This window comes from Beta vulgaris, chromosome 5 (genome assembly GCF_026745355.1).
Source record: "Beta vulgaris subsp. vulgaris cultivar EL10 chromosome 5, EL10.2, whole genome shotgun sequence".
Lineage (NCBI taxonomy): Eukaryota > Viridiplantae > Streptophyta > Magnoliopsida > Caryophyllales > Amaranthaceae > Beta > Beta vulgaris.
This window is the reverse complement of record NC_079206.1, coordinates 42,479,783-42,551,871: the sequence shown is the minus strand read 5'-3', so window position 1 is coordinate 42,551,871 and position 72,089 is coordinate 42,479,783. Positions and strand designations below refer to the sequence as shown.

Genomic DNA, 72,089 nt, shown 5'->3' with positions numbered 1-72,089 from the left:
TATTTTTTCCTTATGTAAAACTAGTTGCATATAGACGCGATGCGTGCGTCGACAATCTTATGTAGTTATATATAAATGGACATGTTTTTTTTATTTAAAATTATTTTGATAGTGATGTAAATTATCGAGGTTCTTTTAAATTAAAGGTGAATGGTTTTTAACTGTTCAATATCGTAATTGTAAAATTTGATCAATGAATTAATGATTTTCTTTTCAACGACTTTAGTAATGTTCTTTAACAATTATAAATGTTAATAAACCATATTGTTTGCACTTTGTAAATATGAAATATTATGTTATCACGATATATTGCTAACTTTTTTTGGTTGAAGATTCTAATTGATTTCGTGAATTGGTTGTGTCAATCTAGTTTGTCAAGTTATTAATTATTGCACGCATATTCCATTTTTGACCTATTCATATGGCAAGTTTCATTGATTCTCATTTTTCTCAATTTTTTATAGAAAGAAAAACATCGTTTTAAATTATTAGAGGGTATTTTAGTCACTTCAAAAGAGGACACCACACCTCATCCCTTGACTTATATAATAGAGATTCATAATAGTGATAGGGTAGTGAATGAATAATGTGAAAACTCATTTGTTACAATAGAAAACGAACGGAGGAAGTATCTACTAAGGTAATATAGTACACTTCAAAAAAAAAAAGGAGGTAAAGTACATTAAACTCTTGCTATGATCACAAGTTGACAATGTCCAACATGTACAGTCTTTTTTATGAGGGTCTGAAAGGAGACAAGACTACATGCCTTTTTCTTTATAAATAAAGATATTATAATGGATTGGATTTTATCCTTGATTTTAAAAACAAAAGCTACTTGTTTAAGATTTGTTGTGAGAATTGAAGGTTTGCAAGGTACTCAAGAGAGGGGTTGAATTAAAACTGATCAAATCAGCTCGGCCTGCGAGCCTGGCCCGATACGACCATAAATTTTGGCGGATTTGGGTAGAAAAATTTTCGCCCAGGATTGGTCCCGGTCGATTTTTTTCTTTGAGACGGGCTTTGAGCACGCCAAAATGACTTTTTAGTCTAATTTTTGGCCTCGCTCGAATTAGATCCGAAAACCCTGCTCTTTTTGGCCCAAAATAGCGGGCTTCAGGCACAAGATTTTGGCCCGAATTTAACCCAACCCAACCAGTGGGAAATTTTTTTAAGGCACGGTGTGACCCATGATCACTTCTAGGTTTAATTTTTCCATACTTAGGAGAATTGGTGCTAAATTCAAATTCTTTTGATTTAAGAAGTAACTATTTGGTTTAGTTCCTGACAGCGAAACAACAAAACATAAATGTGATAAACGACAAACCAAATTTAACGAGGTTCAACCAAACAAGGGCCTACATCCTCCTATCCTAGTTTTCTTTTTAATCAACTCAGAGTAATAACAAGAAAAGTTGTCATGCACATGTTTCTCTTATTCCAGGTAAAAACCTCACCCCCACACTTACCAAAATGTGACATTTCGCACTTGATCTCACATGCACTCACAAACGCTACCTAATCTCTAACCACTTTGTTAGAGATTCAATATAATTAGTTTGTTTTAAACACGCTTTTTCACAAAGCAAATAAAGAGTATTTTAAGTTATAGGGAATATCGCACTCTATTTTAGGAAACTGTTCAATTGTTCTCTCTACGAAAAGCTATCAAAGATGCACAATTAATATTATATATGGAGAGTGTCAAGAGTGATTTAGCAACCCTACTTAGTATTTTATAGGCTAAAGCACAGCCATAAAGTGTGCCATAGATCAAGATGCCTAAAAGATAGGATAATCTTTTTCTTGGGTGATAACAAATGACCCTGTAAGTGTTTTTATTGAAGATATTTTTATTACCTTATGGGGGGAATGAGGGAGAAATTGTAGGAATTTATAGATGCACATAGTAGAATTTCAGGAAACAAATTCCTAATATCTATCATAGGATCGCAGACATAATCAAACACATGAATCATTCAATGGGGATTAATAATTAAACCTTTGTAGCGCGTTTTTTCTGTTGTATGCAAGCTTTGAAGATCCAAGAGCCCCAAGTATTGCTCCTCTAATCAGTCCACGAGCACCAGTTGAACACCAACGTTTTCTAGAACGGAAGAGTGAAAATCCTCTTGCTTTTGATGGTATAGGCGCCTGTTTAGGGAATAGATCTACGGTTTCTCTTTCTCTCTCTAGGAAAAGAAACTGACTGATTAACTGATCACCTAAACCCTAATATTATATCCTATATGTAATAGAAGAGTCATAGGCTAGTTAGGAGAACTAATTCTCCTCCTATTCCCCTTTGGACCGGCCCAATCCTAATCCTAACTGGATTTGGATTACTTTGTCCAGCTTGTGCTACACTTTGTGACCTCATAGGATTAATCTAGTTTAGTTATAGGCCCAATCAATATTGTCCTATTAATCATATTTATTCTCTACCAAGAAAATACGATTACTAAAATAATTAACTTTATTATCTTCATAATAACATTCCTATTTATATTTAGTAATTGTCGGAATGTCTAAGGACATATTCCTTCAATCTCCCACTTGTCCGAAGACAAGAGCACAATGTTAAATTCCATAAGTCACTTAATGTCAAATTTGATAACACAATGCCATTCTCAATTTTATGTTCCTTGATCGCTGAGTTCGAACTGCTCAAATAAGGATTAACTCTTTAATCCTATTCCGCATGGCCATGCAATTTTTCAGTTCCCGTTCATCAAGAGGCACAAAAACCATTCCTATTAAATAGGAGGACTTATCCACTCTTGTATGACCATAATTCCCACTCAATTCTTAGTCCACTTGATCACTGCCTTTAAAACCTCCTTTTATGGCGCGACTTTTAACAGTGTCAAAGTTAAACTAATTATATTGTGGTTATTAAGACATACTCATGTCTAAGGAATCCACTAAATATATATAGTACTATGATTCTACTTTTAGAATCTAATTAGGTCAAGTCTCAATGTATCAAATATAAATCCATATAATCAATTAGACATCTCCATGTCTCCATAGCCCATGGAACTGCGCTATCAACTAATTATATACTAGTATGTTAAATGAATCACTTTATGTCCAATTTAGTGATTTCGACTATGGACTTTAAGTAAATTGTGATTTCTGTTCACTTCATAGGGTTCCATTATCAAAACGTTTTCGATAATCCTATCTGAAAACACAAATTATTTGGACATTTTATTTAATATGAACCAAACAATTATATAAGAAAAAAATTTGTATTGATAAACATCAAAAGCATAATCAATATCTTTACAATTGTAAACATGAAGTAAACAACCTAAAGCCATGCTTAAGCCCCATACACCTAGTATGACACTCATGCTTAGGTTGAGCAAGCGGTTTAGTCAGAGGATCTGCTACGTTATCCTCAGTATGAACCTTGCCAATGATTTCTCGAATAAGATGGAATTTTCTGAGCACATGTTTGGACCTTTGGTGCGATCTTGGTTCCTTAGACTTGGCAATGGCACCATTTTTGTCACAATACAACTCAAGCCATTCTCAATGCTGGGAACTATAGCAACTCACCAATGAACTTTTTGATCCAAACAGCTTCCTTTGCTACATTAGCTGCTGCTATATACTCAACCTATGTTGTAGAATCCGCGATGGTACTTTTCTTAGAGCTCTTCCAGCTCACAGCTCCTCCATTCAGACAAGTGTTATCATACGTAATGGCATACATAATGGATCCTACTCTAGAAGCATAGGGAACATTACTCATACACTTGACCTCATCAGGACTCGAAGGACATTGAGTCTTGCCAAGTGTTATGCCGTGTTGCATGGGAATGAAACCTCTTTTGGAGTTTTCTAGATTGAACCTTGCAAGAACCTTATCAATATAAGTCTCTTGACTAAGCCCAATCAGCCTTTTAGATCTATCTCTATAGATCTTTTTTCCCAATATGCACTACAAAAAAAATTGGCTATAGAGGCATGTCATTTGGCCGACTTGCCTCAAAAACCCCCTTTTACCATCACATAAACATGGTTGCCTCTAATTATATGGTTCTTAGTGTCAAGTATATTCTGGTGCATCTAAAAATACATTTCAGCATCAAACGAATGTTGGTTGCCTCTGAAACCATGTTTTTAGCATCACATGAATATTGGTTGTCTCTAAATTCATATTTTTAGCATCACATGAATTTAATTGTCTCTAAAACCATTTTTTTTAGCATCAACTATAGTTAGTTGTCTCTAAAGCTATGTATTTAGCGTCACATGACTTTAGTTGTCTCTAAAGCCATTTTTTTCAGCATCAACTGTAGTTAGTTGTCTCTAAAGCCATGTATTTACCGTCACATGAATTTAGTTGTCTCTAAAACCATTTTTTCAGCATCAACTGTAGTTAGTTGTCTCTAAAGCGATGTATTTAACGTCACATGAATTTAGTTGTCTCTAAAGCCAATTTTTTTAGCATCAAATTTAGTTAGTTGTCTCTAAAGCCATGTATTTAGTGTCATATAATATTTCATAGCGACACACTCACAAGGTCCACAAATGAACAATAGTTTATTCTAGATATTAAAATTCCAATAATAATCTACTATTTTTGTTATTAAAAATTTAATAATGTAAGGTTAAAAAAACATGTTAAATTCACCCATTTACATTGACGGATCTTATTGTATAGACGATTGTTACGGGTTGATATTATTTTGATTTCGGATAGTCTTTTTCTGGCAACTCGGATTTCGGATCTTTCAATATCGGATTGTGGCGGATTCGGATTATATCAGATGTCGAGTGTAGGTACTATTCAAATTATATCAAGTTGAATCAGATTGGTTTCAGATTAAAATATCTGAACTGATCAATTAAATTGAATTGAACTAAATTGAGTTGAAAATAATTGTTTATGAGAACAGAAAATTGAGAACTGATAAACTGAATTTTCATAAAAGACAATTTTCACAATTTCACTACTACAAAAGTTTGAGATAAGAAATTGAATAAAGTTGAATCTTCCATAAAAATTCAAGGTTAGGTAATGACTAATTTCACTACTATAAGTTTATAAATTTCAATTTTGTAGTTTACACATACTTTAATTTGACACTACTACAAAAAAGCCTAAAGAGACCCCCTAAAATCTCATTTAGAGACCACATGAGAGGTGGTCTTCAACTCATAGGTCTCTCAGGATAAATAACCACTTATTGAGGGTGGTTTCTTAATTTGATAGAAGAGACCACTTCCTTAAAATAAATGGTTATTTATGAATTTAAATAGGGAAAAAAGAAAGAAGGATAAAGCACCACATTTTACATAAATATATGTTTTTTTATCTTACAAAGAAATCATTTTTAATATGTAGGTGGTCTTTTTAATCATTTCTGAAAACACCACCTAAAAGAAAAAGGTGGTCTCTTTAACATTTTTTTTAAAAAAACAAAGCAATATTTCAATATTATTATACGCTTCTCCAATCTGTTTCACCTGCTCCATGCGTGTCTTTCATAATCTACAAGTAATTTACATTTATATAGAAAAGCTAGGCACTTGTATTGAGATAATTCAGATGATTTATAATTTCAATACCTTTCATTCAATATCATTCACTACAAAATCATATACATATCAATATAACGTTAGAAGATTCCAAAAATTCAACTAAGTTATAAAAAAAATAGAGCACCTAGACTGGTTCCTCAGCTGCATCGCTGAAGAATTTTACAGTTGTCTGAAGTAACAAATCACAATTTCACTCATAAGCTTCACTCTCATTAGTGCTAGATTCACCTTCCATCCTCGGATAGGAGTAGTCATTTCCAACATACGACATTCTCTTAGCATCCAAAGGAGATCTTTTACGCTGTCTAGCATCAGACCTCCTAGCCATATCCATAAGTTTCTGAAGATTTTCATCTCTACCAAATTGATGAAGCTTCACCGGACAACTTTTTGTTGCTTGATGGTAGCAGCTGCTCCCTGAGATGCACTAGTGGCGGTGGTAATTATAGGAGCATTGCCACCACCTCTTCACAAAACTGACATAGCTTCATCTACAGCTGCTTGTACTTCTGCCATCTCCTCGTCATCATCAGCAGCGCACCTTTCAAAGACGACCAATGCACGTTTTTTGTGGAGTTGTTGCATATGTTATTCAAGTTCCTCTATGTAAGGAGCTTTATGCTGAACAATTCAAAATAACATTAGCTAAAATGCATTGATATCATCACACTAGTGAGAACTTGGGAGAAAATAGTGTATTGATGCTAGAGAAGCAAGAAAAGACAATTAAGAAGTAGTCAATAGCTTGGTGGGCAAAAAAAACAAGAAATTAACAAATGGGTAACGCAAGCTCAGTTAACATATTTGGCTTCTAGATCTCCAATATCCTATTAGAACCCCCACTTGAATCCTGCTATTAGCAACACTCCCAACCAATATAAAATACTCCTGCAGTCCAACTATAACAGACATTTACCATTGTAACAGGGGAACACTTATGTACCATTGACCACCAAAAACAATCGCCAGACAAAGAAATAGGTTAAATGGTTGGTCATTTGCTCCAAAGGACACGTGATACGAAGAGAAAGAGAGAGAGAGAGAGAGTTGATGAGGCGTCCAAATGGCACGGATGGGCGGGGTTAAATTTCCATATAACATCATGTCGAGTAACCAAATATGAGTAGGAGAAAGTACTACCCTAACTCCATATAAAGCTACTTGCACACCCCCCCCCCCCCCCTTCTCTTCCTTCCTCTTCAAATAAGATACTGCTCCATCGCTCTGGCATTATAATAAACTGAGGGGACAAACTATCCTGTTTCACATCCATTTATCACCACCTAAACAATATGCTCTATCAAATTCTAGTTTAGTATTTATTTACATGAAGTGTTAAAATAAGTACCCATGTAATTTTGACCTATCAAGGTTACCAATGAGAAATGAATCTCTCCATTCTACTTACATTCATCTTCTATTTTTTTCATCTTTTTTTCTTGGGGGTGGGGGAGGCAGACTAGGAAAATATAGCATCAAAGTCAACTAAAAGTAAGCCATCTTCCTTTATTGATTTATTCTATAACCTTACATCCCCTTACACATTCATCCACTAGAACATTGAGAAACTATATCAGTTAAGAGCATGAAAGAAGTCAGAGCACATGGTCCATTGCAGCAATATTCACAATGACTTAGACTTAGTAAAAAACATACCAATATGTTCAAACACTAACACGACAGTTACAATCTGCAGGCTAATATCAACATAGGAAAGCAGTCCCCATCACCCCATCTGCCTCCAGAGATACTCCAATTGCAACGAAAGTATGATATTAGCATCAAATAGTCATGTCAAACAATGCCATTTAGAACTCATGAAATTGTATAACATCATGTCCAGTAACTAGGGAAAAAGCCAAAGAGACAAGGTGATGAGCATTACAAGAGAATCTTACTCATCAGTTTGGTAGATATTATTGGCAAGCAAAATCTTTTGAATAAGGACACCTTAGTGAATCAACCAAGCAATCACCAAGCTTATCTAGTATAACCAATTATTGTCTTAATTCCTTTCAGATGAATTGGAGAATCATATTCAAGTGATCTGGGTGCAAAGGAGACCAATTCATGAAAGACTCTGCAGTCTACAGGGGTCTATAGCCAAATTGCAGCAGAGCACGAATATTATGATCAAGACTTTGTTTATCATATAAGAAAAAACATATCTCAAAATAGCATTAATAGTAGACACTACACGTCAACACCTCCATTCATATAAGCTCGTCTTTAGTAGTTATAATAGAACAATCTGAAAAACTCACCATTTCTCCAATTTGCAGTTTGGATCACAACTATGATTCAAGAAACAAGACGCATTCCCCTTGAAAGTTGCGTCGATTGTGAAGTCCTTACGAATTTCACACATATAGAAAATTTTCACCTCTTTGTTTTTCATATCCCAAAGCCTTTGTGTACGTACCAAATCGTCAATGACTGGAGGAACATATAAAATTACAGGTTATGAGTACATAGACAAAATTCATATGCCTGATTGACATTAATAACACAAAATAAATTTAGCTCCAAACACCACTTTTCCTCTAAATATGAAAGTCAGGTGAGACACACAGTGGCAACGGATCCTTTCCATAGCATAGAATAATGGATCTAAATGCATTATCTTAAAGACTTAAATAATAGTCTCCCCAACTACAATATACGATTGATAGCACAAGCAGCAATTTTGCCTCTGAAGTGTAAATGTCAAGATAGTAATAAGGATTGCAAGCAAGAACCATTTTCTTTGAATGATCATTTCAGAAGAGAGTGTTGGACTTACAGACATCGAAGAAGACAAACATACCTAAATTAAGTCCAATTGTAGCTTCATTTCCTGCACAATAATCATGGCAAATAGTTCAATTACAATGAATATATACAAAAAACATGAATTCCAATAAAAGAAATATGGTAATTTAATTACCCTAACAAACAAGTAAGAGTTCGAGATGAATCAATAATTACCGGAATGATGTTCGATTGGCGATGACATGGCGTGATGGTGATAGGCAGTGGCGTGGTGGTGATAAAATAAAGTTGCTTGAATAGCGACGGAATCCGCACGAAGACGAGTAGACTGGCGAAGGAAATGACCGATGAATTCATTACAAAATTAAAAAACTTACATGAGGAACGACGTTCGTCGCTGATTGGAGATGAGAGAGAAAAAAGGAGGTGAGTTGAGATAGAGATTAAGAGAGACGAGGAACAGAGAGGAGAGAGAGGGGAACCGGATGAGCTGAGAGTGGATGATGAGGGAAAGAAACGAGTTCTAGAAAGTTAGTGAAAATAAAGCGCTTAAACTCTTTTCACCAAAAAAAAAGCGCTTAAACTCTTTTCACCAAAAAAAAAAAACAGCGCTTAAACTCTTTTCACCAAAAAAAAAAAAAAACTCCCGCTTATTTTTTAAAAAATTTATTTAAATGACGGTCAAATATTATTAAAGGTCTCTAATAATTTCAGCTCTTATCAGATCTTATCAGATTAGATCAGGCAAAGAGAACGTATCCATAGTTTTTGACCCACATATGTTCGATATATTGTTTCTAAGAAACTTTATGCAATCATTACTAAAGATATATATTTAAATAACTCATTCAAAATTTATGCAATCATCATTACCCGTACCCATAGGGTTCGATAGGGTATGGGTAGGGTCTAAGGTCCTTAATGAGTATAGTGTAATTTTTTTCCGAAATATAATAAACCTTCAATATACATCACAAAATATCAGTTCTATATTGATTTTTTGCAAAACTACGATCGAAAAGTGAGAGTTAGATTGAGAATTGAGAAAGTAGAGCGGCAAATTTTGTTTCTACGAAAGTATATAGAAGATTAGAAGTTTAGAGTTTTTCATATATTAGTTTATATTAGAACTAAAAATGATATATTTTCAAATTAAATGGGTAAATGTTACAATTGAAGGTGTATCTTTTCGAAATAAAGTTGTTAATATTTACGACAAAATCATTAATGAAAAACAAATTCCCCTTTGAACATCATATGTACACCTTTTAATTTGCTTTTCATAGTTTTCACGATTTTCACATGATCTTCTTCCAATATATTCAAAATTTTTAAAAAATACATATATAATTGATTGATTGATTTGAATTGAAACCTCTAAATCTACGACACTCATAGCGGGATACACCTCATTATTACCTCACATTTACACTCGCTTTCTCTCACCTCACATACATATCAAAATACTCACCCTCACACCGACACTATTCTCTCTTTCAATCTCTTTCTCTCACCTCACCTTCACTACTCCCTTCGTTGCCCTTCATCTCTCTCACTTCATCGTCTCCTTCATTGCGATTTCGGTAAGTTCTTTTTCTCCAATTTGGTGCATCTCAACTTTTTTTTTATCTTCGAATTTTCTGGATTAAGTTCGAAATTTGGGATCTTAAATTATGTGGGTTTGGGGCTTTGAATTTTGAGGGGTTTTGGGATAAAATTCTGCTTCGAGTTAGTTCGAATTTTGGCTTTGACTACTTCGAATTTTCTGGATTATATTCAATTTACATTATGTTATACAGGATGTGGGTTCATATTTGAGTTTTATTTGGATAATCTGATCTGTTTACGATTTGCTATTGACAGTGGCGATCATCTGCAACTAACAATTGGGTTGGTGTAATTTTCTTATATGATATAAATTTTCCCGATCTAATATGAATTCTTCTTATTATACTTCGTTGGTTTTAAGGTTATAATTAGTCGAATCCGATGTGATTCAATTTGATTTTTTCTTATCTAAACTGAATATTATTACTCTCTCCGTTCCATAATTTTTAGTGCATTTGAGTTATTTACACTATTCACATGCAGAGATAATCTTCTATATATTGATCAGCATATAAAAGTAAATATAGTCATGTGGGGTCTTGTTTGAATTGTCTTAATGAGTATAATATTAATATCCAATTGCAATAATTTTACAAATATGTAATCACAGATATTTATGACATAAAATGTGCGTTGAGAAGCGTATGAACAGTGAAATGCACAAAAAATTATGGAATAGAGGGAGCATATAATTTCAAATTTTCTAATCTTAGCTAGTTTGATCAATTTTAATCTAATCATTTTCAAAATAAGCATTATAGTGCTTATATACGTTGAAAAGAATGCACCCTTAGGTTGCGTTTGTTCAACTTAATAATAACAACTTGTACATTTTTCTTTTATAACAATAATAAATATTATTATTACATAATAATAATGATGATAATAATAAGTAATAATAATAATTATTATTATAAGTAATAATAATAATAATAATAATAATAATAATAATAATAATAATAATAATAATAATAATAATAATAATAATAATAATAATAAGGAAGAGTCTCAAATAAATTCAAATTTAGATTATTGCTGTACAACTGAAATTTCAAAAACACTTTTGAAAAAAAAAGGAAATTTCAAAAACACTTCGTTTGAGAATTGAAAGAAAAACCCTAGTCCCTCATTTCATTTCCCCCCAATTCCCAGCCCAGCCGTCTTCTCAGTTGTCCCTCATTTTCTCTCTCTGACTCTCGGCTTTGCTCAGCAACGCCGTTTTCACATTGGTCTTCAACATCACAATATCACCGACGGCGTAAAATCTCGTCACTAACGCAAAAACTCAAGGTATTCTTTTTCTCTCCTCTATTTCCCCCAAATTCAAAACCCTAATCCTTCATTTCCCTCACCAATTTCTCGTGTTTATAGGTGAATCGATCGAATTGTTGGATAAGGAGTTTTTCTGTATCGAGGTGGTTTTGAATACAGAAACAAGCATAAACTTGTCTCTGCAATCACCTTCTTTGTTGGTCTTTCTATTATTGACTTCCTTATAAATTAGGAAATATGGGACGAAGTGGGTGAATCTGAGAGTGGAAGGGACACCATGCTTTTGGAAATTGAGCAAGAGTGTCTGGAAATCTACACGAGAAAGGTTGATCAAGCTTGCCAAACTCAGGCTCAGTTACGGCAGGCAATTGCTGATGCTGAGGCAGAGCTTGCCCATATTTTCTCATCACTGGGTGAGAGACCAATGAATATAAGGCAGGTTAGAATCAATTTTCATCAGTAGTGAATTAAGTACTAGATATCTTAATCATTTCATTTGATCAACACAATTTCATATTTCCATATGAAGGGCACTTATGAGTTATGACCCACGGACACCACCCGTTCGCTTGGCATGCAGCGACTCGGTCGCCTGCACCAACATCACCCTCTCGGGTTTGGAGCTCCTACCTGCATTGCCCACGAGTCCCGTAACAAGTCAGAAGCATAAATTGCAACCCTTCTGTTGGAATGCTTATGGGAGTAGCTTAGGAGATATGACTACTCCCCCTGTCTATTGTTTGTTGGAGGGTTTGCCATATTTAGATGTACCAGGCAGTGATATTGGACAGTGCTAGGCTCATGGATTAGTAACCAAATTGTACAGAAAGTGAAGTTGTCTAAAAAAAATGGATGTTTAAAGTATGCACATTCCTTTTCTTGAATCAAGATGGAAAAGGTATAACGAAAGTGATTCAACTATATATCACTGTATTCGTAGGATCTAGCCAACTCTACTAGAAATCTTAATTCAAGAATGTCTTTGTAATCAAGTACTAGGTGAGAAAGCTTTGTGCTCCCTTTATGCAAATGATGTTAGGACATATTACTACTATATAATAATAAAATGAAATCATCTTCTACCATTTATATTCTAGGAAATATAAGAAATATTTTCTAACATTCCATATGTGAGCACATTTTAGATTCATGCAGCAATTCATAGGTAGGATAATTCCATCTACCTACTAATCAAATCAACAGAATGTACTATATACTACACACTACACAGTCTAATTACATCGAAAGAATGGATGGATAGGATAATTCCATCTACTAACTGCTGGAAACGAAGGCGTTCTCTTCAGATGATGTAAGCTAGGGCGGGGTAAACGCATCGAGGGGAAAAACATAACCTTCTGTAAAGAGCCAAAGGAGATCATCAGGAGCCACAGGCCTAAGGGGAGTGCTATGAATCCTGTTGCATCCATATCCATAAGTAGGAAAATTTACTACATTTGTTCTGCCTCCAGCTTCCAATCATCACATATCACATTTTGACTTCAGTATCACCTATTTTTTTTGGGCATAATCCTATAAGTAAGAGATCACTTGGAAACAATTGTTTCAAAGCTAAGGGTGCTCATTTATGCTTCTATTTTTTTGCTTATTTATTTGATCCTGCAGTCACATTCAGCTCTTTGTCCCTTCTTAAACGGCTATCCTTTTGTTTAGATTATCGATTTAGCCCATCGAAGCTGTTTAGATGATTAATTTTCGCGCAGCTGCAAATTGTTAAGGTTAGTACCTCTCAGTTGACTTTAGTTCTCTAATTTTGCTGTGTGATTTTGGTATAGAGTATAAAAAAGGTTTCCACTGTTAGATTAAGTGGTATAGAGTATGCTTATCTTATATGCATTTATGATGTTAAATTTTTTTGATCTTATCTTTGGGTAACAAATGTTTTTCTTTTTTTCAATCTTTTGGTGCAGATATTTGTTCATGGTGTCATATTGGAGCTGTCAAATTAAGGAAAATAAGGTGGTTTTCATGTAAGTTTCTAATTATTTTAATGAAGTTCAAAATTCAAGATATCATGAATAGATATTTATAGTTACTATAACGGTTGTAAATAATGGTAATAAAATTGCTACCTGAATCCTTCTAGTTGTGGCTTTGATGCTGTTAAATAAGTATTTTTAGTCAATCTGGAAAGGTTTGTGCTGCTGACTTGCTCATGTTTGTTTTTGCACGATCATTGTTGTTCATGTACTTAATCTTGTGTTATTGCAGCGGTTGCTATGCTTTTTAGTTGTTTCCGGTGCAAGTTGTCGTGCCATTGCGTGCTACTACTACCGGCTAAGCCAATTTTGTACAAGTTATTACAGCTTTGTTAAACTAATATTTTTATTAAACTAATATTTACTATATGCATGTGTTGCAGGTGCTTGCGGAATCCAACTATTCAAACAATTGAAGAATAATATGAGGAAGAAAATAGCATGACACTAACAAAGACTGAGGCAATTGAAAAATGGAATGACACTATTCAAACTATTAGATATCTTTTTTTTTTCTCTCTTGTAGTTTCCAATTTCTTTTTACTGTAACAATTGTGAACAACCAACTAGACATGTTAGTTGATTAAGGTGTTTATATAAATGACAATTATTTTTTTTATCTATATAGTAGCTTTTTATTGATTCATTAAATTGTTTTGTTTGTTTACTTTTAGTATTAATATAGCATATATATGTATTAATTCATAAATCTTAAACTGTAAAATGTGTAGTTGCCCCTAATAGTTTTAATAAAAAGTCAAAAGTTGCACCTAAAAACATCCTTTAGCGACTAACTTATGGTTGCATTAGAGGCAACATATAATTAGAGATGGATTTATGGTGCCTCTAAATATAAGTGGTCTTATCAGCAATATAACTTGTGTGCCCCAAAAAGGTGGCATTAGGGGCAACCTATAATTAGCGACAGACATATGGTTGCCTCTAAACGTAAGAGGCTTTAGCAGAACTGTAACTTGTGTGCCTCAAAAGGTGGCATTAGGGGCAACCTATTATTAGCGACAGACATATGGTTGCCTCTAAACATATCAGTCTTTAGCCGCACCATAACTTGTCTGCCTCTAAATGACGCATTAGGGGCAACCTATAATTAGCGACAGTCATATGTTTGCCTCTAAACTTAAGACTTTAGCAGTACCATAATTTGTCTGCCTCTAAAACGTGGCATTAGGGGCAACCTATAATTAGCGACAGGATATGGTTGTCTCTAAACATAAGAGTCTTTAGCAGCACCATAACTTGTCTGCCTCTAAAACGTGGCATTAGGGCAACCTATAATTAGCGACGACTAATTAGAGGCAACCAAAAAATTATTTCTAAGCACCATTAGAGGCTACAAATATATATTTAGATGTGCAATTTTGGATTGCCTCTATATGTAGTTTTTTTGTAGTGATGTACTCTGCCTCTTCTAGATCTTTCATAGAGAAACAATTTTTAAGCCATTCCTTGACTGACTCAAGCATGTTTTTATCATTTTCTATGAGAAGTATGTCATCCACATACAAGACCAGAAAAGTAATACTACTCCGACTTAACTTCTTGTATACACAAGATTCCTCTTCATTTCTAAGAAAGCCAAATTTCTTGACTACCTCATCAAATTTGAGGTTCCAACTCCTTGATGCTTGCTTTAGTCCATAAATGGACTTCTTAAGCTTGCATACCACTAGTGGAAAAATGAAGAAGGGCTGCGCTGAAAAACGCATGTAGGGCTGCGCTTTTTGACAGCAGCCCTTTCAATAGCAGCCCTTCACTTTTTAAGTAGGGCTGCGCTACACAAGCACAGCCCTTCACAAGGAAGGGCTGTGCTTTTTAGGTAAAAGCGCAGCCCTTCAAGCTGGATTTTCTAGATCTTCAAAACCTTGAGGTTGTGTCATGTACACATCATCTTTCAAGAACCCATTCAAGAAAGCGGTTTTGACATCCATATGCCATATTTCATATTCATGAAAGGCATCAATCGCAAGAATCATCCTAATGGACTTCAGCATGGCTACTGGTGAAAAGGTTTCATCATAGTCAATACCCTGAATTTTTTTGAAACCTTTCACAACCAACCTTGCTTTAAAAACACTAATGTTTCCATCCTTGTCTGTTTTCAACTTGAAAATCCATTTGCATCCAATGGGTTTTACCCCATAAGGCAAATCAACCAAGTTCCATACTTTATTTTAAGACATGGAATCCATTTCAGATTTCATGGCCTCAAGCCATCTTTCAGAGTCTGGACTATCCAAAGCATCTTTATAGCTAGTAGGTTCTTCTGATTCTAAAATCGTGATTTCAGAACTTTTAGTCAAAAGGAAATCAATATATCTCTTTGACGGAATGATGGTCCTATTAGACCTACATTGGGGAACAACAGAAGAAGTTTCTACCTCACTAGGTTGAGTGACTTCGCATGGAGTATCTCTAAGTCGGACGGTAGAAGGTACGTGAATTGAACGCACCACCTCCTAAGCATTTTCATGCCGGGCCGCCTCTGATGAGGTGTTAACCTCATCCATTTGTTGCTCATCTCGAACTTCTTCGAGATATACATTTCTCCCACTTGTTTTTTTTTTTTTTGGAAATAACTCCTTTTCCAGAAAGACACCATTACGAGCAACATACACTTTGTTTTCACTTTGGTTGTAGAAATAGTATCCCTTAGTCTCTTTTGGGTAACCCACAAAGAGACATTTATCGGATTTGGGTGAAAGCTTATCAGAAAGTAAACGTTTTACATAAGCTTCACAACCCCATATTGATAAGTCCCTATTTTATATATAATTTTAGCCCATTATATTACTCTTTGGTATAACAACTGACACTTATAATAGGTTTTCTTCTTATATTTTAACGTTTTAAGAGTTACTTAACCTAAGTAATAAAGTTGTAATAAAATATGAAAAGTATGCCAAATAAATTACTTTCTTGATTCTAGTACTATTTATACTTGCTAATTTGGCTTATTAATATTTATAATAGTCATTTGTGTTACTATGCAAATATTTTAGTTTGGAGCCCAATTGTTTATTACCTTATTGAATTGGTTTTAGTTGAAAAGAATTTGCAAGAAGAAATATAAAAGCAAACCTATCATACTAAAGCCAAAGAAATTATTATAACCTCCACACAACAAAGAAGAAATAAAAGATAGGAAGGAAAAAGGGTGCTGGGCCGAAGAGAAGGAGGCAGCAAAAAGAGAGAATTGAGGACAGAACATGAAACCTGATAGCAGCAATATAAAAGAAAAACCACATAAGGTAGAGTGACGGCAGACTACGAAGAAGGTAGAGACACAGCAGACAACAGATGACGAAGAAAGAACTGAACCGCAGGAGATGGGACGCGAGACGCCAGCGCGGGAGCAAGGGCGTTTATCTGATTCTTCAATTTGAATCTGGAGCTTCTTTCTCTCTTCTCTTAGTTTATGTTATTGAATTCTGTTAATTACTATGTTTAATTTTAGGATTTTATTCTCAATTAGTTGGGTTAATTTAGTTGTTATGTCTAGTTAAATTTCCATGTTCTAGGACTAGATGTAGTCTTTTAATTTTTTGTCAATGAATTGAATTATTGTTGGGTTAGTTTAATTTAAATTGAAATTTGATAATTTTGAGTTCAATTGCTTACTTTTGATAAGGGCCCTATCAATTGTATGTTTAAGGTATTGGATTATTAGCGGAAGTGAAAGTTCAATATTAGTTCGTGAGATTATTAAACGCTAAGTAGTATAATTTTAGGAATAGTTATACACTTAGGGTGGTCTTTTATATGAATTCTTATTCTTAATGAGTTTGTTCTAAATTTTATGACCACGGAAGTAGGCATAAGTTTAGTATTCAAATATACGTTTTCCGCCTTGGAAGAGGGGTTAATATACATTAGGAATTCGACCATTGCGATCCAATTATTTTACCCTGCAATTAGTTTAATTTCATTGTAGAAGTTAATTGGCGAAATCTTAGTCCTAGAACCATTTCTTATACTTGATTTATACCTATTGTCTGACGTCTTTAGAGTTAGAATTAGTATAGTTCTTATTTTATTAGTCTAGTTTATCACCACCAATCACTATTTTCGGATCGTCTAGATAATATTAGTATCTCATAATTTGGTAGTTGATTATACCTCCTTGTGGGAAACGATATCTTGCTTACTCTATATTTACTTTAATTGACCCGTACACTTGCGGTATTTTAAGGTACATTTAGGGCTGACCACATATCCTTAGAAAAGACAATTTTGGAACGTTTCTAGTCCACATTTCATATGGTGTCTTTTCAATTGCTTTAGATGGTGCTCTGTTAAAGTGCGAATGCTGCTGTTTCAAGCGCAAATCCCCATAATGAGATAGGAACATCAACAAGACTCATCATGGATCAAACCATATCAAGCAGAGTTCGATTTCTTTTTTTAGAAACACTATTCAACTGCGGTGTTCCTGGTGGAGTCCATTGTGAAGTATTCCACAATCCTTCAAATGATCACAAAACTCTTGAGATAAATATTCACCACCACGGTCGGGTCGTAGTGCCATAAATTTTCTTCCCAAGTTGGTTTTGTACTTCATTCTCGAATTCCTTAAATCTTTCAAAGGATTCCGACTTATACCGCATGAGGTAAACAAATCCAAATCTGCTTACATCATCAGTAAAAGTAATGAAGTAATTGTACCTTCCCCTAGACATGTTACTCATAGGTCCACACACATCCGTATGTATGAGGGCTAAAAGGTCATTGACCCTTTTACTTGAACCTGTGAAAGGTGACTTTGTCATTTTTCCCATCAAGCAAAACTCACAAGTATCAAATGATTTAAAATCAAATGATTTGAAATCAAATGATTTGAGAATTCCATCTTTATGAAGTTTCTCAATACACTTTGAGCTTATGTGGCCTAATCGACAATGCCGTAGATATGTAGGATTTGAATCATTCGCTTTATGTTTCTTGCTGTCTATGTTATAGATGTGGATTTCTAAGTCTAGCACATATAAACCATTTGATAACTTAGCAGACACATAGAACATATCATTCAAATACGCAGAATAACAATTGTTCTTTATTGTAAATGAATAACCATCGGAATCCAAGACAAGAATCGAAATGATGTTCTTTGTGATAGCAGGAACATAATAACAATTATTAAGTTCTAAAACTAATCCTGAAGGTAACAGTAGACTATACACTCCCACTGCCAATGTAGCAACACGTGCTCCATTGCCAATGCGAAGATCTACTTCTCCTTTTCCCAATGTTATACTTCTTTTGAGGCCTTGCATATTACAAATAATGTGCGAGCCACAAGCCGTATCGAATACCCAAGAAGCAGAAGTTGCTAAGTTAACTTCTATAACATACATATATGAACTAGAAACTCCTTTCTTTTGATCCTCCATATACTTTTCACAAGTGAAACGTTCAACATTCACTTTGTCCTTCGAAAGGAAAGAGCGCAAATTACAAGTAGAATTATTGGCGTTGATGTTGTTGTTACAAGATATAATTACTACAACAAAATAAAGCAATATTCAATCAATGTTTATCAAGAAAGCAGAAATTAAACAAACTTTAATTAACTACTACACGTTATTCAGAATGAAAGTTCCCTATTGAATAAACAAATAACCAAGATCCCCTCCCACTATAATCAAACGGACTTTGGCCCTGCTTTCAATTTATAGTAGTCGTGGTAAGTAAACACTTTACTAATTATAACTCATTATAATCTCGGTAGACAGGTTAACAACTCCTTGTTTACTCCCATCTCTTAGCTTCAAAACCCAAAACTTTATCTTTTGATGATTTTGTTGAGTTAAACAAAACATTAATATGTAATTTTCAAAAAACTACCCTATTATCCCCGGAAATATGAGCAACACCCTGATTTGGCAGAACTTATTACTCATGATCTAAAGCTTTGTAGGTGTTGTTTGGAAAAGCACTCAAAACTCAATATTACTTGTGGGGACCTAAGTTTACTAATATGGTCAATTAATAGTAAATACATGAATCAATTAACCACAAACAAACTTAGAAGCACGCATTTGAACAAAATAAATGCAAGAAAATCATAAAAGCTATAATTAAAATGATCTAGTATGGCCCCTATACTTAGGAAAATAACTAATCTTCATGAATCTTCCCTTGAGTCTCAATGGATCACCATCCTTGAAACTCCTTGGATCCTCATGCTTTGATTACATAATTTTAATTAAATAAATAACGAAAATTTAAAGTTACAAAAATACAAACGATTCACAGATCGTATTTAATTTACATTCAAATATAACGTTTCGCAGATCGTATTTACTGTCCTAATTTGGGCCATATCAGTCATAATATGCAAAATATAATATCACACATATTATATTAAACATCCACGCATTTATAATATCAAAATAAAATAAACACAAACTATTTACTTATTAACAATTAATAAGCAAATAAAACTTTCCATAATAGTTATAAGACATAACAAATTTAAGCTAGAAATTATTTAGAAAACTGTATTATTTTCATTCAATTACTTATTTAAATATGGCATCAATCAATATTAATAAATTAATTTGCATTATTGGAATGTTGTGATTTATGCCCATCCTTAAACAAAAAAATTTCACAAAAAAATCATTCTTTTTTTTAAAAAAAAAACAATTGACAGTTGACCAGCAACAAGGTTGCCAGTCAACAACCAAGCAACATCCTCGTCGTTCCCAGCGAATATAAAATCCGACAACACCGAGAATAAAACGCATCATCGGGAAAAAAATCACCATATCACAACCGCCGGTCCACAATGCCGACCATCCTATGGGTTGCGCCACCCACCGTTGGCCTTATTGGACCACCAAACTACTGCGCACGCTCGCCGACAACGCTCACCAGCAGATAGCGCGAGGAGGGACGGGTCGTGCACGTCATACACGAGCCGCCCAGCCTCTCATCAGTGCCGCCCCTCCCCTGACCATATTCCGATTCTTTCCCCACCAACCACCGTGGCACCACCCTCCCCGGTAGTCCACCCAGCCATGGTTTCCCTCCTCTTTAATTTTTGTAACAATTACAATTTCAATTAAAGGTATCTTTATTTAACAATTAATTAAAGATTTAGGAGATTTACTTAGGGTATTAATAATCCGAAAATTTTGGACAGAAATTTTGAATTAATCAACAAATTTTAATCGAATTTTAAAGGTTGTTGAGATTAGATTGGATTGAATAATCTCCATTAAACATTAAATCTAACAAGAATTCAAGATAAGGCAAAAAAACAAATTATATCCAAAAAATTCAGAAAATTAACAATTAATTTTCGAAAAAATCGAAGATAATTTTTAGGCGATCTACTGAATTATCATAACAAATAAAATTAAATAGTTTAATTTTTGTCCTTAAAATTTATGAATAATCAAATTAAACATAAAATTTAACCATAATTCATTAATAATATGAAATTAATTTAAATTTCGAAAATTTATGGAAAAAAATCCAAAAATTATTTCCAGCTATCATAATATTTTAGATCTATGTGGGTGATGAAAATTAGATTTATTTAACAAATTAAAAATCAGATCTTTAATTGTTAATAAATTATTTCAATGATTAATCAGATTAAACATTAAATAATTTTAAATCTAACAAATATATTTATAAAATTCCGAAAATTCTAATGTTAATTAAACAATTTATTTCGACTATCCTATAAAAAGTTCGAAACTTTATAAAATTATTTGAGCATAAATCACAAATAAATTAATTATTTCGACTATCCAATTAATTAATATTAAATATTAATTATACAAATTCAAGCCATAAATAAATCCTCCCTTAATTTAATTAAAATAGTAACTTTGCATCAATAACATGATCATGTGAATATTATGAATTACGCAAAGTGGTACCACTATAGGAATTTATAGATGCACATAGCGAAATTTCAAGAAATAAATTCCTAACATCTATCATAGGATCGCAGACATAATCAAACACATGAATCATTCAATGAGGATCAAGAATTAAACCTTTGTAGCGTGATTTCCATGTTGTATGCAAGCTTTGAAGATCCAAGAGCCCCAAGTGTTGCTCCTCTAATTAGTCCACGAGCACCAGTTGAACACCAACGTTTGTTAGAACGGAAGAGTGAAAATCCTCTTGCTTTTGATGGTATAGGCGCCGGTTTAGGGAATAGATCTAGGGTTTCTCTTTCTTTCTCTAGTGAAAAGAAATTGACTGATTAACTGATCACCTAAACCTTAATATTATATCCTATATATAATAGAAGAGTCATAGGCTAGTTCGGAGAACTAATTCTCCTCCTATCCCCCTTTGGACCGGCCCAATCCTAATCGTAACAGGATTTGGATTACTTTATCCAACTTGTGCTACACTGTGTGACCTCATAGGATTAATCTCTTTTAGTTATAGGCCCAATCAATATTGTCGTATTAATTATATTTATTCTCTAGCAAGAAAATACAATTACTAATATAACTAACTTTATTATCTTCATAATAACATTCCTATTTATATTTAGTAATTGATGGAATGTCTAAGGACATATTCCTTCAGAAATCTGGTAAAAATAATGTTTGATCCTTAGCATGAATCAAAAGTTAAGAATTGTACTCTCTCTATCCTAGTATACTCTTGACACTTATCAATGCACGTAGTTTTAGATGATAAGTTGTTTTGTTATTAATTGTTATTTTACCGAAAAGTAGATGTGATAGGAGTTGGTAATTAGTAAAAGTAGTATTATTATATTTTAAGGAGAGAGTATTTGGGCCATGGTTATAGTTGGTAGGTAATAAGAGTGGTATTATTTTATTTGAAGGAGAGAGAGTGTGGGCCAATAGTTAAAAGATAGAATGAATAAAATAATAGTGGGTCATATCCCAAAATAGAAGTATGAAGAGTATTCCGGGATAGATAAAAAAGGAAAGTATAAAGAGTATTCTGGAGCAGAGTGATGCATATGAGTTACATCAAATAGAGGTTCAGAACATTGAAGTGACATTTATATATTTGATTTATTTGGTGATGTATCATATATGCACCAGCAATATCTTCAAGTTTTTACTTATGTAAATAACATTAGAGTTTCTTGCCAACTTAACTATATTAATATACCTGAGTTGAGGTGTGGTATGGAAGTTCCGGTTCTACTATTGTTATTACATTGTTGAATTTGTGGCAAGGAAGTTGTAGTTGATATCTTGATGAATAATAACGGAATAAAGATCAAACTTACAAAATTTAAAGTGCGAATGAGAAGTCTTGGGTAACTGAAAGAAAATCGATGGCTTATATGGAAAACAGTAGTACCTCCCAAATAGTTATTAAGATATTATTGGACAATTCCCATTATACATATTCCAAAGGGTTTTATAATATCTATGCAGGTGTGTACATGGAAGATATGAATATGCACGCAAGATATAATGGACTATGGACAATGTCATTCCTGACATTTGATGGACCCTAGGCAAAATAAAAAAAGTGGGCCCCATTTAAAACAATTCTAAAATGTGATTTCGATAGAAACACTTAAAATATAATTTAGAGTCTTATATTTTATTGCGTCAAGTCAATAACATCTCTTCAAACAAAAATCAAATACAAAGGAATGTTTTCTTTTAAACTCCGCATTCAATCATCCGAAAATCTTCTTTCTTTGTAAGATCATCTGTAACACCCCGAAATTTCTCTGCAATTTTCGCGTGTTAATTATTATTATCTGATGTGATAAATTATATTTCTATCAAATTATTTTCGGAAAGTATATGTATATATATTTGTACACCTACATTATTTTAATTAACTTGGTGTAGAGGTCATAATGCACGTCTTATCTATGTGGCATTGTGTTAGTCGTATAATCTAGTTGTCTGCGCTGATTTTATGAAATGGATAATGTAGTACTTTTGCGTGTGCCGTGTGTATATTGTGATAGTATATTACGTGTATATTTTTATTACGTTGGTAATAATAATTTTTAGTTGGAAAACATATACTTATACACATTATTTTTGAAAGTTTTACGTGGTGTCTGAAAATGTACATTGTACTAGTAATAGCCTTCGTACATTTTGTTATTTGTGTAGGGAGGTCCGAAAATTCTAATATTAGCCTTGTTATATGAAGAGTTGGACAGATTTTTATTTTGATTCTCTTGTAACGTTGCGATAACCAAAGGTCATCTCTTCATCTACCTTTCTTAGTGCCTTTTTTAATCATCATCCTTTCACCTTCTTTTCTGAAAATAAAATCAGCAACCCTTGGCCTTTGTGACTCCATTTCACATGCCACTTTTAAAGAAAAAGGGAGGGGAATAGCTTTTGTTTTTCATCCACATTTCTCACACAAAAATCAGATTTTTGTTACTTGTTGTCAAGCCATTTTTACACCGGTTTCAAGCGCGTGTTGAGTTCGTTGCGATTTTGTTCATAGGAGGCGAAGGTGGTGATATTTCACAAGACTTCTAGAGTACTTGGAATCTTTCTATTGTGAATCTTCCCAAGAAAAAGGTAACTAGCGTTATTCTAGTTCGGTAGAGTATAGATATTGAACTTAGGTTGTTAGAAATGCGTTAGAGAATGTAGTATCATGTTAGGAAGAACTTAGAAGATTGTATGGTTAAAGTTTCATGCTGTTATTGTTGTTGTCTTGTCGATGGATTTGTTATTGTTGTTTTTATTGTCGTTGTTTTGGTGATTAGAGATTGTTGTTGTTATTATTGTCGTTGTTTGGTGATTGGAGATTGTTGTTGTTATGGTCGTTGTTGATGTTGATGGAGTTGTTGTTGTTATTGTCGTTGTCGATGATTGATTGAGTTGTTGTTGTTGTTGTTGTTATTGTCGTTGTTGATGTTGATGGAGTGTTGTTGTTGGTGAGTCATGGAGTTACGAGGGAGTTTGGTGTAAGTATGGGTGTAAAGGGAGGCTGGAGTAGAAGGGGATGGCTGGAGCAAGCCTCGGAGGGGTTCCATGGGCGAGCGAACGAAGCTCGCAGGCCACGGCAGAAGGCTGCCAGTCGCGACCCGCGAGCCTCGTCGCACCTCGCGACGGGTGGTCTGCCCCTGGTTCGTGATGTGGTGTCTTTATTTCTTTTTTGATTTACAACTTGTGTGTCTTGGCTTGGTTGGTCTTAGGTAAGTGTGCTAAGGATGTTTGAGTAGTTTTTGGGTGGTTCAAGTATTACGTTAAGGGTATGTGTCCTTATGTGATGGGTAACTCTTGGTTTTGAGTCTTGAAATGTGCCGGTTGTTAGTATTGGCAATGCAAACTCCTGTTGGAACCTTGATGGTAAGATTGGTTGAGTTACGCTCATAACTTTTCATATTGATGGTTGCATTTGATTGATGTGTGCTTGTCTTGTATGATTGCACGTTGTTGGATAGAGTAACTCTAGGAACGGTATGGTTCTAGAGGTCTTCATTAGGAAATCCTATGAACGGTATGGTTCAAGGAGCTTGAGTTGAATTCCAATAACGTATGGTTCTAGAACTTGTGCTTGTTATCCTAAGGGCGGTATGGTCCTAGGATTTGGTTACTTAACCTTGGGCGTATGGTCCATTGGTTACTACGGGTGGTATGATCCGTAGATTATAGCTATTCGAAAAGGGCGGTATGGTTCCTCGAGTATGCAACGTAGGCCTTGGGCGGTATGGTCCAATGAGTCTAGTCACAGGCGGTATGGTCTGTTGTGTTTGAGCTCGTTGACCGCATTTGTTGCATTTGTTGCATCGTTGACAGCATTTGTTGCATGGTTGTCTTTGTATCTTATGGTGAGTTGGTGGTTGGTATTATGAGTTCTGATGTTGTTTCTAATTATTTAAGCTCTTATCTGTTTCTATTTAAGCTGGGAGAACTGCTAGTTACTCCCCACTGATTGTGGAAGTTGTTGTATCTTTGTGCAGATGGTGGCGCTGTTTAGAGTGGTTCTAGTCTGGATCGGGGGTGTGTGTGTTCCCCGTATGAGCAAAGAAAGGGAGCTTGTCATAGTGGAGAGTTTTCAAATCTGACTAGGATTAGATACTTAGTTGGTTTAAGTAGCTAATTCTAGTTTTGACTTATGTATTGGAACTATGGATTTCAGTTGTCATAGTTTTGTTTACACTATGATTTTGAGGTTTACTTTGGTGGTCGTATGACTCTTGAGACTTATTGGAGATGAGGGTATGGGACCTCATTTTCCCTTTTGATTATATGTATTGGAGTTGTCTTTTACCTATGATGGTTATTCTATTTTAGTTTTGTTCTACTCCTTAGGGAGGCATCTCCGTCTCTTTGAATTTACGCTGCCATTATCTATAACCTTTTCCTTATCTTAAGGCTATGTCGTCTTGGTTTTGGACGGGATGTTACAGTTGGTATCAGAGCAAAACGTTCCAGAAACTCTATTTAGGATGCTATTATTTTTCCAGAAGATGAGTAGACTTGTGACTAGGATTACTAGTGTCTTAGATTTCAAGTCTAGAGTGTATGAGTGTTAGCTGGGTCGGAAAGTAAACCTGGGGAAATATTTTGTTTACAGTGTTTTTCGATTTAACGCTTGCTTATGTGATTTTGATAGACTAATGTGATAGTTTCTGTTTTGTAGTATGCCTCCACGACAACAGTTAGCCGCTAGAAAGGAAGCTGCGCGTCGTCGTCGCGTAAGCCTGGAAAATGCTTTCATCTCTCTTACTAATAGAGCTACTTCTTCTGGTAGTCGGCAGTCTGCTTTCGACCGGTTTGACCGTCATAGGCCCCCTACTTATGATGGTGTTGCTGACCCTGTGGCTCTGAAAAACTGGTTAAGGGTGATGGAGAAGCTATTCACGACAACAAACTGCTCTGCTGCCGAAATGGTACCGATTGCGACGTACTATCTGAAGAAAGAGGCGGATAATTGGTGGAGTACGGTGAAGGATGTGTGTATGGCTACAGCTGGTTTTGGGAGAACCCAGTTCCCACCAAGCTAAAAGAGAGATTTTACCCTGATGAGTTGCGCTGGCAAAAGCAGGAAGAATTTCTATCTCTGACTCAAGGGAGTATGGACATCCAGAAGTACACCGACCGCTTCACGGAGCTGTCTAAATTTGCTGGTACTGTCATTCCCACCGAAGCTGAGAGGGTAAAGAGATATATAAAGAAGATGAATCCGAGGGTAAGGACCCTGGTGCTGTGTTCGGGGGTTACTACTTTTCAAGCTGCTTATGAGATGGCCCTCAGTATTCATGCATTAGTGAGAGAGGAAGAAGCTGTTAAGGTCGCATCTGTAAGGAAGCCTTTTCCGTCTGTTGCTCCTGGTCCGGCTAAGAAGCTGAGGTTTGAGCCGTGTTTTCGTGGTGGATACCAAGGCTCCGGTTCTAGGCAGGGTTCTGATCCGTCCAAGTGTCGGAGGTGTGAGAAGCCTATTCATCCGGGAAAGGATTGTGAGGGTGCTGCTATTGTTTGCTTCTATTGTAGAGAGGCGGGTCACAAGAGTTATGAGTGTCCCAAGAATCCGAGGGCTACAGCTAAGCCCCTGTTCCTCCTAGTCATTCTGCTCCGCCGAAGAATCGGGTTTACAGTATGACTCATTCCGACACCGATGTTCATCCCGACGTCATCTCTGGTACCTTTCTTGTTAATTCTGTTCCTGCTTCTGTGTTGTTTGATTCTGGTGCATCTGTGTCTTGTGTGTCTAATTCGTTTGCCAAGAAAGCTAATTTGACTTCGAGTTCTCCTATTCGAACTCTTATTTCTCTACCTTCTGGGGAGAACTACCCTTGTTTGGCCGAGTATTGTGGAGTGCCTATCTCTGTGTTGGGTATCGATCTGCCTGCCGATCTCAAGGCATTCTCCATGGTCGAGTTTGATGTTATTTTGGGCATGGACTGGTTGTTCAAGTATCGTGCTCAGATTCATTGCCACGATCAAAAAGTGACTCTTCGTAGTCCATGTGGCAAGCGTATCTCCTATAGTGGAGTGGTGTTGAAGAAGGGAGTAAAGATTGTATCTGCTCTCAAAATGCAAAGGCTCCGACAGAAAGGGGAGCAAGTGTTCCTCTGTATGGTGAAGATTTGACCCAAGAGGGAAATTAGAGGACATCCCGTTGTCCGTGAGTATCCGGACGTTTTTCCTGATGAGCTACCAGGTATCCCTCTGAAAGAGAAGTTGAGTTCAGCATTGACTTGACTCTGGTACTGCTCCTCTGTCAAAGGCCCGTATAGGATGGCGCCTGCTGAGTTGCAAGAGTTGAAGACTCAGTTGCAAGAATTGAGTGATAAGGGATTTATTAGGCCAAGTGTCTAGCCGTGGGGTGCTCCTGTGCTGTTTGTCAAAAAGAAAGATGGGAGTTTGCGGCTTTGCATCGATTATCGTGAATTGAACAAGGTGACTATCAAGAATCGATATCCCTTGCCCCGCATTGAGGATCTGTTTGACCAGTTAAAGGGTGCGGGAGTATCTTTGAAGATTGACCTGAGGTCAGGTTATCACCAGATTCCGGTGAAGAAGGAGGACATTCCTAAGACCGCTTTCCGAACAAGATATGGGCACTATGAGTTTGTTGTCATGCCCTTCGGTCTTACTAATGCCCCGTGTATTCATGGATCAGATGAACCGCTCTTTCCATGAGTTCCTGGATTCGTGTGTAGTCGTTTTCATCGACGATATCCTGGTGTACCTAAAGAATGAAGAAGAGCATGAGAGGCATCTGAGGTTGATCTTGGGTATTCTAAGGCAACATAAATGGTTTGCAAAGTTCTCCAAGTGTGAGTTCTGGCTGAAGGAGTGTCGTTCCTAATCCATGTTATCACAAGGATGGAGTTATGGTAGATCCTTCTAAGGTTAGAGCTGTGGTGGATTGGGAGAGTCCTAAGAATGTTTCCGAGATCCGGAGTTTCCTTGGTCTTGCTGGTTACTATCGGAGGTTTGTTAAGGATTTCTCAAGGATAGCTCAGCCGTTAACTAAATTGATGAAGAAAGAGAGCAAGTTCCTGTGGTCCGAAGAGTGTGAAAAAGCATTCCAAGAATTGAAGAGGTGCCTCACTACCGCTGCTGTTCTGACCTTGCCTACTGAAGGGGTTGGGTTTGAAGTATATAGCGACGCATCGAAGCTTGGTTTGGGTTGTGTTCTTATGCAACAAGGGAAAGTGGTGGCGTATGCATCCAGGCAGTTGAAGGTGCATGAAAAGAATTACCCTACTCATGATTTGGAGTTGGCTGCTGTGGTGTTGCTCTTAAAATCTGGCGACACTATTGTATGGGGTCATGTAGGGTGTTTACCGACCACAAAAGCCTCAAGTCATCTTCACTCAAAGGATTTGAATATGAGGCGAGGAGATGTTGGAGCTGATCAAGGATTACGATCTGCAGCTTGATTACCATGAGGGCAAAGCTAATGTGGTTGCGGACGCTCTCAGCGTAAGTCGAAGCATTCTCTTAATGCGGTTAGAATTCCGCCGAGAGACTTATGTGATGAATTTCGGAAGCTTGAAATCGAGGTGGTACCTCGGGGTTCGGTGGAAACTCTCTGTGCTATGAGTGCCGAGCCTGCCTTGTTCCAAGAGTTGCGAGAGAAGCATAAAAATGATCCTAAGTTGAAAAGATCCGTGAAGCTAAGGCTCAGGGCCGAGCCGAAAATTTCGAAGTCGATTCCGAGGGAGGTCTAAAGTTTATGAGTCGTTGGTGTGTGCCTAATGACTTGGAGCTTAAGAAGAAGATTCTGAAGAAGCTCATTGTACTCCCTACTCAGTTCATCCTGGGGTGATAAGCTTTACAAGGATCTCAAGGCGAATTTCTGGTGGCCTTGGATGAAGGGGGAAGTGGCCGAATTTGTGGCCAGGTGTCTGGTGTGTCAAAAGATCAAGATCGAGCATCAGAGACCGGGTGGTTTGCTACAACCATTACCAATTCCCGCGTGGAAGTTCGATTCTATCTCGATGGACTTTGTTATGGGTCTTCCGAGAGCTGCTGGTGGTAAGAATGCGGTGTGGGTGATTGTGGACCGGTTGACTAAGGTAGCTCGGTTTATTCCGATGAAGAATACATGGTCTATGAAAGAGTTAGCGGAAGCCTACGCTAACAAAATTATTCGATTGCACGGTGTTCCGAAGGATATAGTATCTGATCGTGACCCTAGATTCTTGTCTCATTTCTGGATTGCTCTGCCAGAAGCATTTGGTACTAAGTTGAAGTTGAGTACCGCTTTCCATGCTGCTACGGATGGGCAAACAGAGAGGACTATTCAGACTCTGGAGGATATGCTCCGTGCTTGTGCTTTGGAATTTCAAGAGTCTTGGTTGAAGTCATTGAATTTGGTGGAGTTCTCTTACAACAACAGTTACCATGCTATCATTAACCCTTATGAGGCCTTGTATGGCGAAAGTGTCGCAGTCCTACTTGTTGGAGCGACATAAGTGACTCGTTGGTGCTGGGGCCAGACTTGATCCAAGATACTGTTGAGCAAGTAAAGGTGATTCAGGCTAGAATGAAGGCTGCTCAAGATAGGCAGAGGTCTTATGCAGACTTGCGTCGGAAGCCTATTTCTTTCACCGTTGGGGATAAGGTGCTGTTGAAAGTATCTCCGATGAAGGGAGTGGCGAGATTTGGGCAAAAAGGCAATATAAGCCCGAAGTATGTTGGCCCCTATGAGATTCTCGAGAGGATTGGGGAGGTGGCTTACAGATTGGCTATGCCCCCTGAATTGTCGAGGGTGCACGATATGTTCCATGTGTCGCAGTTGCGGAGGTATCGCAGCGATCCGTCTCATGTCATCCCTATAGAGTCGTCTCTATTGAGCCGAACATGACTTTTAAGGAGCGACCTGTTCAGATCTTGGACCGTCGGATAGAAGAAGTGATACCCTTGGTTAAGGTGCTTTGGAGAAGCCAAAAGTACGAGGAAGCCACTTGGGAGACGGAGGAGTCGATGAGGCTCAAGTATCCCGAGCTTTTTGTCTCAGGTATTTCCTTGTTATTTTAAAGTTCGAGGACGAACCTTTTTTAAGAAGGGGAGATTGTAACACCCCAAAATTTCTCTGCAATTTTCGCGTGTTAATTGATGTGATAAATTATATTTCTATCAAATTATTTTCGGAAAGTATATGTATATATATCAACATTATTTTAATTAACTTGGTGCAGAGGTTATAATGCACGTCTTATCTATGTGGCATTGTGTTAGTCGTATAATATAGTTGTCTGTGCTGATTTTATGAAACGGATAATGTAGTACTTTTGCGTGTGCCGTGTGTATAATGTGATAGTATAATGTATATTTTTATAACGTTGGTAATAATAATTTTTAGTTGGAAAACATATACTTAAACACATTATTTTTGAACGTTTTACGTGGTGTCTGAAAATGTACATTGTACTAGTAATAGCCTTCGTATATTTTGTTATTTGTGTAGGGAGGTCCGAAAATTCTGATATTAGCCTTGTTATATTTTGATTCTCTTGTAACGTTGCGATAACCAAAGGTCATCTCTTCATCTACCTTTCTTAATGCCTTTTTTAATCATCATCCTTTCACCTTCTTTTCTGAAAATAAAATCAGCAACCCTTGGCCTTTGTGACTCCATTTCACACGCCACTTTTAAAGAAAAAGGGAGAGGAAAAGCTTTTGTTCTTCATCCACATTTCTCACACAAAAATCAGATTTTTGTTACTTGTTGTCAAGCCATTTTTACACCGGTTTCAAGCGCGTGTTGAGTTTGTTGTGATTGTGTTCATAGGAGGTGAAGGTGGTGATATTTCACAAGACTTCTAGAGCACTTGGAATCTTTCTATTGTGAATCTTCCCAAGAAAAGGTAACTAGCGTTATTCTAGTTCGGTAGAGTATAGATATTAACTTAGGTTGTAGAGATGCGTTAGAGAGTAAATAGAAGACTTAGAAGATTAGTTTCATGCTGTTAGTTGTTGTCTTGTCGATGGATTTGTTATTGTTGTTTTTATTGTCGTTGTTTTGGTGATTAGAGATTGTTGTGGTCATTATTGTCGTTGTTTTGGTGATTGGAGATTGTTGTTGTTATGGTCGTTGTTGATGTTGATGGAGTTGTTGTTGTTGTTATTGTCGTTGTCGATGATTGATGGAGTTGTTGTTGTTGTTATTGTCGTTGTTGATGTTGATGGAGTCGTTGTTGTTGGTGAGTCATGGACGTTACGAGGGAATTTGGTGTAAGTATGGGTGTAAAGGGAGGCTGGAGTAGAAGGGGATGGCTGGAGCAAGCCTCGGAGGGGTTCCGTGGGCGAGCGAACGAAGCTCGCAGGCCACGATAGAAGGCTGCTCGCGACTCGCGAGCCTCATCGCGACTCGCGATGGCTGCCTGTCGTGACCCGCGAGCCTCGTCGCACCTCGCGACGGGTGGTCTGCCCCTGGTTCGTGATGTGGTGTCTTTAATTCTTTTTTTGGTTTACAGCTTGTGTGTCTTGGCTTTGTTGGTCTTAGGTAAGTGTGCTAAGGATGTTTGAGTAGTTTTTGGGTGGTTTAAGTATTACGTTAAGGGTACGTGTCCTTATGTGATGGGTAACTCTTGGTTTTGAGTCTTGAAACGTGCCAGTTGTTAGTATTGGCAATGCAAACTCATGTTGGAACCTTGATGGTAAGATTGGTTGAGTTACGCTCATAACTTGTTCATATTGATGGTTGCATTTGATTGATGTGTGCTTGTCTTGTATGATTGCACGTTGTTGGATAGAGTAACTCTAGGAACGGTATGGTTCTAGAGGTCTTCATTAGGAAATCCTATGAACGGTATGGTTCAAGGAGCTTGAGTTGAATTCCTAAGAACGGTATGGTTCCAGGAACTTGTGCTTGTTATCCTAAGGGCGGTATGGTCCTAGGATTTGGTTACTTAACCTTGGGCGGTATGGTCTATTGGTTACTACGGGTGGTATGATCCGTAGATTATAGCTATTCGAAAAGGGGTATGGTTCCTCGAGTATGCAACGTAGGCCTTGGGTGGTATGGTCCAATGAGTCTACTCACAGGCGGTATGGTATGTTATGGTTGAGCTCGTTGACCGCATTTGTTGCATCGTTGACCGCATTTGTTGCATGGTTGTCATTTGTATCTTATGGTGAGCTTGGTGGTTGGTATTATGAGTTCTGATGTTGTTTCTAATTATTTAAGCTCTTATCTGTTTCTATTTGAGCTGGGAGAACTGCTAGTTACTCCCCACTGATTGTGGAAGTTGTTGTATGTTTGTGCAGATGGTGGCGCTGTTTAGAGTGTATCTAGTCTGGATCGGGGGTGTGTGTGTTCCCCGTGTGAGCAAAGAAAGGGAGCTTGTCATAGTGGATGAGTGTTTCAAATCTGGACTTAGGATTAGATACTTAGTTGGTTTAAGTAGCTAATTCTAGTTTTGACTTATGTATTGGAACTATGGATTTCAGTTGTCATAATTTTGTTTACTCTATGATTTTGAGGTTTACTTTGGTGGTCGTATGACTTTGAGACTTATTGGAGATGAGGGTATGGGACCTCATTTTCCCTTTTGATTATATGTATTGGAGTTGTCTTTTACCTATGATGGTTATTCTATTTTAGTTTTGTTCTACTCCTTAGGGAGGCATCTCCGTCTCTTTGAATTTACGCTGCCATTATCTATAACCTTTTCCTTATCTTAAGGCTATGTCTTCTTGGTTTTGGACGGGATGTTACATCATCAATTATCACCTACAAAGAAAACCAAAAAGAATCATAAAAATCGACATCGAAGAGCATTCAGAGATGCAAAATCATTAATGATAACATCAACATCAATGTTTTCTAGTAAATCCTTCTCGATTGATAAAATGCCAAGCCATTCAACCTTTCTTGTGACTCTTGATGATCTCAAGTAGGTTTTTATTAATTTTAGCTTTGAAAAGCTTCTTTCAGCTGATGCCACAGTTAAAAAAAATTCTATAAGCAATTGAAGCATTCGGATAACAATCTGCAGATTTTATAAACTTAAGAATTTCAATAGCTGACATTGATTCATTTGGTAAAGACATTTTCAACACTTTTAGTTCAGAGTAAAAATCATTTAAATAAACATCAGATAAAATCACCATAAGAAAATGTAGAGTGAAAATTAGCACAAGATTCTTGCAACTCCTTATCATTTAATGCCTTTAACCAACTTGAATCAAACAAAAATCCAAAAATATTTTCAAATGTCTTTAGTTACTCGGATTTACTTTTTAAAGAAGTAATTATCATGTCTGCAACAACCAAAAGTAATGAACTCTAAATGTATGACTCATTGATAGATTATTTCTTCCTCATCGGCGTCATTCTCATCAAATTGTTTTTTTCTAGTAACACGACGCTTTGAAGGATGACTTGGCTCATTACCCATTTGAAGTGCAATACTTTTGATAATACCCATACTAGTATCAAAGCCTTCATCTCTAAACTTCTCAAAATATAACAATACACCTTCTACTTGCTTTACGCTAGTGTCAATGCAAATAGACTCGGATTGCAATTTCTTGCTCAGCATATGACATCAAATAAAATATCATACCAAATCACCATACCATGAAGAAACTCAAATTTCTTAAGTGCATTAGTCAAACTCTTAGCTTCACTCTTTGACTTGGCATCCTCACATGATTTATATAACTTCAATAATGCCTCTTTTATTTTGGGAGTTTGAAATCTAATAGCACTAACACTTTTAATCCTGCTCTCCCAACGAGTATTACACAAAGACTTTACTGTTAATTCGAGGACATTATTAAGCAAAAATTTCCATCTTTTTGTAGAACTCAAAAACAATGAATATATGTGTTGCATATAATACAAAAAAATGAGATAGATTTAACACAAGAATGTGCCATATCACTAACAGTAAGATTCAAACTATGGAAAGCACAAGACATATACAATGCTCTCGGATTTATTTCTAGAAGTGGTTTTTGAACTTCTTGATGTTTTCCCTTCATATTGGAACCATTAATGTAACCTTGACCCCTCACATCATCAATATTTAGATCAAGAGACTTCAAAACAACTTGTAATACATTAAAAAGTCCTAGTCCAGATGTGTCATCAACAGTCAAAAACTCTAAAAAGTACTCCTCGATTTTTATCTTACCATTTGAGATATTTACACATCGTATTATTAGAGTCATTTGTTCTTGATGGCTAATATCAGGGGTACAATTAAGAATAATAGAAAAGTATTTGGACTCTTTTATGATCTTAATGATAGAACTTCTAACATTATCGGCCAAAAGCTTAATCAACTCATTTTGAATTTTATGCCCAAGATAATGATAATGAATTTCACGATTTTGAATGCGTCTAACATGATCTTGCATTATAACATCAAATTCAGCTATCATTTTAATCAAACCTAGAAAATTACCATTGTTATCTTGATAAAGTTTGTCGTTAGATCCTAAAAAGGCCAAGTTATGTTTAGTAAGACATTTAACAGCAGAAAATATTCTGAACAAAACTTGTCATTATTGTTCTTTCTCTTTAATATTTGTTCTTGTAAGTTATTGTCAATAGTTTGATTTTTATCCAATCGTTCTCTCAATTCATTCCAAGTGTTCATATTAGTCATATGGTCAACACTATTTTCATCTTTTTTGAGCCTCTCGCTAATATGCCTCCAATCACATAAACCATCATTTGCTAGCAAAGTTCGATAACCGGTATATTTAAACAATTTACAGCAGAAACATAACACTTTATCAACATGTTTTGAGTACACTAACCATTTTCTATCGCTAGTCTCACCATTACTTAATTTTCTAGAATAATAAGAATAATAGGAAAAATGCCTATTATTATCATCCATGGGAAAATCAAGATTCATTTCTCTTATAGGCCCTTTTTTAATGATTATGTCTCTTGCATTAATATTAAGGCTCTCCCAATTTTTAGGATCATAAATATCAATGCCAACATTTTCATAGTTAGGACATATTGCACATCGTTTGGCTCATTTGCGTCATTAATATAATCATTCTCACTAGTATCATTATGTAAATCATGATTCTCATTGACATCATCAAACAAATTTTCATCTTCCGTGACATCATTATACATATTTTCATTCTCACCATCATTAATCCCATTTTCATTCCCTGTTACATCAGTTTGCATATTTTCATTATTATGCATATTTTCATTATTAGTAACATTATTATGCTCATTTTCATTCTCATTTGAATTTCCATGAGAATTTACTACTTTAACAACAAATTTATCAAGAGCACCTTGCTGTGATTTATTAATTTCTTCATCACGTTTTTTTCTTCTTTTTTTTAGACCCAAATAATTGGTTTTTTGAGCAACATAGTATGAAAAAGATAAACAAAATAATCAACAAAAATAAGAAAAGAACAATTACACCAGAAAGAAGAATCAAAGTTCAATATGTGCTTTCAAATTTGCAGATTCTTTTTTCATGCCAATTGAGAATTCAACATTTTGTAACCATAATAAAAAAGATATTAATAATAAGTATAGAAAAGCATAAAAGATTCATAAATTAAACTACATATTTAATTCAAAAATTAAAAGTACCTTGAAAGAGAATCACCCAAAAAAAAAGCAGTCACAAAATCCTTTACCTTCCAAGCCGTGGATAGAGATGGGTTGATCCAAGTGATTTTTTTAAATGGAAATTGCTTCAAGAGATTGATGCTAAGATTTGAGGTTGAGGCCCTATTTAAATTGGAGAAATTTTTTTTCCCGTTAACATTGATTTGGGAAAGAAGGCAAAGAAAGCTTTTGACTCTTTAATTTTTGGGAAGCATTTGATATTTTCCATGAGAAATAATGGTGAAATCAATTGGAAAATGGGAGGATATGAATGAGATTTGGATAAAAGCAGTAGATGGAAATGAAATGCCACGGAAAATTGAAAATAGGAGGAAATAAGGCTAATTATTTCCTTTCCTTCTTCTATGAATACAAAATATATCACGGCACTTGCTTCCATCTACTACTTATGGCTGATATTTTTTTGGTTTGGGCCTCTTTGGCTGATGGGCTCTAGGCCACGACACTTGTTGCCTACCCCCAAATCCGGGCCTGCCTATGGATATGGTTCACATACTTGAGTTCCAACTGGTGTCGAGTTGATAGTGATAAAAACGAGCTTGCGGACCTGGAGTCCAATCGATTCATGAATTTTGTTCCGACTGTACAATTTGCATTACTAAGTTAATCATCATGTACAAATAGATAGTACAGGTGATCAGGGGTCTGGCCGGACCAGGCTTTACAAAAAAAAAGTGGCCTCGGGCTGAGTTCCCGTGCCAAAACCCGCTAATTCGGGTCGGGCAAAAAATTATCCTACTTTTTCATATTTAAGTCTCCCATGGCCTTTTTTTCCCCAAAAAATTGAGCGAGCTCAGGTCCATGTTGATCACCTCGAATAGATATTAGGTTTAACATGCATAGTATTTAGGGTTTTTTCACCAGGTACCCCTATTTTTTCAAAAATTCATGGAGTACCCCTACTTTTTAAAAAATGCACCAGGTACCCTAACTATTTCAATAAAATTCACGAAATGCCTTAAATGACTAACGATGTTAAGTTTCCGTTAATCATTAACCCTAATTAACCCTCTAACACTAACCCTTAAGCCCTAATCCTAATCTCCTAACACCTAATGTAATATCTCGAAAATGTAAACTTCCTTAAATTATATAATAATAATTAGTGGCTAATTTTTTTTCATTTAATAGTAAGTTATGATCGAAATTTCATTATTTTATGTCCAAGTAATGGATAATTAGTTTGTTAGAAGATATATATTTATTATGTACGGCAAGAGTTCAATTAATAACAAGTTATGTTAGATGATTTCATTAGTTAGAGTAAGAAAACAAATACTAAACAAATTGATGGCATAAAAACGAAAAGGAAAAGAGAAAAGAAAAGGAAAAAGGAATAAAGAGTAATGAAAATAAAATAAAAGAAAAATAAAATAAAAATGAATAACAAAACAATGAAACAATAGCTTTCTTCTCCATCTCGGTTTTTCTTCACAAAATAACCCACCCATGAATTTCCAACTCTAAAATGATTTATTTTGCACAAACAAACTCAACCTCCATTAAAAACCACAATTCAATCTAAACCCATCCAAAAATCTAATATTTATCAAATCAAACCCACCCAAATTTCAGATTTTTTCATCAAATCCAACCCATCCAAATTCACAAAATTTAACCATAACAATGGCTATAAATAGCCATGATTTCTCCACCATTATCATCCACCCACAACTCCACTTAAATCCTCGCCGAAAAACCACCACCTTCGCTGGAAAAACGCCCCCAAAAACACCCCTCAAAGCTTCCATATTTTCGCACCATAACTCTCTCTCCTCTATTTCGAGTTATCATAACTCGCACCATCACGCTGCTACCACCACAACTTGCACCACCAAAGGGCCACCCTCCGGAGTTAGTTGCTGCAACCAGCGCACCACCAACCGCACGCTTTCTCCTTCTCTCGCCTTTCTCTTTCTTCTCTCTCGCGCCCCACCTTCGTCGTCTTCACGCTGCAGCACCAGACGTCGTTGCTCGACGGAAGCCGACGAACAAACACCACACCGCTGCTGTCGAAGCCTTGACCCCACCGCCAGCCATCTCCCTCCTTAGCTCCCCTGTTTTCGTGTCTGAGCAGAGGTATTCAGACCTCTCTAACTTTTCTATTCCCTTTGTTGTGTTTAAATGAGTTAAAGCCCAGCATCATGTTACTCACTCAATGTAATGGGCTAACAAGCTGATTTTCTTTCAATTAAAACTAATACACAAAATTCATCAACTTATTAAGTTTAATGGACTAATTAATTAAGTTACTTTTGTAATTAATTTTTCTAATCAAACAATATGAACTAAACTAATTTAGTTAATTATCATCAATTGTTCACCTTAATTTTATAATATGAAATTGTTAGACTTACTTAAGTTAGTATATTAAATTATAAATTTACGACAACTATTTATGATAATAAACGTATAATTTTACGAATTGACAAGAAAACTTATCAATAACGTCACTTAGTAATTATCAATTTACTTGTAATCTGAAAATAATAAATGAATATTAGTAGTTTATGTTTAGTTGGGCTACGATAACTTAAATTATTATAAAACTTGTTGAAGCTAAATTACTTATTAAATTGAATAAGATACCTAGTAGTATAAACAAATGATAAGTTAAATTATAATTCTTTTAATTATAGTAACGTAAGTAAAGTTAATTATAAAAGATGAAATAATGAATCTTTGTAAACATCACCAACGACCACTGTTTTAATTTATAAAATGACGAATATGTTTAAAGGGACCCTATGACTAGTGGAACGAAGTTTCGAACTAACGGTTAACAAGAGTATAACATGATCTTAATGTTCAATTTATAAAATACAAAATGGTTATAACAAGACGTTCATGCTCACAAATAATGAATTACGACTTAGACGCTAAGTTGTTAAGTGAAAAGGGAGCCTACTACTTTATATCAACCACCAAAGAAGTTAATATATAAAACTCCTACACACCTCCTAAATTAGACACATGATGGCAACGGATCAAGAAACTCAAATTTAGAATAAAATATTAACAAGTCTTTTTATTAATCCCTTAATTGATTAGATTAAACGGAAAGGATATTACAGCCTCCCCCAACTTTCAAGGTTATTAAGCAGGAATCCAGGTAACATCTATTGCTAACACCCACGATCCCCTTCGAAATATGTGTCTGAAATGATGTTTATAATTATGTTAAGTATTTTGCGATGTGATTCTTATATGTATTGTGGGATTAAATTGTTTTCGAATGAGTTTCGGAAATGATAATCTTATGAGTAATTGATGCTCAAGTGTGATTCATGAAAGATCAATGGCTTATGCCGATGAATGCAAAACGAACGAAACATGATAAATAAAAGTGAAAGAGGTTCTAGCAGTATAATGTTACGCTTATCTACTTTATGGTCGTGCACGTACCTTCGCACCTGTCGTACACCCGAAAAGGGAGCTGGGCTCCTTGAGGGGTACTGCATGCTATTTTGGTGCGAGCGGTGTATCCAAAAAGGGAGTGGGCTCCTTGAGGATCATCGCATGGTGGTGTATCCAAAAAGGGAGCTGGGCTCCTTATAGGATCATCACATGGTGATGTACCCAAAAAGAGAGCTGGGCTCCTTGAGGGTCATCACATGTACTATACTCGCCAGTTACCAAGCTAAAAGATGAAAAGATAATGGGAACTTATGAAGTATCGAGATGCTATTCATAAATGTTTACTTTGCTATTATTTCATTACGAATTTGAAATATGTTTTACTATTTCTCTTCTCCCTGTTTGCAAATAAAATGAATTGAAATGAATTTACGCTGTTAGGGTAGTATGTTACTGAGCTTCGGCTCATGATGTTTTGTTTTCTGTTTTAAGTATGAGCATAGCCATTGCAAGAGCATTGTTAATAAGGAATGTGTTCAAGGGAAAGTGCGTGGTATCTTGTGTTAGAGAAATTATTATTATTGATTCGAGTAATTATGTATAATTATAAAGGACTATTAAGGTTGCATTGTATTGGTGGGCCATATCTCACAGGCTTAAACTCCATTTCCGTTGCTAAGTATGAACAATTGTGTTTTATTAAGGTTATGAATTTTCGGGGCGTTACACCTAACCCCTACCTTAACCACCCAACCACCACCCCTCCCCCACCCATGCAGCCCCCACCCCTCCCCCACCATCCCCATCGAATTCCCCTCCCCACAACACCCCCGTCGAATTCCCCCTCCCCCGTCGATGGCCTGCTGCTGTTCTTAGAGGTCTCAATCTCTCTCTCCTCCTTCTTCATTGATTTTTTTTTGAGGTACATGAGGTACTAGTGGATCCCTATCTCAGGGAACTATCCATCAGAAACCTAAACTAGTAGAATCCCTATCTCAAGGAGAGACTACTAGATAACTAAAGTACAAGAAAAAAAGAAAAGAAAAGGAAAAACTAATTCTAGCTTCTCAAGGAAGCTTTACAGTCCATTTTCTCAACTAAGCAGCAACCCCAAAGCTGTGGAGGAGGCGGCTCACTCGCTTCATCTTAAAATCGCCAGATCTGGATCATGAGGTCGTTCTCCAGGTCCTTTTGGTGGCAGGGACTATGAGGGACAGACCATCGTCAACAACCGAACACGCACAAACAAAATCAAGGATAAGTCGGTGGTGGTCCTCCTTCTTCATTGATATCCTTGTTTTCAAAAACTGATTTCGAAAAATGATTTCAAAAATAATTTCGAAAATTGAATTCGTAAACTGATTTCGAAAATAATTCCGAAAACTGATTTCCGAAATTGATTTCAAAGGTGTTGTAGGCTTGTTGCCAATGCGCACTGGTCGTGCTCTGGGGTGATGAGCGGTGGTAGGTGATGCGGTGGTGACGGTCTGGTGCGGGGTGAGGTTTTGAGAAGCAGGGTGGTTTTAAGGTGGCTTCAGGGGAGGAATGTGGAAATCGACGGGGGAGAGGGGCTGCTGCGTGGGTGGGGTGGGTTGGGGAAATCAACGGGGGAGGGGGCTGCTGTAGGGGGTGAGGGAGGGGAGAGGAGGTGGTGGTGGTGGTTGGGTGGTGGGGTTAGAGTTTGAAGTTATGGGGTTAGGGTAGGGTTAGAAGTTATGGTTTAGTTAGTTAATTAAGGTTAGACGGGTTAATTAACCCTAATGACTAGCGAAAACTTGATACTGTGAGTCATGGAGGGCACTTCATACATTTTACCCCCAAACTAAGGGTACGTAGTGTATTTTTTTAAAAGTAGGAGTACCCCAAGAATTATGAAAAACCACAGGGGGTACCTGGTGAAAAAACGTAATATTTATATCATATTGCAATGCATTAATCTAGTTTTGAATTCTGTATATGTGCACATGAATTAATGCTAACACAATATATGATCTTGGTGAGTATTTCTTGGAGAGGAGGTTACCCTCGTGATTTGATAGTCTAGAAGGACTCATGATTATTAGGATTGTTTTGTGGGTTGCGTTGGTGCTGTATTGCATATAAGCCAAATTAAACCATAAAAATATGCGGTTTGACACTTTTCCAAGACCAACCCAAACAACACCATCTGAAATTGTGCGATGCAATTTGCAGTTTAACCATTTCTTCATTCGCAATATGAGTTTTCTAACCACTTTTTTATCATTTGTGGACAGTTTGGTGCGGTGCAGTGTGGTTTAACCATAATATTTTATATAGTGGACTATGGTAAAGTTTTATAAACTTGTTGTTGGAATACAATTAATTAGCTACAAATTGTTGGAAATGTAACTCATAAATGACTAAAATATGTGGTACATAGTTGTTGAGAATCTAATGCACAATTCTCGTAAAACTAGATAATCAAATACAAGAGTTCATATGTCCAATGTAAAATAAAAAATATCATCTAAATAGTTTTTCGGTTTACAGCGCGGTTTGGTTTTATAAAAAATACCAAACTGTAAACTGCAGTTTGCTTGAAATCACACAATTTTAAAAGAGCAAACTAACCCTTAAAAGCGAAATAACAACTTGGGTCACGGTTTGGTGTGGTCCAACCATACTCTAAACAGACCTAATCTATATATATATTTAAAGTAGAATCCTTCAGGACACGTGTCGCAAAGTTAGAGCTTTCAAGCCCACGTGGCATGATGTGGCATGCTTTGTTGATTAGTATTTTCTCAAAGCTCAATGAGAGTGTCCACGTGGCAAGAGAATCAAAGAATATGAAATTCCCATAATCACGCATATCCCTTCCCTTAATCATGCATATAATTGATTTAGTAATCTATATAATTGACGTCAATCACGGATTTTAATTGATAGGTAATCTATATAATTAAGGAAACAATTATGTCAATCATGTAATTACCGTATTAATTGATACTAGGATCAATTTGAATGGCTGAATTATAGGAAAAATACATAAAGTTTCCCACATGTAATACCTAATTGAGAATATTCGGTAAATCAATCTTTATGATGGCCTCAATCATACGATAGATTGATACTAGAATGGATCAAAATTAGTAAACTTTATGGATTAAAATCAATTCCCTTCGAATTATAACTTGCACTATATATATTGAAGCTAATGTTAAGGAATTATGTTGGTTTATTTCATAAGCCACAATTGATAATTCTGAGAAAAAAAAATCCACCAATCTCCCAACAAAGTACATCTAAATCCACCGGTGATCGCCTTACCTTTGCCTTCTCTTCCACCTTCCTGTGGTGCTTCCGATGAACAGCGGTAGAGCAGAAGGACAGACGACACAAGCATAAATCCATGACAACGCACCAAATTGTAGTAAAAGATTATTGTGGTCATACTGATTTCCTCTCATGCTCTAGACTGTACCATGTTAGTTACAAAAAAGAGTATTAGACTGGCCATTATCAACATAAAGTGGTTGTAGTACATTGCATCTATTTGTGGAGGATATTAAAAGTTGGAAGAAAAGTATTGCAAGTGTTAGTGAATGAGTTATTGAGTCTTGTCAGTCACAAGTTTGTACAAACTTCTCGTATAAATGTTAGGAAAAATTGACAATAGAGGTCTGAACTTTGGGTGATAATTTTTAAAAAGTCTGAACTATTGATTAACCTGTGTAGGTCCCAACTTTAGGGGTCTTAACTTTTAGCGGGCCTCGACGACTTAAAACTGAAGATTTTTTTTAAATCTCACCTAGTTCCTACATCCCTCCCTCAATTAACCCTTCTGAAGTAATCCAAGTTTTACAAGTGATGAAATATTAAGCTAGTTTTAAGTCACTAAGGCCCGCTAAAAGTTAAGACCCTCTAAAGTTGGGACCTACACAGGTTGGAAAAATTGACAATAGAGGTCTGAACTTTGGGTGATAATTTTTAAAAGGTCTGAACTATTGATTAACCTGTGTAGGTCCCAACTTTAGGGGGTCTAAACTTTTAGCGGGCCTTAGTGACTTAAAACTGGCTTAATAGGTCATCACTTGTAAAACTTGGTTCACATCAGAAGGGTTAATTCAGTGAGGGATGTAGGAACTAGGTGAGATTTTAAAAAAAATCTTCAGTTTTAAGTCGTTGAGGCCCGCTAAAAGTTAAGACCCCCTAAAGTTGGAACCTACATAGGTTAATCAATAGTTCAGACCTTTTAAAAATTATCACTCAAAGTTCAGACCTCTATTGTCAATTTTTCCTACACAGGTTAATCAATAGTTCAGACCTTTTAAAAATTATCACCCAAAGTTCAGACCTCTATTGTGAATTTTTCCTAAATGTTATACTCATATATAGCCTGCTTTGGACGAATAACTTAAACATCTCCCATATACAGAAAAAACTTCTGATATCAAGAACAACAATATACATATATATAATGTCGAAGGAGGATTGGACCCAATTTTGGGTTTCTTAATCTAATAATCTAAACAAAAAGAAAAAGAAAAACTTAGTTACAAATTGAGAGAGATGGAAAAGTTTGGATTGGTTTCATAGCATTTTCTGTAACATGAAAATTAAGAATGAGGGTGGTTGATGATTGAGGATATGAAAATTAATTATTTTGGCTAATCTTGAGCTTCCCTGTATTGGTCTTTCTTTTTGGTTTGGTTTCAAGTTTTCAGGTTTAACGGCGGGTGGCGGAGATGAGTTTTGACCTCTAAAATCATCTACCCATGCGTTTGGTTTATTCTACTTCATCAGTGGCGTGACTGGCCATTGCTCCAAGGGGCAGAAGATGATAGTCAAGGTTTTGGGCGTCGAAAATTCATGTGATGATGATCAACAATCTGGAAATGAAACTGCTGCAGAAGACACCAAGAAGAAAAGTGATGCTACTCAGTCTTTGGCCTGGGTCATTGGAGTTTACCTAGCTTCATGGTTTTGTTCATAATGTGTTGAAGATGAGGTTCACATTTGTATATTACATAATTTGGAGTTTCAATTTATCCATTTTTTCTGATGAATCATTGACTCTTAAGATGATGCATGATGTAAAATTATTCATATTTGCAATTTTAGAAGCATATATAGTGTTGATTTTCAAGCTTATAATGATAAAAAATGCTCGATATTCTCTATTTTTTTTGGTGGTTGAAGATTTGCAGGGAATGTTTTATGAAGTGTTAAGAAGAGATTCATAATGCACGAGCAATTTATGATTAATAGTGCATTGATCTTTTTGGTCGTAGATGATTTTGTAGTAAGAGTTGTTGGTCATGTGATTAGAGGGATTGATAAATATCAAGATGACTAAAGTTGAGGAAGCATCTTTTTGGTCGTATAGCTTAAGCTTGGAATTTAGTGAGGGAGCATCATGTGTATTCTTAAATCTTAACCTATGTTAATAACAAGGCATCCCATGAGGATAATTCCAACTTGGCCAAGAGAACCAATATGAAGTTGGATATATTTTAGGGAATATATATTGTTTATTATCGGTTGGGGAGATTGTTTATGTGATTTTCTCGGTCTTCCATCTCTTTCTCTCTGCTGGCTTAGTTGTGGATTGAGATTGAGATCGAGATTAGATGAACGATGAAACTTTTCTAGAGACTTGACTAACATATCTTTAAAGATCATTATAATTTCTTAAATCATAATTAAAAGTACGGTACTTATTGAGGGGAAAAAATAGTTATTGTTTTTGTATTTGAAGTGAGGAAAAAAAAGGACCCAAATTTGTAGACCTATAGGCAAGAATTGTAATGTTGTGAATTTTGATTTTTTTTTATACATCTGTAGTGAATGATTTTTTTTTTTGTATAATTCTGTTGTGAATTGTGATTTTTTTTTTTTTGTGTATGTGTGTTATAAGCAAGACAATTTTGTAACTTTTTAAATTTTGGTGTTGTTAATTGTTTGGTTGGTTAAACAAAACATGAAAAGTGAGATTTTCTAGGAAGCACAAGAAGCCAAAGTGTATTGTTTGGTTGAAAAAATATGAAACTTAGAACTTTCTGCAAAATGGAGAAATTTACTTATTATTTTGGGAAGTTAAAGATAATGTTATACACTTTCTAGAAAATACAAGTTCATGTGAAAACTAAAATTTTGGAAAAAGCTACTTCAGACGTTGGACTAAACAAGTACTTAATTTGTACTTCAATAATTTTCTTTTGTAACGGGTACCATCATAATAAATATTACGCTATCCCTCATTCAAATTCCTGGATCCGCCCTTAATCCTCGAGATTTGTAGACCAAATACTCTTAGGGAACTTCCACAATCATATCAAAGAGGACGATATAATTTTACTTTCATAACCATAAGCGACAGTAGAAGTTCATAGATTGCTAATACAAGTTCTTCGGAAACTTTTCCTTCAATAGATATGATCCATCATTATATATTTACTAGTTTTTGGACCCGTGCAAAAATGCACGGGAACCTTTTTGTTTAATAAGCATGTTTATATACCAACTGCAGTAAAATAATATAAAAGATTCTCTACGTCCACTCGATTTAATATACGCTTATGTACTACTCGAACTCAAATGAGTTTAACCTCTATACTCTATACCACATTAAATTAATAAACTTTGAATGATGTATTGAAATACAGAATAATCCTATACATATTTAACTAAAAACAAAGCATCAATGATGCACTTTACCCCAAAAGACAAAAAATCCTTCTTTATGTTAATTATAAAGTTGTTTTGCAAATACATGACACTCTTAGGTTCTAGAAGACTTATTTATATATGTCATTAGCTGTAATATTAGACATATCATGTTCTTTCTCACAAATCAGTATTATTATACACTTTCTACCCGTGACTTTAGAAATGACCACATAAAATTGGCTATGGCTGAAAATCGAACTTGGGAGATACAAACCCATATGTGATAGGTATATCTTTGACTTTTATGTATAATCATTGCAAAACACAATTCAAGGGAAATTTCGTTCCATTTGACAGAATGAGTGTCATACGGGGTATAAATACCATACTACTCCCCTTTCCTTGACATACTCAGCCCCCTTTAAATGATTCTCTAGGAAATAGCAAATATATGTTTTCTACTATATATAGTTGATATAGGATCATTTCCCTTTCCCCAACTAAAAAAGTAACGTGATTGATTTTCTTATTGTTGGCTCCTTGAGCCACCCCGTGTCCTTACCACCGTCTGATTGGTTGTTTTTTCATCTTTTTTTATTCTTATTTTAGTAGTGTAGTCTCATTTTATTTGGAGCCCCTTAGCTTGAGCATGTCTATGACCTCGAAGATGAATGTTCGATTATCCATGTACCACAATTAACCAAATTTAGTAACGCTACCCATTGGTAGAAAATATGACTTGTTTTGTAGAAAATTAAATAATTCTTAATTTACGTTTAATAAAAATGCACGGGATGAGATAGCCTGTGCAATAAAAAAAACTCAAATGGCATGAGATAAATACATCACGTTGATGTCATTAATTGTATAATCCATGTTATTTTAAGGTCATTAATTTTACTCAAACAAAATTATGGTTTTTCTTTAAAGAATTATAAGAGAATAACATAAAGAATTATGATTACCATAACTATCATAACTTACTAATAGAAAGTGGTCCTACTCGGCCAAAATGCACACTAAACCACACCTCTATTATGCAACTTAGTAAAATTATGATTTAGCATATACTATTTTTCATATTGTTTTGCCCTACTCAATGTAAACCAACCTTAAATAGAAACCACCCTCATTCCTTTAATTTTATTCCCATAGTCACCCCACTAATCATACAATTAACTTCAAATTGAACAAAAATATTGACTTCAATTTATACTTGACATTCACCTATCGCCTATCTCTAAAACAAAGGGGTATTATAGACATGTATTTAGTTCCACTATAAAAATCATGATCTGAATATATCGGTGTTGAATAAATTTAACACGCCAAGTTTGTATTTGTCAATATTTAAACTTATAGTATGATTAATACGATTCGATAAGTGTTTCAATAAAATAAGCAACCCATTTCTTTACATTTGAAAATTTCATGTGATAGAATAGATCTAGTTCGATCTTGGTTATGCATTAGTTCTAGGTGATTATACTCCACTTATGATGAAACTAATTTTAATTAAATAATAATCTTAACATATATTTATTGAGATATAAAGAGTTTTCTAACTTTCTTCCTTCTTTAATATATCATAATTGCATAAATGAAATTTCCTAATCATCTACGAACTTTATTTAAGTTATCAAATAGTTACCTATTTTTCTTCTCATTGAGATCTAAAGAATTCCTTAAATCTGAACCATAACTGAACTTTCCTTTGATCTTTTTTGTTTTTTGACTAAAATTATCTTCATAATCTTTTGCGTTCCTTCACCAAGTGATATCTACCATTTTGTTTGATGATTCAAATTTTTAGCTTCATTGAAAAATTCTCTAACTTCATACCATGTGGCTTCAAGGATTTTGTTTAGATATAGAGATATTATAATTCACAAAAAAAAATTAAATACATATTTTATTTAATGGTTGTGTACAAATTTAATAAATTTTGATAGTCATTATTAACATCCATTTCAACCAACAATCACGATTTTCAAAATTATGAGTAGATAAAGGAAATGTTAACACAATAATATATTATATTTATAAATGTGATCAATTATAATGAAGGTGAAAATAAGTTATCTATGGAATTTACCCACAAAAAATAAGAAAAAATTATAATAATTGTATTACATATAACTATACCTATACCTACAAAATTATTGTTTTTGTCACACATTGTTATCGTGAAGCTAATCGTGCTGCAGATTGGCTTACGAATTTTGGCTTGAGTTCCCAGGAAAAGTTCGTCATGCTTCAGGCGGTCCCAAGGGATCTTCATGCCGTTTTATTGGAGGATCTAGGAGGAGTGGCATGGCCGAGATGGATTCCTATCAGAGCTGAGAATGAGCGGGCTAGTCAACCTCCGTAAGAAGAAGGAGTTCCAGTGGTTTAGTTTATTGTTTTTCGTTGTTGTTTTCTTTTTCTGCAGTGTGCTGTGCTTTTTCTTTTGTTTGTGTTTTTCTAGCTCTAGCTTTCCTTCTTTGTAGCCTTTGCCTGTCTTGGGTTTTCACCCTCTCTTTACACCAAAAAAAAAAACATATAACTATACCTTTACCTACAAAAAATATGCATACTTACATTCCCACCTTTTTTCGCTATCATAATGTTAACTTTCACAAAACAAATTTAACGATAGTCTTTCATATAGCAAGTTAAGCTCTCCATCTTTTACAAATTATGCAACTTAGACCCGAAATTTTAGTCATAGTAGATTAACACACACACCCCCCCACACACACACACATTTTATTCAATGCTCAATATGATTTAACCCAATTTTATTATATGAACATTTAATATATTCATTTCTTTTTTGTAGAATATTAATTAACAGTAATATTTTATGGATTATATAATTGTAAGACATAACTATACTTTTACCCATGAAAATATGTATAGTATAATATACATAATACACTTTCCAAGTATTTTCTCTCTGCAACATGAACTCTCACCCCAAAAATTTATGGTCATCTTTCATGATATTTTTCATGATTTTGTGATTGATAATGTATCATATGATTGACCATATCATAAATGCTTTAAAATTTAGGGTGCGTTCTCTCAACCTGAATTCTCCTAAACCTAACTAAACTTCTCTTCACCAAAACACATTTACATTGAAGTACGTGATGCATCCATACTTGAATTCCTATATACGATCATTGTATGAACTTTCAATGTTGTACTATGATTCTGTAACCCAAAAATATGATCGTATATAGGAATTCGGTAAAGTACATTTCATTCATTCAAAGGGTTTTTGCGTTCGTTATTACTGTATCACGTCTTGATGGTAATACTTTGTTAAACAATATATAGAAACTTTTAGGCATATTATGTTGTGTTTAGTTCTCGATATTGCAACTTGCATATTACATAACCTAGAATTTTTTATAGCAATTCTTTTTCATATTATTATACCACGTTTTATTTACAGATGATGAATGTAGGAGAGCCACTCAATATCGTTATCAAAACTGATATGCAATTACTATCATTTCTAAAATATACTTATCTTATTGGAAAGGAAATGATTCTAAGGGTTGTTTTTCATTATTTTATACTTGATTTATGGAATAGGAATGTGAAGATAAAAAAGCACCAAATTATGAAATGTTGACACAAAATTTTTCTGGAATGGGGTAATAGACTGATAATGAAGCAACAAAATATGAATGATTCACCAAATGTTGCAGAGATTTATACAATTGTAATAACTTAATCAATGCCTCATATAATGTGATAGCATATGTGTTAATTTGACTAATGGGGAAAAAATTGAGTACTAATATAGTTATGCATATCTCACAATACCATTTATTATAAATTTGTAAATACTCAATTTAGAAGGTGCATTAGAGTGTATAGGAGTTACCAAGTCCGAATGCAGCCTAATCTATAAAGTTAACTGAATTAGATGATAATGTAGGAACCGATCCGAACTGATTGGAACTGAACTGAACTATTTACAACCGAATTGAACTGAATCAAACTGAACTGAAAATAAGTTGGGGAGAACATACCCTAACTATCATAAGTTTTACAGCACAACCATCCATTTAAAGTCTTAGATTTATACCTTCCATTTTTATTGTAATTTTTTGTAGATCTAATAAACTGCAACAGTATAACTAATTTCCACGATTTTTTCTCTCTCTTGATCTACCTAATTACAAATTGTTTTGCTTATCAACTGTAGAAAGCCGGTATTAGTTAGTTTCTTCTTTTTGTGAATTGTGATTCCTACAATCACATTTTACCCTCCATTGATAATTGCCAAACAAAATCAAGCGAATGATTAATGTCCTTCAAATTAGGGGAGAGATTTGATCATTGATCAGAAGATGATATTGATGTTTATACTGTTTCAAATTTGGAAAATTTATCAATCATAGTATTATATGTTTGATAAATCTAAAGTCAACCTTATCAATGGTTGAAATCTATCAATTACAATAGCTATAATGCTCTAGTGATACTTGTTTCTATTTTCTCTTCTCTTTTTATTACATGTTATATCAATTACAATAGCTCGACTTTTATTCCACAAAAGTTCAAAACCAAAAGTGCAAAAAAGCAAAAGAGTTGCTAATAAACTCAACCTAAATGTTCAGTTGTGACATACAATTGGTAATTGATCTTATGTAAAATTGAATTTATATGATCCTGAAATACCGTGAAGTTGTATAGTCAGTTCATAAATAAAACAAAGTTAATGTTGCCATGAAAAGGCAATAATAATTGTATTAGTCTTACTTGTGTGACTATGTATCCCGTGCACTTAATTGTAGCTTCCTCAAGAAGGCATACAAATATATCCTCAGAAAATAAAGGGATAAAAGGACATACAACATACATTAAAGTATGTGCTCATGATATTTAGGCGCTAAAGTTTTTGATTAATTGTTGCATCTTTTTTCGCTTCGACTAGAGGTTTTTTTTATCTCGTTGGTTTTTTTTTATATAATGAGGCAACATAATATGCAGTTAAGGATGTTGTATGAACTCGAAAAAGAGTTTCCTTATGATACATTTTGACATTCAAGATAATATATCAAAAGAATGAAGATATGTAAATTCTTCAAATATCTCAGTCATGCAGATCAGAAAATTGGAATGCGTTGGCTCAGAGATTTTAAGTGATGATGTTAATATCCGGGGAACTTAATGCTCTGCACTATTTTTCCTTGATCATGGTTTTGTCCACTGAGTTTTCTAGGTAGGGTTTTGAGGTAGCATTTCATGCTAATTACGAAGAATTGTATTATTTTAAAGGGTTTTTTCACCTAATATCCCTCACAAATTGAAAAATTCACCATATACCCTCAATGTTTCACAAATGCACCATATAGCCTTGAGTTTCGAAACTATGTACCATATACCCTTTTCTTAACTGCCACTAACTCAACGTTAGGTTTATTTACGATTTTACCACCATTAACCGCTAACCCTAAAATCCTAATATCCTAATCCTAACCCTAGCCCTAATTATAACCCTAATGCTAAACCCTAACCTAACTCACTCCTAACTCACCCCTAACCCTAACCCCCATCAGCCCATCCACCACCCCTCCCCCTACCCCCACCCCTCCCCCTCCACCCCACCCTAGCCCCCACCCTAGCCCCCACCCTTCCCCCTCCTTTCAACTCCACTGTCGTAGCCCCAACCCCCTCCACCGCCGCTGCCGCTGCCGCAAACCCCTCCCCTTCCCAGTCGATTTCCCCAATCCTACCCCCTACATTTCTCACTCTCTTGCCGCAAATGCCTCGATTTCACCGGCGTCCTTAGCTCGCCGGCTTCCTTGCCGCTTCTTTGCTTCCTCACAACTACTGTATATCTCTCCTCCCTGGAAACTCTTCTTCTTTCTCTTGTGTCGCTGTTGTGTACCTGATGTGTCTCTCTCCAACCTGTTGTGTTGCGGATGCGTCGACGGGAAAAGGGAAAGGGAAGTTGACGGGCAGGGAGTTGGGGGGGGGGGCGATTAATGGATAGGGAGGGGTGCGACGGTGGAGTGGAGGGGAGGGGGAGGGGGAGGGGGAGGGGGAGGGGTGGGGTCTCATGTGCCGCTGCTGTGTCGATGGGGAAGGGAGGGGGAAATTGACAGGGACAAAGTGGGGGGACGAGGAGCAGAGATGGAGGGGGAGGGGGTGGGGGATGGGCTGCGACGGTAGAGGGGGAAGGGGGTGGGGGCCTGGGATTGGGTGGAGGGGAGGGGTGGGCGTTGGTAGGTTGTTAGGGTTAGGGGTGGGTTAGGGTTAGGATTAGGACATTGTTGGGCCAGCTTTATTGTTGCCTCGATCATGTCCTCATGTAACTGAAACGGTCAAGGCCCAAACAACCGGATCAATTACTTGTAGGCCATGTAAAATACTTAGGCCAGCAGCGCCATTTCATTTCCTCCTCAAAACCCCAACTCTCAATCCTCAAACCCTAATTCTCTCTATTCTCTCTTGTACCCACGCCACCACCCTTCTCTACTTCTCACCGGATTTCAAACGCAACGAAACACGCAAATCTATATCATCTCTTAGTGCGTTTCGTTTGGGTTTCCTTCATCGGATTTCAAACACAGCGAAACCAGAATATTCAAATCTTGTTTTGGGGCATAAGTTTATCATTTTCGATCTAGGTTTTTCCAGATATTGTTATGTTTCCTGATTTTTAAGTTTATAATTTGATTTCATTATTTGTATTATTTTCAAGATGTATGTAGTCAAATCTTGCTTTGTTCGTTTTTTCAGTTTTCATTTCTCCTAGTTTTTTAGGGTTTTTCAGATATTTTCTCTGTGTAATTTGGTTTTTTAAAATCTAGGTTTTGTCTTTATTTCTTATTTTCATAATTTTCGTTTAAATCTATGTTTTGTAATTATTTCTTATTTTTCGTAATTTTCGTTCAGATTGAGGTAGTCTTTATTTTTCCTTTTTTACAATGATTTTCGTTTTTATTTTCTTGTAATTTTTTTTTCCAGTCTGTTTTCTGTAATGCAGGCCACATCATTAGGAAACCGTGCGGCTGCACGCATCACTAGTCATCCCCATCTCCTACGTTCCTCCTTCCTCCTCCCTCCTACCTCCTCCTTCTTCCTTCCTCAAATCTTCGACTTCTTCTTCTTCATCATCATCATCTGCGTCAACAACCACGTCATCCATGGCGGACGCAATTGCAATCACAGTTGCTCTCCACTAATTCTAGAAATTCGCCGGCGATTGGTGTCAGAAACTTGCCGGAGGATGAGCTTTGGCGGTAGTTAATGCAATGAGATTTAGCGAGTTATCTCTCTCCATTTTCCATTTTCTCTCTCCTCAGCTTCTTCTGCCACTAAAGCTGTGATGGCCTTAGCTCCAGCATACCCTACTTAACATCACTCCATCGTCGTCATGTGAAGTTAGGTGGTAACGATTGGTGAGGAGGCGGAGGAGGCGAGGAGAGAGAGAGAGAGGATGAGGAAGGGGAGGAGGTGGAGGAGGCGAAAAGAGAGAGAGAGGATGAGGAAGGGGAGGAGGTGGAGGAGGCGGAGAGAGACAGAGGTAGGAGGAGTCGGAGTTTGTGTTTTTTTCTTCTAATTCTTAGGTGTTACTTTTAGTGAAACTAAGGGTTACCTTTTCGAATACTAAGCGGTTAATTTACTGAAACCGGGGATTACTTTTTGTAATGATAAGGGGTTACTTTTAAGGAAAGTATGGGTTACATTTGTAAATATAAGGGGTTACTTTTACTGAAATTAGGGGTTACTTTTTAATTATAAGGAATAACTTTTGTAACTATAAGGGGTTACTTTTACTGAAACTAAAGGTTACTTCTTACGCCATAACCACCATCACCTTCATTATCCTCCTTTTCTCTCTCCTCAGCTCCACTGTCGATTCTACCTCCATCATCCTCGATCATCGTTGTTCACCTCTTCTACTCCCCCCTCAATGTACCCGACTCCTCCTACCTCTGTCTCTCTCCGCCTCCTCCACCTCCTCCGCCTTCCTCATCCTCTCTCTCTCCTTGCCTCCTCCGCCTCCTCACCAATCGACACCAGCTAACTTCACATGACGACGACATATTGATGTTAAGTAGGGTATGCTGGAGCGAAGGCATCACAGCTTTAATGGCGGAAGAAGCTGAGGAGAGAGAAAATGGAAAATGGAGAGAGATAACTCGCTATATCTCATTGCATTAACTTCCGCCAAAAAACTCATCCTCCGGCAAGTTTCCGACACCAATCGTCGGCGTATTTGTAGAATTAGTGGAGAGTGACTGTGATTGCGATTGTGTCCTTCATAGATGACGTGGTTGTTGACGTAGACGATGATGATGATGAAGAAGTTGAAGATTTCAGAAAAGGAGGAGGGAGGAGGGAGGAAGGAGGAAGGAGAAACGAAGGAGATGGGGATGGCTAGTGATGCGCGCATCCGCACGGTTTCCTAATGGTGTGGCCTGCGTTACAGAAAATGGACTGAAAAAATAAAACATAGATTCAACAAAAGTAACCCCTGTTATGAAAAGTAACCCCTCTGAAAACGTATTCAAAAGTAACTCATGTTACGAAAAGTAACCCTTCCGAAAACGAATTTTACGCTTAGGTTTTTTTTTAGGGGACGCGGGCTTCATTATAAAGCCTAGCTTGGGCCTTTTATTAGCTGGCCACACCATTTGTTCAAGGTGTGGCCTGCCTTATACAAAAGTTTGTGATTTTTTTTTATATTTGTTTGTATATTTTCGTTGTAAGTTTGTCAATTTAGTTCCATTTTCTTGTTAGTTTGGTCTTATTTGTAATTTCACCTGTTTTCTTTGGTTCATATTGTTTTTATTTCGTCAATTTAGTTATCTTCGTTTCGTCTGATTTGGGTAAGTTATAAGGAATTTGTTAGTTGCTTTTGTGGCGTGGCTAAGATTGTGTGGCAACAAACTTTTTTTTTTATTTCTTACCCTTCAGAAACTATTCCGATTCTTGTTGAAAACTGGACCATTTAATATATCAATTGGTCCGTTTTTGGTGAAAACCGAATTAGTTTTGGTTTTCAATCAGAGCAGTTGACTTTTAGTCAACTCTTCTGGGCCCAACCGATCCGGCCCAAAACCGAATCTGTAAGTCCGATTTTAGCGGGATCCGATGAGCTTTTTACACTAGTGATTCTTCCGTTTTTCTTTATATTCATAATAAATTCTACTTGGTCAAATAATCATTATAATTTTGTTTTTGTGGGCCAAAAAAACATGTCAATAACATAACCTCATAAGTCTGTCACCCACTTCCATAGCTAATGGTTTGGATCAAGACAAAGAACCTCTCTTACAAAGCATAGAGTTTTGTTTGGTTCTCTGTACTCCCTCTTTTTATACGGTGAAGGAATGGATTATTTCGCCTGCATGTAGGCCTCATGATCGGTGCCATGTGTCAAATCATGATTGAAGGACAATATACTATATTTCGCGAAAACATCAACCGTTCATTCCGACAAATGTTATATAAGACGACCTTAGCACCATCAAGTGAAAGATACATTCCTCTCTCTAAATTCTCTGCCTTCTCTCTAAACACAAAACTCATATCTCATCTAACCCTAGGAACTCGCCGAAATTCCGGCGCCGCATAGTTTTCCGGCGGGTTCTCCGGCGAGTTTCTTTTTTCACTTTTTTCAGTTTCTTTTTTAGTTTAATTAGTATCCTCCACTTTGCGTTGCTTTTTCGCTCGCCCCTCCCCTGGTGTCAGATTTCGGTTTCCCCCTCCCCTTCTTCGGTGGATTAGCACCCTAGCATTCCGTCTGCCTCGATCGTCGGTGACTCAGTCACCCTGGTGTAAGATTCCGGTTTCCCCCTCCCCTTCCTCGTGGTCGATTAAGTTATGTCCGGGCTCCCCCTCCCCCATCCCCGTGTTACCCTAGTGTTAGATTTCGTCGTCGTCGGTGACTCAGTCACCCTGGTATTTCCCGTTAATGTTTCCTCTCCCCCTCCCCTGATTAGTTTTTTTTTAGCATAGATCTGGGCTCCCCCTCCCCCATCCCCGTGGTACTTGTTAGTGTTCCCCCTCCCCTGATTAACATTTCTTAGTATAGACTGGGCTTCCTGTAATAGCCCTATTTTTAAGAGCGTTTATTAAATATTAATTATATTTATTAAGTTAATTATGCTTCGAAAATTCTTATTTTATTTGAGTTTGTGGAATGTGAATTATTTTGTCGTGTTGTAATATATTTGTTATATTAATTTTATGTAGTTATAATAATTATTATTATCATTATTTTATGTTTTCGGATTTTAAGTTTAAGTTGAGCGGTATTTTGCCAAATAGGAAGCGAAAGTCGATTTCCCAACTTTATCCCTTTGCGGTTCATTGTTGAGATTATCAAAATCTCATTTTCTTATCTCTCCCTCTCTCGAGCCTTCTGTTCACTCTCAAGTCAAAAAACTCCAAATACCCCAAAACCCCTCCAAACTATTTCTCTCTCTCCCGTGAAAGAAACCCCCAACCCGGCGAAAACCCGACCCCTCTCTCTCCTGTATTCGCTGCCTTCTCGTCGGGATTCGGTTGCTCGTCGGTGTCCTTGCTGCTCGCCGGCGCCTTGTCGCCTGCCAGCTACATCTCCCTGCTTTCTCTCTCTTCTTCGTCCTCGTGCCTGCCCTGTTCATCGGACCTGCTGCTGCTCGTCGATGCACTGCTGGCGTTGGTGCTTCTACGCTGGCTCGATGTGTCGCCGCACCACCCTCATGCCTCGCCGGACCTGCGACCACACATCTTTTTCCTTCCCTCTCGATGACTCCTCTGTTCTCGTTGGTGGTGGTCCGCACCACCGCTGCTGCTCGTCGGTGCTCTACCGCGCCGAAGCCTTGAAACCATACTGTCCCTTTGTTCTTCGCTGCTCTCATGAGCAGAGGTACTAACTTATGGTCCTTCCTTTTGATCTTAATTTCCTTCCTTTGAATCATGATAATGGTTGATAATTTGATGATGAATTGTGATTGATGATTATGTGGTATTAATGGGGCTGAACTATTGTTGTTCGGTGAATTTGTTAATATTAAATTGGATTGTGTTTATATTGATTGATTTTATGAATAGAGTACCATTGTATTGTTGTGAATTGTTAGTGGGAAATGCATATTGGATATGCACTCAAACTTGGTTGATAAATTAGATTGATGTAATGTTTTTTTTTGCGGAAGATTAGTAAATATAAATTGTTGTGGATAACAAATTGGGATTGTTTTTGTTAAGTAAGTTACATAGATAGAATTAGATTAATGAAGGTAGTTAATTTGATGAAGGATGGAATTGGAATGATATGAGTTAGTAAGAAGTAGTTCAAATATCTTTAGTTTAATGTTGATAGAAAATTTCTAATAAATGTGGTAGTAATCCAAGTTTATGGTTGAAGTATAAGTTAAAAGAATAGTAATTAAGAAGTGTATGATGCTCATGTGTTTAGTTAGTTTTCTCCTATTAAGTTAGAAAGATAATTAACTAGTCCTTATTAGTAATGTGAAGAGTACTTGAGTTAGTTTTATTAACTATGGATTCGATTAATGAAGACGTGGTTAATAAAGTCGACTTATTTGACTAGTGACTCACTAAAGTGAATTAGTGTGTGTGTTTAACTACATAAATCAAAGTGAGTTAAGAATTACTTTGAAGAAGTCCCACATAGATAATGGAATTATTTTAATGTGATAAACTCGCTATGTATGACCATGAGTATGATATGTACTTGGTTTTACTACTGATTATGTTAATAAGAACTCAACTAATGGTATAACTTGGATCATATTTAGTTACTTGTAATTAACCTATGATCGATGAAACTTGAGTTGTGTGTTTTTGGTTAACTCTCGTTAGTTAATTTTAACTGAGAAACTTAGTAATATTGTTGTGGGATTTGTTGACATGATTAATTACCACCAGTTGTGTTTATGTTGATAATTGGAATTGAAAAGCATATATGTATCGATTTGAAATATGTATTTATAAGAGTTAGACGATTATGGTTATCTACAGGGGAAATCACTAGGTTGGATACAAGTTGCTAATTACTTTAATAGTCTTGATTATTGGAGGATGATTTTGGAATGGACTATCATTCGGAATTATGAAGGAGATTGTAATGTTAGAATTGTTATACATTGGTTAAGGATTTGAGTGCAAGATAGAAATCAGTTTATTGAGGTTTATTTACGAGTCGAGCTAGCTTTATATTCTCAATATAATTGTTGGTAGCACAATTAGGTGCTTGATTTAGGTACGGTTGTGAGTTATGTTTAGTTTGTTTAGTTTTATAATTTGGAATTGTGATTATGAATTGGGATACAAGTCGATGTAGCTAATATCATCGAAGTTATAGATATTAATTAAGGATTAAGGAAATTAGAATGTTAAAGGTTGATCATTTGTGAATTGGGAATAAGTTACGATTACGTTTTTATAGTTTAGATTAGTCTAATTTTGGTTATTGATTATCAATGTTATTTTGAGGTGATTGATGGAGGATGGCTATGTAGACGTATATAATTCAAGATGACATGGGAAATCAAGTCATCATGCTTTGAGGTTTCGCATAATTGTTATAGAGTGGATGTAACCTTTATGTTCAGCAATATATATTTAAATGCTCCTGTGTGCGTTATATTGAATTTTAGATATCATATATCGTTTGTGGTAATAGCCATGATTATAGATCCATCTCTATGAGTTAGTTGTGAATTGCTATTGGATTATTATAAAAATGTTCTTTTTGTTCACATTGGAGTTTTCCGAAAATACTATGTTTCTTAAAATATGATTTGGTATGATAATGAGGAAATGATTCAGATATGAGTTAAGACCAGATAAGGTCGAATATGGTTTATATTATGAGTATTGAGGATTTAAATATGAATCATTAAATATCTTATTTTATAAATATGAAAGTGAGGCATGAATAGGCACCCCGAGTTAGGGCGGGTAGAGCCCCTAGCTGTTGCCTTCCAGGAGGGGCGAATTCCTGGCGTTATAGGACATGTCCGGGTAAGTCTTGCAAGCATAACAATAAAAGGATGGGTGACGACCCTCAATATTTTGGAGACAGCTGGTACTGCGTGGTACCCCTCTCCACTCGCGTTCATGCCAAACTATTGGATTTTGTGAAAATATAGTAACTGAGTTGAAAGGTTGATTAAATGAGAATATAGAAACATGTCATTGTTGAGAGTCATCTTATTGAAGTTTGTTACTATATGATTGATGAAATATTATGGAACGTGTAATTTGGAAATGTAATATGTATGTTCAAAAAGAATATTGCTGCTAAGTATTCTATGATTGGTGTGATTGTTGAACTTATGTTGATTGTGTGAGAGTCGTTTTCAAGTAAAAACCACCAAAGCATGTGTTACTCTTGTTTACGGGTTAGTACTCAGCTTTGCTGATGTGTATATGTTGTTTTGTCATTTATGTGGCCTGTCACTTGGTGGGTGGCAGTATCTTGAATGTTTCAGGTTGAAGCCCGTGAGTTATCCTTTTGCAAGTTGAAGCTAATACAAGTTGGAGCAGTATTATAGTTGCTATCGAAGTGAGGACGCTTGACTTTGTAATAGTTAATTGTTTATAATCTATAGTTAATTCTACATTTAAGAGTCGCTAGTTAGTGCTCCTGATTCTCTATCGGTTGTTGCTCCGCGAAAGCGTTGAGGTTGTTGAGCTTTGGGATTTGGAAATATTTTATAAATTGAAATTGCAACAGGTTCATATTATTTCTCGCTTTAGCGTTGTCCTATTTTCAAAGGAAACTCTACCGGATTTTCTGTAGAAATTTATGGGAATAGAGTCTGAGAATCAGAGCGTAGTTATAATAGTTAATTTATTTGAATAGAGTTGGGAATTGAGTTCCACAGTCTCCGATATAGTTCGGTGAGTGTGATGGTGATAGTCCGAGTTACCTCGACGAGAGTCTCTTTCGCTGTGCTTAATCCTTTGTAAGCTGGTCGGGAAATTCGGGCTGTTACACTTCCTCCTCCCCTTCCCCCCTTTAGTATCGATCTTCCTTGGGCCTCCCCCTCCCCTTCCCCCCTTTAGTGTTCGATCTTCCTTGGGCCTCCCCTACCCCCTTCCCTTGCTTAACAGTTTAGGTATCCCCCTCCCCCATCCCCTCTAATAAATTGAGTCAGTGTACCCTCTTTTCATTTTCACTACATATTCTGTTGTTTAATTTCTTTTTGTCTTGCAGTTTTCTGAAAGTTAATCGGCGTTGATAACGTCGTAGGATTATGTTTTGGGATTATATCCTTTGTCTTGCTTATGTTCCTAGTTTAAGCTTTAGTTTAGGTCTATTCAGATCCAGCTATGAATTGGTAGGGGCTCAAGTATTGGGTAAAATGAGAGGTAATGGCTCCAGTAATCTTGTTTTGGTTCGATCTTCTAGATTAGAGAGGCCGCGGTGGGTTCTTCGGATCTGTTGCTTGGGCGAATTATTTTATCATAATTCGCACGAAGTTCTTGTGATGACTTCCATAGTCATCACACTCGAAAAATTCATCTTGTGGGAGGCCCCCCAATCTTATTTGGGGCAAGTTTCGACCTCCACCCTTTTAGAGTTTCAGTCTCGTGAGACTAACCTCTTGGTACCCTCTAAACAGGGTCAGAAGTTACCAATGGACGTAGCTTCTTTGTTACTTTTTTCAGTAAGATCCCAAGAAGCCGCTTCTAATCAAGGGCCTTGGGATCTGCGGCAATCTATTTCTGAAAATTGTATGGGTGTCATCTCTCAACAGGTTTCCGTTCATATTGTGTCTTCTTCTACAAGGCATGGTCCCCAACTCCTCCTATCATTGTTCATGCTATCTTTAAGCCGGTCTGGATATGTAATAAGTTACTTTTGTCCCTTAGAATATGTACGCAAAGAACCTCTTCTAGCTTCAATTTGCTTTGTTTTATGTCCGGTTGTACTACCGCTAGGATGTACTCCTATTTTTACTTAATGCAAAATTTTACCCGTTGTCAAAAAAAAAAAAAAAAAAAAAGCACCATCAAGTACTCAATAAATAATCTATCACTTGTCATTTAATATCAAACCTCTTATACTTAAATTGTCCCTCCTTTAATATTCTCTTAGTTTATTTGATATCTCCTCTTAGAGAAGGGTGTTGTAACAAATTATTGTATCCAATCAAAAGAATAATATCAAAACCGTTTATAGTCTCATGAAAGAATGGATTTCCTCCAATCAAACAGTTTCTGAAGAAACATTTACAAGCACAGAAATCTGCGAATTAGTGCTACTTGCATGAGCTGCAGATTCATCCTTGTGAATCTTATTACTATCATAAATTCCACTACCATTTGAAGAAGTAAGTGATTCACATCCATTGAAAACAGCAGCCGCGTCCTTGGACATGTCTATTATCTCATCATCATCATCATCAATACTCCCTTCCCCCTTTACATTTCTTAAACATTCAAGCACCTCGTCCATAGAAGGCCTTGAATCACTGGTTGCTTCGAGGCATCGAAAAGTGAGGTCTGCCACAGCAACCACTTCCTCCCTAACCTTACAATCCAACTCAAATGCGAGTTTAGGATCAACAAATTCGGTCCAAGCACGTTTTAGGATCCTGTCAGTAGCCATACTTGACAAATTGATCTCATGGCGACTCCTGTTCCTGTCAACTGCAGACTTTCCTGATATTAGCTCTGCCAAAACAACCCCAAAACTGTAAACATCACTTTTATTGGTTAACTGGTAACATTGATGATACTCTGGATCAACATAACCTGGGCTTCCTTGTGGTGTGGTTGATATATGGGACACATCCAACGGGAAAAGACGAGAGAGACCAAAATCTGCTACTTTGACTGAGTAATTAGCATCAAGAAGGATGTTCTTTGTTTTCACATCACGATGGATAACATCGGAGGCATGGAGGTAAGCCAAAGCACTCGCGGTTTCTATAGCAATTCTTAGCCTCACAGGCCATGGAAGGGGTCTGGACTCTGGCTGCTTTACATGCAGGTGATCAGCAACCGTGCCATTTGGAACATACTCATATACAAGCAGGAGCTCACGGCTCCTACGAGTGGTACATCCATAGAGTTTTACCAGATGATGGTGATCCAGGCGGGTGAGGATCTCAAGCTCGTTCATGAATTGCGCTACTTGTTTGCTGTGCTTTTCATAGAGACGTTTGATTGCAACCTCTCGCCCATCTTGCAATTTTCCTACCAAATGTATGTAAAAAAGTCATATAAACATAAAATTCAGCTTGTAATCTGTTTCAACATTTTGGTTTGAAAATACATCAATCTTTTCGGTTTTCTGTTAGTCTTGTTTTAGTGACATTCGAAAGTAAATCAGTTATAGTTGATCTGTAAAATATGAAATGACTTTCTAATATTAACAATATGTCCTCAAAATTAGTATTATTTGAAATGATCTGCTCTAGTAATACCAAACATTCAAACAACTATTATTTGTAGAAAAATTGCTCTCCTTTTATACACCTTTCTCTTGAGAATTCAAATTTTAGTAATTAGATTCTTAGAGATTTGTATTTCAAGAAATAAACTTTATTTACCTACCATAGTATACAGTGCCGAATCCTCCTTTCCCAAGTTCTTTAGAGAACTCAAAACTGTTTGTAGCTTGTTGAAGCTCCTCATATGAAAATAATTGAGCTCCAAAATATGAACTTTTCTCTTCAACACTAGTTGAGAGCTGAGAGATTTTCTGAGAGGGCAAGAATGAGGAAGAATGGTAATCTTTTTTACTTCGTACAAACACAAATAATGTGATCGTGATGAACAGACAGCCAGCTGCAGCTCCTATTCCTGTATCAGAAGTGGTTTTATGCAACTCAATGATGTTAAAAGAATGATATTGGCTTAGTACAGTTAAACCAAAAGGTTATGCCTTGTATACAAAATTGTCACCTATTCCGACCTTAGCTTCCAGGGTCAAGCCTTTATCTGTAATGTACACAAAGTACTCAAAACATTAGTGAGTTGAACTGTGTAAAAACAATTAAACAAATCAATTTTATGTTTAGAGAACGAAGAGTAAGATGAATTGAAGTAGGGTGACTCCTTTATCTAAATCTAACTATTGTTTTCAAGATTTTTACGATCATCAGAAAACAGAACAAAGACTTATTGCAGATTAATCCCTTGCATATAAGCAAAACTGAGTTAATTATGGAAAAACCTGAAGGGGATATAGAGGGCCTACTTGGTGCTTGATCAGTTGGGAAATGAGGACAAACTGTAGGATATGATCCACTTTTGCAAAAGCAAGTAGACTGACCCAAAGTTATATTATATCCACAATAATATCCACCTGAGACGTAACAATCTTGGCAATGCCCTTGATCAATTACCCATTTGATCTCAAAGCCTCTCTTTAATACATCGTCAACAGTCAATGAGTGATCATACAAACCTTCTAGCGCGTTTTCAAAGACAGGCGCATACAACTTGACCTTACATATTTCATCAAGGTAGTGCACCCAGTTTTCCGTTATCACAAAAACAGAAAGACGATCAGGGTACCTGTCTGCACAAGAGAAGCTAAATGGCGCGCTTTCAAGAAGTTTCGACTCAGCACAATCATAGAACAAAGTAGCATTTTTAACAGTTGATGTGTAGTTGAAGAGGGCCAAATCCAAGGTGGTATTATGCAAGTCCAATGATCCTGGTCCTGGTCCTGGACATTGGCCTTGTGATAATTCTTCCTGAACTAATTTGAAACTGCTGGTGTTGTAATTGATGTCGATGATAAGGTAAGTTCGAGACATAATGTTTATCTTCAAATTCTTTTCATCACAGGAAATCTTAAATGCGGGATGACCACAATATTCAGGACGTCCATTTCCCCAAAATGGGTAAAATATCTTAAGCTCTGACTTCCCACAAGTGCTTGAGTTCAAAATACAAGCTTCATATTTTGGGTCAAGATATTGATGTGGTGATGAAGGAGATGGATCAACATTATTGCAAAGAAGTATGAATATTATGGAAAGTAATGGAAGAGGAGATCTTAGAAGATTTAGATGCATCTAGAAATGAATTTAAGTGGCAAATAATAAGCCGGCAAAGGGTAGGAGAGTGAAAGTTGTAAGAGATGATAAGAAGACTTCTTTGGTGATGATGAATAATATGTGCTAGCTCGTAGTAATACTAAATCACCTGATATTATCAAAGAAAGTGCTGCAGACGAATTTTTTATGATAAAAATATTATATAGTACTAAGATTTTAGTCGGCAGCACGATTCAAAAATTATTACGAATTTTGTCAAAACTTGTATATCTAGCTAGTCAAGCCCCCACATTTCCTTCCCAACCTTTCCCACTCATATGAAATCAGTACCGTCTCCGTTTCTTTTAAATTTACACGGTTTGCGTTTTATGTTTACCAACGTAAACTTTTGACCACTGCATCTGTCTAAAAATTGAGAATTGCTGAAATATGCAGAGTAGGAGTGAAACACAAGAATGTTCGCTTGAATTAATCATCCGTACACCGGAAACCTGAAAGACAAGGTTAGATCACTACTCTAAAAGTTGCTCCGGGATCGCCCCTCAGACACTCAAGTCAGTTGAGATAGAGAGAGAAAGTCTCGAGAGAGATACTCTAGTTTGTTAAGTGAGAATTCAATAGATGTCCATTGATGAGACATATGGTATTTATAGCGTTGGAGATTCCCAGAAAAGCAACATTGATCGGATGAGCTTTCTTGGGATCAATGGCTATGTTGCCTTTTCAGCCCCATATGTGGATCCCTGGATAACCTGGAACTAGGTCAACTATCAAGTGGGACTCACGGTGCCACCTGTACATACATCAATTTCTGGTGATGTGGCGTAGATATTAAGTGGGCCTATTGAGCCCAAACAAGTAGCCCCACACCATGGAGGTGGGAACACTGCGGCACGACCCGGTGGCATGCATCCGTAGTGGTACAGGAGCCTTTCATTGGCCTTTCTTTTGGCCGACCGACCTTTGGCTAGGCCCTCGTATGGTTGAGCGAGCGGAACGCCACACGGACGAGGGGATAACAAGCTTCACGTTGTCCGAGTGGGTATTGACCGGTTTCTAATTGTATATAGATAAATAGGGAGAACGGCTCGACAAAGGAAAGGACATCTCCTGTTGGCCAACTGGGGTTGAACGCCACTCCGACGAAGGGCTAATGATTCCCATGCATGCTGTTTGAGTGGATGTCGTTTGGAACTTAGTTATATTTGGGTAAGTATAGAGCGACTCAGCAAAGGGGGAGGGTTTCCTGTTGGTTGAGTGGTTTGTACGACGCTCCAGTGAGGGGCTAATATGCCCCATGCTATTCGAGTGGGTACTTTTGGGTACTTAGCCATATTTGGCTAAGTATATAAGTGACTCCGTAAAGGAGGAGGATCTCCTGTTGGCCGAGTGGGTCGTATTCCACTCGGATGAGGGACTAATGAGCCCCACACTATCTGGGTTGGTACTCTTAGATACTTAGCCACATTTGGCTAAGTACAGAAGCGACTCAACAAAAGAGAGTGTAATCCCCCACAATTTTAAAGAATTTTCATAAATATATTAAAGTATTTATGTAGTTATATTTAAATCCAAATGAGTTGGGAAAATGATTTGACTTTTAAAAGGGTTGACTATTTTAAAAGTCAACTGAAATTATTTTTCATAGCTTAATAAAATTTGAAATATTTTAATTAAGTATGTTTTAATAAGAGTTTTAAATATTAAAAGTATATTGAAAAGGTAGTTAATGGAATCGAAAGCCCAAAAAGCGATAAAAGGGAAATAGTCATTTGATGACTAAAGTTTTAAATAGCCCATCTTATTAGTCATCAAGTTTCATTAATTAAAATCTCTTTTCTTAAGCCCACAAGTAAAAGCCTTTATATAAATATCCTAAAAACCCAAAATATTTTCACCCTACACTTTATTTTCCTTCTCTTCTCACGTGTTTCTCTTTCTCTCTACTCGGCATTCTCTCTCTCCTCCTTGTGCGTCGTTTTCCTTCGATTTCTCTCTCAAAAGTTTGTTTCTTCTTCTTCAAGTAACGTTTCTTGTTCAACAAGAAACGTCACAAATCTTTTCAAGAGCCAAAATATTGCTGCCGCCGGTCCCTCCCTGCTGCCACTGCTGTCCGACGCCCCTTTTTACTCCACTGTTGTGGTTGTTTTCTTTCTTCCTCTCTAAGATTTCATTAAAGTACTTGTTTTTATGTTATTTTATTATTATTTATCATATTTGCAAATTAAATTACTGTTTTATATGAATATTATTAAAATAAATTTCAGATTTATTATGTTAAGTTTATTTTAGTTTTAATCATGAAATTTATAGTTTTTAGGATTTTAATTGCTAGAAACTATATATATAAAGTATAAATCATGAGATTTACTTAGTACGTAATTTTATACATATTGAATATATTTTTAGAAGATTTATTAAATATTATAAGTGCTGTAATTTCAGAAAAATAAGTATTTAGAGAGTCTTAAAGGATTTTTAATCACTAGAATAGTTGTACTATACTAGGGATTAAAAATAACGAAAGTTTGATACACAAAAACGATTTTAAAACACGTTTAAGGGGGTTTTGATCGTTTTAAAGTTGCTGTAATTTTTAGTTCGAGATATTCATTTTCATTACTTTATTTTCTAGGCGGAGATTTCGTTGTAGGAGACTTTTAGCGAGTAAAAGTGGCTACCGATTGGTATATACAAGGTACGTACATCGTCTACGTGCTATGTGATTTAGAAGCATGCTCTAAGAGTATTTTATTTATTAGTATCATGTATAGGACTCTATTTGTTCATATATATGATGACTGGAATTATTTTACATGTTATATGCCTGTGTGCAACATGTGATCTAGAAGTGATTATGATTATAAATGTTTGTATGGAAGGTTGATGCAAGCATGATAAGTTAAGTTTATTTATTAATTCGTGAGTGAATTAATATAAGTTAAAGTGGATCATGTCTTACATGTATTCTTTGAGTATTATTTATTATCTAATAAGGACCGTGCACCTTATTTGGTAAGCTACAAGTTCTACCTATATAAAGGTAAAATTTATTTTTGGCTAGGTTCAACAAGTAAGTTGGTAAAGGTAAAAAAGGAGTTTAAAGAGTCTTGGTTGATGAGTTGTGATCACTTGTTAATCCAAAGATAAAAAGAGATTCCGTTATGATTGTTTGAGTATTAGTTATGTGTTGCTTGTTTGTTGTGTCAACACAAGTAATAAAATCTATTTAACGTAAAGCGAAACGAGAATAAGTAATAGACTTTAGACTGGTGCACGTCTAGAGTTGGACACTAAGGGTTGGAGTACATGGTGGTAGCCCATGGCTTTTCTAGGAATGGATTGATCACCATCCCTCTTTCAGTTTAAAGGTTCCTCGATATCGCAGGTCATTCTGGATTACGGAGTCATGACCGTATTTCCTATTTTTAGATAAGTCAACTCGTCCAATAACTATTCCATTTAAAGAAAGAAATATTATTTAGAATCTAGTTCAGTAAAGTTGTCTGCAGATTATTTTATGATTATGCTATTATTTATCCCTGCATGTTATGATTGTAGTATCATGTTAGGATTATTTATGTCTGATATGTAGTACTCAGCTTTGCTGATTACGTGCTTGTCTGTGTGTGTGATCATGGCTTTGCCTATTGATCCTGTGATGATCCTTTGGGTGAGCAGAGTCGAGAAAGCACTGACATTACAGGTTCGCAGATGCATCTCATTGGGAATCTGGAATGGAGAGACTCATTGTATTACTAGTATTATTTAAGTCGCTTTCGTAGGAACATGTGTTTTCAGACATTACTTTTAAGTTGGTGTGTTTTAGTTTCAGATATTATCATTGATTTTATAAGTTTTAATAAAGTTGATTTTTAGTAAGTTGTTTTTCGCTGCAAAATTCTGAGTAAGCCGAAACGTTATCACACGGGCGATAATGCCTGGGTAATTCTCTAATGTTATTATAAAAAGTATTTTCTAGAAAAGAGAGAATTATCGAGGTGTTATAGAGAGGGGATGACATGTTGGATGAGTGGGTTGGATACCACTCGGATGAGGGGCTAATGAGTCCCATGCTGTCTGAGTGGGTACTCTTGGGTACTTAGCCATATTTGGCTAAGTATGGAAGTGACTCGACAAAAGAGAGGGGATGACATGTTGAATAAGTGGGTTGGACACCACTCGGATGAGGGGCTAATAAGTCCCATGCTGTCAGAGTGGGTACTCTTGGGTACTTAGCCATATTTAGCTAAGTACAGAAGCGACTCGGCAAAGGAGTGGGATCTCCTGTTGGTCGAGTTGGTTGGACGCAACTCTAATGAGGGGCTAATGAGCCCCATGCTGTCAGAGTGGGTACTCTTGGGTACTTAGCCATATTTAGCTAAGTACAGAAGCGACTCGGCAGAGGAGTGGGATCTCCTGTTGGTCGAGTTGGTTGGACGCAACTCTAATGAGGGGCTAATGAGCCCCATGCTGCCGAGTGGGTACTCTTGGGTACTTAGCCATATTTCGCTGAATACAGAAGCGACTCAGCAAAGGAGGGGGGGGGGGGATAACCTATTGGCCGAGTGGGTTGGACGCCACTCGGATGAGGGGCTAATGAGCTCCATGTTGTCCGAATGGGTACACTTAGTCATATATGACTAAGCAGTGAGGCAACCTGGCAATGGAGAGGAGGTCTCCTTGGGCCGAGCTGGTTGAAAGCCACCCGGATGAGGAGTAAATGGGATCCATGCTACCCGACCAAGTGCCATTTGGAGTTTATGCTTTCATGAGGTGGAGAGGGAAGGCTTAATTTTGTTGGAGCAGATGTGTCCGGTCGAAGAATTAGGTTTAGAAGAGATTTAGGTTAGAGAAGAGAGAGATTTGAGAGAGGGGATTAGGTATGAGAGAAATGAGGAGGCTTAATGGGAGAGAAACCTAATTCATCAATTTCAGTAAGGTTGATGCAACCCTAGTCCAGTGTGAGGGTAGGTTGGTAAGGGATGGCTGAACTTAAACTTTTTTGGGATTATACTTGTGCCTTAGAAAGATTGATAATTAAGAATTTGGGTATGTTGGGTTGTTGAATTTGAGCATATTAATTCCATTTTTATTAGGTTGTATGAAGGTTGCTGTAATTTTACTAATATTCACTGATTTTTAAAACTAAGGGTCTTTTTTCTTGCTTTGTTGCAATTTGTATTGTTAATGATATGTTTTGGATGGTTTTAAAATATGATAGACATCTTGATTACCATAATGAACCTTGCTTGAATGAAGTGAGTTGAAATGTTTCGTGAAATATCCTTAACACTCTAACTTGACCATAAAATGTTATTAGATCAATTAGCTTATTTTTGGATTTTGATTTGCGTAAGCATGTTTGTATTAAGTATTTCTTCTCCTCAAGCTTACATTTTGTCCCAAGTGAAATGTTTTTCTGCTATGTTCAAATCTATATTTAGCATATGATGATTTCTTCGGATTCCCCTTAAAGACTTAATGGATGATGCGAACTCCAAGTATCTGTTGCGCAAAATTGTTTTTGTGATCCATTTGTTTATAGTTATTTTTCGGAATCTCCATTGCAACACTTCATGGTTAAGACCTGAATCAATGAGTATTTCGATGAATTTCTGGGATTCTCCTTTCCTTTCTATATTTCTGAAATTTGCACTTCACTATTGAGTTTTTAGGGGTCCCCATGTTGAACTTTATGGTTAATGTAAATCCTCAACTGTAGGAGTATTTGTGCGTCTTTGTGATTTCTTCCCTTTTGAGACTTGATTTCTGATGCAAACTTTGAGTATTTGATCCACCAAATTGTTTTTTCTATGTTTCAAACTTATTATTGTGTACTACTAGAGCCGATTTTCCCTTTCAAGACACAATTTATGTTGTACTCTTGACTATTGGAGTAAGACTAACTCATGGACTGAACTCATTTTCGTTTTTCTATGTGTCGTGAAATTTTGAGCTATATTCTTTGAGTGTGTCATATATCCCCTTTAATGTTCGATGGATGATGTCTCAGTTACTACAAAATGTGGGGATGCTGTTTTATTATCTGCTACACCTAAAATAATTGGGTGTACCTTTGATATAAATTTATCAAAGACTGGAGTAGATTTTTGTTAACAGTTACGATTTCTTTTGATTTTTATTTCCTTGACCATTCTGTTTGTTTGATGGTTTTGAAACTGGTAATTACTATAGGAAGTTGTTTAGCGGCCGGGTATGCACCTTAAACATTGTTGGTTGTGTCAGTGTCGTTGCTGCATATTATTTTGTAGTATGTTTTGAGGTGACATGCAATGATATGTTTCTTGCATTTATTAAATATGTGATTTGATGACATTTCATCACTTAATGATGTGTTTTTCCTAGGAAGCCTCAGTGCAGTCATGTACTAGTTTATTTTTGGGCTGACATTAGCAAAATTTTTGCTTGCATGCTAGAATTATGGCACTTAATGCATCATTTTTCCTAAAAATAGGGGGCCACTTTGTTATATCAACAAAGATTTGTTCTTTACATTATACTAGTTTACACGCCTTCAAGAGTTGGTTTGGTCTTAGATTTTATCCTCAGTACTTCCTCTATGCTGAATTGTTGCTTCCAAATTTGAGGCTAACTACATTGATTCAACTAGTCCAGTCGAGGCAGTTTTTGTAGCAGAAGTTGAGGCTGTACGGTGGTGTATTATAACGCTTTGGAGATGCGGTTCCCCCTTACTCCCTTCGTCTAGGAGCTCTTGAATGCCTATAGTCTCTCCTTGTGCCAAATATCGCCGAACTCTTAGGGAGGCATCCTTGCCGTACAAACCATTTGCAAGGTCATTGGCGTAAGGCGGACCGTCAGTTTTTGGCGACATAGATACAAGCTGGTGGAGGTGATGGTCGGAGAGAATGGTTGGTGGAGTTTCCAGGTACGAAGGGGGTATAAGACAGTGACTCATCTACCCACTTCTCAAAAGGGGCTAAGGGAGGGATTCGCCTTCATCTGTTTTAGTGGAGAATGGAGAGTGCCCACTATCCGACCGACACCTGAGCCCAACCATGAGCTCAACTTTCAGGTGTCCGAGTTAAATGACGAAGAGATCGTGGCGGCCTACTACATGTAGCTAGAATCTAAGATACTAAATGGGGGAAAGTTTATGTTTTTGTCAATTAGTTCCCTAGATGCCCTCTCTTCAAGAATGAACACTTCATGGCTGTTATGGGGCTGAGCCCAGCCTTTCCTAAGGGTAATTAGCCGAGGGGGTTTGGTTTTTCGTCGTGACTTTTTCCACTGTTATCTTTCTAACTCTTGTTATTTTCAAGATCTTCACTTGCCTACTTCACCAAGTCAGTTGTAGCAATGGCCGAGCGACTAACTTCTGTGGCACTTAAGGTGACTCGGATCAGAGTCGAGTTAGGGCAAAAACCATGAAGAAGCCTGCTGCTCCTAATGTATATTTTGCCGACCAGTCTCTTTCATTGTATTTTGACATATTTGCTTCGATGAATTTGGCTAATTTTTTTTTTTTTGGAATTTCAGGACCCTGTCAAGCGGAAGCCGAAAAAATGAAAGGAGCGTTATACAGACTAGGTGGCCCAAACTGAGAAGGCTTTGGCTAAGGCATGGGCTGAGAAGGAAGCGACCAAGAAGGAGAAGGTGACACCATCTATAGAGGTTAATTGTCCCCTGGTCGAGTCGAGGACCGAGGACACTGTCCTTTCTCTTCACTCCTATGACTTCCTTCCTTGGGGTAGTCTTGAGTACACCCCTCAGTCCCCTACTCACGAGCAAATAGTTGGGGATCAGACAACCGAAGTGGTCCATGTTCCTTTTACTTAGCTAAAGCGCTCAAATAAAAACAAGAGGGTGAATCAGGTTGTAGGGGTACTCTTTACTGCAACGGATAAGGAGCACATCAATACGACTCTTGGAAAGAACAAGACCTACAGCTTTACCGCTAATGGCTTGATGTACGTTTCTTGTTTGACATTGCGTAACTTAGCCTATTTTTGCTTTGGTTCTAATAACATTTTGTTTTGACAGTTCTCCATCCGAATGACCAGTGCAAAAATGACAGGCTTTGTTCGAGGAGGTTGAGGATCTAAGACAAAATTCCTGGAAGCCTTTCGACGAGCTGAGCAAGGCCTAGAACGAGAAGAGGATTGCTGAGTCGAAACTTGATGACCTTGTGAGAGAGATCAAGACAGACCAGGAGAATATCCAGGCCGAGCGGGATGAATGGAAGAAGGTGAAGTCTGATCCCACCTTAGCTCGGGACACTACATTGACTGCCAAGAAAGATGCTGAGGCCAAATTAGCTAAGGCTGGACTGGACATTACTCATTTCCGTAACAAGCTGGAGGTGGCCGAGGGGAAGATC

The 72,089-nt window shown here is 36.4% G+C and overlaps 3 protein-coding genes and 1 non-coding gene across 5 annotated transcripts; 1 reads left to right on the top strand and 3 right to left on the bottom strand.

The window, feature by feature from the left end:
• Positions 1-5,570: 5,570 nt before the first annotated feature.
• On the bottom strand, positions 5,571-9,207 carry LOC104906786 (histone-lysine N-methyltransferase ASHR3). Of its 2 annotated transcripts, none has more exons than XM_048644529.2 (4): positions 8,527-9,207; positions 8,342-8,395; positions 7,824-7,995; positions 5,571-6,180 (listed from the first exon to the last, which is right to left on the bottom strand). In XM_048644529.2, the coding sequence occupies exons 1-4, from the start codon at positions 8,552-8,554 to the stop codon at positions 6,162-6,164; spliced, it is 273 nt and encodes a 90-aa protein (XP_048500486.1). In that variant the 5' UTR covers positions 8,555-9,207; the 3' UTR covers positions 5,571-6,161. The 2 variants fall into 2 exon arrangements, with proteins under 2 accessions (XP_048500486.1, XP_048500487.1); XM_048644530.2 differs by having other exon boundaries at positions 8,366-8,395; positions 8,527-9,203.
• A 23,667-nt stretch (positions 9,208-32,874) lies between these two features.
• LOC104893611 (uncharacterized) lies at positions 32,875-35,300 on the bottom strand. The gene is made up of 3 exons (XM_048645413.1): positions 35,150-35,300; positions 34,013-34,566; positions 32,875-33,111 (listed from the first exon to the last, which is right to left on the bottom strand). Exons 1-3 carry the CDS (start codon positions 35,298-35,300, stop codon positions 32,875-32,877), a joined length of 942 nt encoding a protein of 313 aa, XP_048501370.1.
• Positions 35,301-60,848: 25,548 nt separating this feature from the next.
• On the bottom strand, positions 60,849-63,861 carry LOC104893612 (LEAF RUST 10 DISEASE-RESISTANCE LOCUS RECEPTOR-LIKE PROTEIN KINASE-like 1.2). The gene is made up of 4 exons (XM_019249613.3): positions 62,920-63,861; positions 62,625-62,660; positions 62,274-62,522; positions 60,849-61,913 (listed from the first exon to the last, which is right to left on the bottom strand). The coding sequence occupies exons 1-4, from the start codon at positions 63,743-63,745 to the stop codon at positions 60,922-60,924; spliced, it is 2,103 nt and encodes a 700-aa protein (XP_019105158.1). The 5' UTR covers positions 63,746-63,861; the 3' UTR covers positions 60,849-60,921.
• Positions 63,862-69,171: 5,310 nt separating this feature from the next.
• LOC125498082 (small nucleolar RNA snoR60) lies at positions 69,172-69,243 on the top strand. The gene has a single exon (XR_007274848.1). It is a non-coding gene; the product is annotated as a small nucleolar RNA snoR60 (small nucleolar RNA).
• Positions 69,244-72,089: the final 2,846 nt, after the last annotated feature.

Excerpts from the sequence above, each read along its gene's own strand:
- LOC104906786 (XM_048644529.2), bottom strand. The coding sequence starts at position 8,554 with ATGTCATCGCCAATCGAACATCATTCCG. Across the intron at positions 8,396-8,526 it reads GCCAATCGAACATCATTCCG|GAAATGAAGCTACAATTGGA; the intron begins GTAATTATTGAT and ends ATTATTGTGCAG. Across the intron at positions 7,996-8,341 it reads GTTTGTCTTCTTCGATGTCT|TCATTGACGATTTGGTACGT; the intron begins GTAAGTCCAACA and ends ATGTTCCTCCAG.
- LOC104893611 (XM_048645413.1), bottom strand. The coding sequence starts at position 35,300 with ATGCATAATAATGAAAATATGCAAACTGATGTAACAGGGAATGAAAAT. Across the intron at positions 34,567-35,149 it reads TGATTTACATAATGATACTA|GATCTAACGACAAACTTTAT; the intron begins GTGAGAATGATT and ends TGGCCTTTTTAG. Across the intron at positions 33,112-34,012 it reads TCCATAGTTTGAATCTTACT|ATTGTTATCCGAATGCTTCA; the intron begins GTTAGTGATATG and ends TAAAATCTGCAG.
- LOC104893612 (XM_019249613.3), bottom strand. The coding sequence starts at position 63,745 with ATGCATCTAAATCTTCTAAGATCTCCTCTTCCATTACTTTCCATAATA. Across the intron at positions 62,661-62,919 it reads CCCAACTGATCAAGCACCAA|ATAAAGGCTTGACCCTGGAA; the intron begins GTAGGCCCTCTA and ends TGTACATTACAG. Across the intron at positions 62,523-62,624 it reads GGAAGCTAAGGTCGGAATAG|GAATAGGAGCTGCAGCTGGC; the intron begins GTGACAATTTTG and ends CTTCTGATACAG.